We start from the raw sequence: 72,089 nt of genomic DNA on the forward strand, positions 1-72,089 counted from the left end.
ATTTTGTGCAATGCATCTTATTGTCAGTATCAAAGAAAGATTAAAACATGTTAAAATATACTAACCAACCGTATTTGGAAGTCTCAAAGAAGATATACTGCAGAAAATCTAAATGGAAGAGAGATTCAGCAAAGAGAGTGATGCCTTTGTAGCTGATATCATGCTCTTCACATAAATTCACAAAATAATCCAAATCCTCCTGGATAAAATTGCCAGCCATTCAAAAAATAAATCAACTAACAACCTTCACTGAAGGATTAAAACAAACTAATTATATGGATAATGACAATTGGATGGGATATAATATGTATTGATTTGGTTGCCCACTCAGATTTGTCTACCAGTATGTAGATCTTAAACATTTATTACAGATAGACAATAATGTTGGCAAAGATTTTTTTTTATCTTAACATTTTATTGATGCGTATTGTTATTATACACAAATACTTTCCATGGACTGTCTCTTCCCTGCACTGAAATCGCAACTTGCTCAATTTGTTAAACTACTTTATATCAAACAAAAACATTTAAATGAACACAATACATAATATATCTCAAAGAATATACCATATTCCACACCAATAGTCCTCCATACGTCTGCTGATAGGAGCAAAGTGTGTTTCATTGCAAGCTCTCCAGGACCAAGTTTGGTCATTAAAATTAACCAAAGTTCACTTTGAGCTCAGAATTGAATTGAGGATCCTGAATCACATTTGGAAAATTTCACTGGACTTTACCAGTCTCAAACAACTTTCTGATCCCAAACAAACCAACAAGCAAAAACCCAAGCAACTGTTACATCAATAATGCTCCCAATGAGGTACAGCTATGAATTGTGGAACACTGAAATTTCTGAAGTTTCAAAATGGGGATGACCCAAATGTCATACTCCTATTTGATATGTGTACGACAACAAATGGATTGGTAATAGAGATAACAGTTGTATAGCTTAAATGCTGAACTGCTATCTACACAAGACTAAAAAGCTTAAAGAAAGGCCTCTGTGTTTACCATGAATATACTCTATTGTGGAATTATAGGCAGGCATAAACAAGAGTGACATAGGAAAGAAACTTTAATTATGAAGACAGTAGTCATATCAGTGAGATCCTTGATCCTCTCAAGTAGTAAACTACTTATTTTCATGTAGTGCAGCTACAACAATTTCAGGTGATCTGTAGGAAGTGAAGTTGAAAAATAAAAACAAGACTCCTTCAAGTGTTTGGAAAACACTCTCAACACCTTCAATTGCTTTAAAGATCAGAACTATGCCTTGTGATGATTACAACTAGCAATTGGGTCCAGATATGCAGCTTTCACTAAGTGTGTAGATTTTAGGTGTGATGTAAACATCTTAATGGATACCTCTTACTCTATTCAAGATTGCATGCCCTATGCTAACAGCACTTTAATCATTTATTTCAATTTTTACAGTAATATAAATTGATTTGTGCCTTTAAATAATTATACCCTAAGGATTTGGAGTTTTACCTAATTTCTAAAGATAGAGCTTACAATGACAATGTGTAGTGATAGAACTTAAAAAAAACAAACTTCAAATTTCTTTCAGATTCAGACTTACAGATTGACTGTGTGAAGTTCATGTTTTGTCCTCTCTAAAAATGACAAGTTAGGATATATGTACATATGATTTGTATATGTGTAGGCATATAGATGCATACATCACAGACACGTGTATATATATATATACACATATACATATACATATATATATGTACATACACACATCTATATACATTAACATTAAATATGGCTCATATATATGCTTTATATGTGCATATATATGAATACATGCACATAAGAGTCATGGTTAATTCATGTTATGTAGGGTGACATCATGTCTAAGACTAACACAAAGTAGTAAACTGAAATATTACTAAGTCTTTGATTTGGACCTTCAGGCAAAAAACACATGAAAAATTCTTGGACTTGAACATAAAAGTATAATTTGTTTAAGAGCAATTTTTTTTGCCATAAACCATTAAGTTTAGTTACTAATTGCTACAAGTGATATAAACATTCTCTTGGACCATACTGAATCTACAATCGCAACTTGAATACCTTGAAAAAGAAAGGAAAGATGAAATGGAAACTGTTCAAAAGAAAAACAGAAAGAAAACTCAAAAAATATCAAATTATAGAGGGGTTCTTTCAAGAATGTTAATAACTTTTTCAGGGAACTAGCAAGTAAGTGATAAGTGATCTCAAAATGAAATTAATCTGTGGAGCACTGTCATTGTTTTCGAATATACTATAAAGTGAACAATGAATTCATACATCCTTGTCTACATCTGACATGACACAGTCATATTCTCCCTTATTTACTTTGGACTTGGAAGATATGACACTAAATTACAGTGAATTTCAAGTCTGGTGATACCATCCTGAAGTCTGCAATAGATTCTGAAAATCATGAATAAAAGTATAAAGAGGCCTAATAGGGAATACATACAATGAAACCTTAGCCACAGTAGGGTCCAACTAAACTACTTCTACAACCTTCCCATAAGGGAAATTACCTGATCACTTTAAGGTCCACTGTATTAGGATGATAACTTGTCTGGGAAATTTAGGTACCTATTTGACAAGATGGCTTCTGGGATTGCTTCCAACTCCAAGATTTTGTGATTCTGTAATTGAGAGAATGTTCTTTCTTTTCCTAAGTCAGAATCTTTCCTGCTTGTAACTTCCCTCTATTAGTCCATATTTTGCCCTCCAGGAAAATGAAGTACAAGATTATTTTTTCTACACAAAAGCTCTTCAAATATTTGATGACCACATTTGCCTTTATCCTTACCTTTCTTTTCTACAAGCTAAATATTACCAGTTCTTTCATTCATCCCTTATACAAAATGGTTTCCAGAACATTCACTATTCTGGACATCTACTTCTGGATGTGTTCCAATTTATCAATATACTTCTCGAAATGTGTTTTCAAGAATTTAAATATTATATTCTAGAAATGGTTTGACCAATGCAATCATAATGAACAGCTTCCTCCCATGATCTCGCCACTTGAACATTATACTTATTTTAATGAAGTCTAAGGTTATGTTAGCTTTGTTACTATCATTAAACTATTAGCTCAGAGACTGGTCAACTATACCCACTACTTCTTTTCCACCATTATCACTGGCAAATCAGAGGTCCCTCACACTTTAAATATGTGTGAAACAGGTAGGTGGCCTAGTGACTAGGACTGCTTCAGGAAGACCTGACTTCAAATCTAGCTGCAAATATTCACTAGCTGTTTGACCCTGGGCAAGTCATTTAACCTTTTTTTTGCCTTGGTTTCCTCAACTGTAAAAGGGGGATAATAATTGCACCCACCCCCAATGTTATTATGAGGATCAAAGATATAGTATTTGTAAAGCACATGACACACAGTAGGTGTTATACAAATGTTAGCTATTATTAACATACATATCTACATATATATCTAAATATGACTTTGTATGAATGTCTTCTTGGTTTTCGATCAACATTTCAACCAATTGTGATAATTTTGAATTTTGACTTTTCCATGTACTAAGAGTCATCATTCCAAACCATTTGTCATCTATAAATCTAGTAAGCATACCTTTCTTGTCTTCTTTCAAATCAGTGTTGCAAACGATTAAAGAATCAGTCAAATGCCAAAAATATTTAATGCAGCCAAATAGGAAATGTCATCTAGATAGGTGTTAGTATATTTTGGACATGCTTTATCTGTATTCTTGGCCTGGCAAGCTACTTCTACTAAAGTGGGACACATGATCTCATCTAAGATTGTCAAGGGACAGTGGGAAACCCATTTTATATACCTCATGACCCTGGGATGAAACTCCACAAGCATTCAGAAAAAATACCACACCCATGCCTGTCTAGATTACAGAAATGTACAGTTTTTATAACTATTATTAAAAAAAAAGTTAACACCACACAACTTTTCTCTCCATTTCCTAACAATAACACCAGTTTTGTGCTTCTTTGGAACCCTCCATCATGCTTTTCTTTCCCAGGAAACTCATTATTGGGAAATCCTAATATCCTGAAAAATTGAATCACCCTGCTTTTGGACTTCTTTGGAACATTTTATTGTGTCCTAGAACCTAACTCCTTCCCCTCCCCTTACCCTACCTTTTGCTTTTTATCTTTCTTTTGAGCATTGTCTTCCCTTACTGGATTGTAAGCTCCTGGAAGGCAGGGGCTTTATATTATTTGTTTTTTGTTTGTATTTGTATTTGTTTGTTATTTGTATTCCCAGTGCTTAAAATAGTTCCTGGCACATAGTAGCCACTTAATAAATGTTTATTGATTTATTGGTTGATTACTAGTTCACTTAGGTCCTTTCCATTCTCTGAATTCTTAAGGGAAAACATGATATAATATTATACAACTTTTATCTCTAAAGTTGCCACATTGACAGATCATAGAGCATAATTTTCTACTAGATACAATCACCAAAAATGGATGGCTTCAAGAACCTCTTTGCAAGTAGAGAAGCAGACAAATATTCACTTTTCCTGTTGAAGTGTGCTTTTTTTTTTTGTTCTACCTGAAGGAATTTACATGCCCCAAAGTTCAAGAGCGTGTAAGTTTTCCAACGTAGTGCTTACAATTCTATGTTATGAGGCAATAAATTTCAGAGAAAGAAAAGAATGTCTCCATGACCATTGATATAGCAATTCTGTTGGTCAGCAAAAAAGTGTGCTATGACTGGGGATGACTCAGGAAAAAAAATGCACTATCACAGTTTTTATCAATTATCTTCATGTAGGATTATATGAGATACTCCCCTTTGGCAAAACAAATAAATAAATGAAACAAAGCCAGTAGTTTTACTTTTACTCTAAATTGGTTCCAATCTAAGCACTCTAACTAGTAAGGAGGGAATTGCGTTAGAAGTCATCAAGCCTTGGAGTTTGCCATGGTCTTTCTTTCTTATTAGCTACTGGACATTAATTTTTGGCACTGGTCTATTTTTGGTGTGATACTCTCCAAGAATTCAGTTTTCTCTATTTGATTTTTTATGACAAGATCATTGTACATTTCCTTAGACTACCTTATGCAAAGTAAACATTTTAATTTATATGATATTTTCAATATTTAATTCTACAAAGATATATAAATATATGGTATCTAATATAATTTTCAATAAGTATGCAATGAAAATGCATTAATAAATCAGCAAGCCTTTATTAAGTGAATAAGATGAACCAAGCACATTGCTAGGCAATGTAGATATAAAGACATAAATGAAACAATCTTTGCATTCAAGAAGCTTACTTTCTGTAGGGGACAAAATATGCTCTCATATAGGGAGAGGAGATCAAGATCTGATGTGTCATTTCACTTGTGGGAAGAACTTGAGAGTGAAGACATTCTTTCTACTGATAACGCTTAGTAATTTGTCTAGACCACTGAGAATAAAAGCTCTTGCCCATCATCTTAATACCAGTAAAAGTCAGAGGCTGGGGTTACACTCAATTTTTCCTGACTTTGGGACCAGGTCTCTAATCCCTATGCAACATTTCTTTTCATGTACGCATGTAAGATTACCTAAAATAAATCTCTGTAAAACAGACACAAATTAATTGGGCACAAGACATTAGCAATTGGGGGCAAAAGAAAAGATTTTATGTAGGAGGTGGTATTTGAACTGTGTTTTGATAAATGCATGGAATTCTAAGAGGCAAAAGTGAAGAGAGAGGCCCTTTCAGGCATGGGGTCAGCTTTTGGAAAGGCACAGAATTGAGAAATGGAATGTAGCATGAGAAGAACAGAAAAAGAGGTTAAGTCTGGTTAGATCTTAGAGCACATAAAAGGAATAAAATATAACTCTGCAAGTTAGGCTTGTGTTAGTTTGTGGAGGCCAAATGCCAAAAAAGCCACTTCTTTTTGATCCTATAGGAAATACGTAGACTCTGAAATGGATTGAATAGAGGAATGATATGGTCAGATAGGATTTTTGTCTTGCTTTGTTTTTGTTTTATTTAGGAATGTACTCTGACAGAAGTATGGAAGGTGGACAAGAGAGGGGAGATAAAATAATGAGACCAATCAGGAATTTATTTATTGAACTTCAATCGATGAACACTTCCAATAGTCACATGTCAAATACATGTATTTGCTAATCTCAGAATATAATGTCATATCATTTTGCTAATGAATCTTCAGGGTATAGTTATTAAGCCTGTGTTTGTTTATGAATCAAGTAAAGTTGACAATGTGCTCCTGTTTTCATGATTTCATCTTTGTTTTTGATGAGCCTTACTCTGAAATATGCCATATTCTCAACTGCATGTGGACAGCGTCTGTTGAACATATTGTACAGATTGTATCACATTTGCTGAAAGAAATATCTTAGACTTTTCCATCGACATCAGAGGGTCCCCCGCCTTCCTCTCTGAACTTTTAGCCTTCCTCTATGATATTTACATTTGTTTAACCTAACGATAATATTTCTTTCATGTTATTTTTCATATACTGTATCTGTGTTAAAGTTGCTTGCTGTTAATTTTGAGTGGGTAACTTATGGCTTTTCATTCCTATTCTGGCAAATAAATACCTTGCTTTAATATTTTTCTCATGTGTTAATACTTAACACATTGTAAATACAATCTATATCAATGCAATTTTTCAACTTGTAAATGCGAGTGTATCTTTTTTGCCTGTCCTTTGTAGCATTCTTTCAAATCCATTTCCAGAGGGTCAGGAAGGAATTTAGGGACATTTTTCATTTATAATCATGAAGGATATTTCAATTGCTTAGCTCCACATTCCTTCAAGTTCTTGCCAATAAATATGACATGTATAATTTGGTACTAATGTAGCAATAATTTTCATAGCAAGTCTCGGTCTTTGCTTAAGCTATCATTTCTACACTGAATCATATGCAGGAGATATTATTTTTCAACTTAAACATGCCATTCTAATTGCCCAGCTTAGGGCAGTAAAGTGCACGTACTTTAATTCACTATTGCACGTGACCTTTGATAAGCTGTAAGCTGATATGTATCCACGATTCAATAACTTAAAATTTAATAAAAAGTAAGGGAAATGAATATTATTTTTTCTTTGAAGATGTCAACAGGGTATATACTTCATGGTGTTTTAAGAATTAGTCAATATTTTGATAGAAATGCTTAATTTATCTGACACAGGTATCATTTTCATCACTTCAACCTTGTAATATATTCAAAATTCTCAAACAATGTGGACTTTGAAAGCACTAAATCAGCTTCTTTAAAAGCTGGTTCCTTGAACCAAAATTTAAAAGAAAACTTGGTCTGCACTTTCTGTCTGTCCTTGAGTCTGAAACCACTAAGCATTAATTAGTTTTATTTTGCATGGACATGAACTTGCATCTAGCCATGATGTTTCTGTCATTAAGCCATATCTCTTCTTGAGCATGTAGAGCTCCTAAGGCAATGAAAAAAATGAACATCCAATAGATATTCCCCATACAATTGTGAGGTCAGTTCCCCAAGTTCCCAGAGAAAAACAGAATCTTAATTTCATCATACTTGCCCTCCTTTGACCCAAATAGGGGCATCATATTCAGACTTCATATAGCTGTGGGACATGTCGAGGATTACCTACTACCATCCCCCCCCCCCATTTTACAAATGAGGAAAATGAATCTTAGAGAGTCATACAGCCAGATAATGTCAGAGCCAGAAATAGAAACAAGTACTTCTGATCCTTACTCTAGAATTTTCAACCTCTAGGTAGCACTGCCAGGTATCAGTTATCATATTGTTAGAGTGTTCGGCATTGCATGCTCTCTCATAGTTTCACTCACACAAGTGAGTTGAGATTCCACGAGTATCCATTGAGATAACTTTGAAGGGATCGGTCCAAATTTTGGAATCTCATTTGGCCAATTCTAGTTTGGCAGTTTCCTTCATGAATATTTATATATCACAAACATGAGGGGCAGCTTTACAACTTCTTTACCACTGACAAATTCAGGGTTATGTCTAGTTCACTACTTGTTTTCCTAGCCTTTTAAAAGGACATTTACTTGAAGAGAACTTATTTTATAATACCTACCATAACTGGATAATTTTTCCCTAATAATTGGGTCTATTAGTTTTGCTCAGTGACAGCCCCCTTAAGAATACATACATCTCATGTTTTGCACTGATCTGTAATGGCAGTTTCTATGATTCAAACAACACAGAAATGGAGAGTCCATAATAAATGCAAGCATATTAGGGAGACTCCATTGCAGTAAGAATAATAGAGACATAGATTCAGTCTGGCCAACAAATTACTAAGTGACTGAGCAATGCATATAATTTTTCTGAATGTCAATGTCCTCATCAACGTCCTTATAAGTTTCCACTTTACCTATCCAGGATTCTTTTGAGAATAAATATAATTGTAACTTATAAAGCTCTGCAAGTATATTTATCAGTATTTTAAAAAGAATCAATTTAAGATTATTCAGTCATCTAAATAATCCAATACCCCAGCCCTTTCTCTATGTACTTTCATCCAAAGATGAATTAATGTCATCAGTCACTTACCCTATTAGAGAAGAGCCATGTGTATGGAAAACCTAAAATGCTACTATTTAGTATTAGGTTTTCCTAGCTGTTAGTGGTATATCCACAACTATTCTTAAGTGTGCGGTGGTGAATGATGGTAGGGCTCCCTTAAGTAAATGGAGCTGGCAAAAAAATGCCAGAAGCACAAAGGTAAAAGCTAATAAGGAAGTTTCATAGGATTTAGAAGTAGAAGGAGACTTAGAATCCCCAATAACATCCCAGGCAGGTAGTATGGTATAATAGAAAGAATACTGGCTAAGGGGTTAGAATATCTGGTTTCAGATCTTGTCTCTGATGCTAACTACCTGAGTGACCTAGGGTAAGTCATTTCACCTCTGATTTCTTTAGCTGCAAAGAGGTTGAATTTGATTGTTGCCAAGTTTCCTGCTAGACCGATGACCCATTATTTTATAGATGAGGACTGTGAAATTCAGGAAGTTTATGTTCTTTGTGCAAGGGCACACAAATATTACATAGTAGAGCTTTGGACTCTACTCCACCTGTTCTGACCTTAAATCTTTTAAAGTATAACAAAGAGGTTCTCAAAGTAAGTGCCGCGAAAAAAGGCTTGAGACCTGCCTGTGTGAAGTCTTGCATTAATAAGACTAAGACCAAATAGTTAAACAATCAGGAATTTGAGGAAGAGAGTGAGAGAAAAAGCATTCATCTGTTATGATGAAGTCAATTATTCATTACTTAAACACACTCAAAGAAAATATGCCAATATACAGTAGCCAAGCAAGCAAGATGGAAGATATAAACTGGAGATTTCAAAACATTCAAGATTCTGCAGTTTACCCTTACTGCAACTCTACCATATGATGGTTTTACTCCAACCCAGACAGAATCACCTAATAAAAAAAGAGAATATAGAAGGAGCAATCATTTCAAATTGGATCACTGTTACAGTATATTTTACTCCTAGAAGAGAAATAGAGATAGACATATCTATGTTTATCTCTACCTATCTATCTATCCATATAAAGATAGATATAAATATGGAGAGAGAAAGAGAGAGACACACAGAGACAGAGAGAGGGAGAGAGAGAGACAGAGAAACACGGAGAGACAGACACAAGACCCCTCGTTTCTGCTTTCTACAACCTCCAATCTCTTGTACCCTCAGACTCTCCCATCCCTGATATTTCTATCTAAGATTCTTCTGCCTGGAAAACATAGGATAATGTTCATTCCAAGTAGGGTGTAGATGGAGTATTGAGAAAGAGAGGGTGTAAAGTATGTTTTAAATGTATAATCAGCAAGCTTTGGCAACTGATCAGATGTAGAAGAGGCTGGAAAATGGAAAAAGTTAATGATGACCCTAAATCTGTGGACCTGATTGATTGTGTGAAGGGTATTTGACAGTGTTCTCAATTAAAATAAGGAAGTTAGGAGGACACTCAAATAGTCACTGACCTATAGCTAGGGTACATGAGCTCTGGAAGTATAGACCAAAATGTGACTAAAGTAGCCATTGATAAGACAAGTAATTGAGTGTATCCCTTTAGTCAGCCAAATTTGCAATCATAGTGTTTTCCTTGAATCCTATCCCTCCCCACCAGCACACACACATATTCAATCAGTGAGCAAATTTTACTGTATGGACCCCCACAATATGTCTCTCATATATCTATCTTTTCTTATATGGACACTAACCTATTTTTAATCTCTTAATTAGCCTTCCTGCCTGAAGACTCTAATCCCCACTCAAATTTATCTTATATGCAACAACCAAAATAATTTCCCTAAAGTGTAGATCTGACCATTTTATTCCTCTACTCACTAAGTTCCCAAGTCTCCTTATTGCTTCTAGGATCAAATGCAAGTTCCTCTGTTTAGCTTTTAAAGCCTTTCACAACCTGGCCCTAGACTGTCCTTACATCTAATTACACATGACACTTTCCCACACACTCTGGTTTAGTAAAACTAGCCTTCTTGCTGTTTTCCATAAATATCTATCAATTCCTCCTGTGCCATACCTTCACAGCTCATTGTCTGTCTCCCATACCTGTTTTTTTTTGGAATCCCTCATTTTATCAACTCAAAGACCTCCTTCCACATAAAACTTTTCAAGATCTCTTCACAAGTTACTAGAGACCTCTACACAATGGGAAAAAATATCTTGTGTTTATTTTGTATTTTGTTATTTCTAAATAGAGTACAAACTCCTTCAGGAGAGGCAATTTTTCATTACTGTCTTTGATTTCCTAAAACTTAGCATAGTTCCTGAGATGTAGCAGACACTTAATAAATGTATATTGATTGATACTTTAATATCAACTGGATTAATGAAACACTTTTCTCACTGATCTCTCTACCTTCCATCTTTGCCTCCTCAAGCTTTTTATTTCATCTTGCCTCCAAAGTAGTCATCTTCTTTCATAGGTCTGTGAAGTTTCCTTTTTTCTACTGGACAAATTCAAACTCCTTGAGCTAATATAATTCTAGTCTTTCAATAATCTGGTACCACTTCTATAAATATTCTGTACTTTAGCTAGAGTTATAATGCTAGCCACCTCTAATCCCATTCCTACATTTCTTATGCCACCATACCTTTGCTCACAACATTCTTTTTACCTTTTGACATCCTTTGAGTACCAGTAAAATTGGAAATTATTTTCATGTCCTCATAGGTTGCACATCATTTGGTTTTGAGAGAGAGAGAGAGAATTAGTAATTAGAACAGTGATGGATGGATGTTACATCCCCTATTAGACTACATTTTCTGTCCTTTATTCTATTGAGTAGAATGAAGAGCACAGTTAAAAAACGTTGAATTTAATTGAATTAAGGCTCCTCTGAGGGAAAACCCCAAATTCCATAATACTAAGCATTAAGAAATATATGCTGGTTTATTATCTATTTCCCCCCATTTTTAATGTTGAAAATTCTGTTTAATTGGTTTATATAAATCATTGGTAGCATACATTTTCTGGAAGGGCTTCAATGTAGTCCTGCTTGAAGACGAGATTAGATAATTTCCCTATGTCCCTTCCAAGTCTAAAATCCCATAATAATTTGTTTTAATCTAGCAAAAACAGAAGTCTAGATATTCCTATCCTCCTTTATGATATAGGTATTTTTAAGACTTCATCATCTTTCATTTCAGAGCCATCAACAGAACAAGTAAAACAAAACAAAACTAATATTGGTCTTTTTCAAGACTCTTGCTTATTTATTCCAAATTAGTATAGCCATAGGGGTTTAACTGTTTTCATTTGCTGACAGTTGGCTACTGATATTACCTCTGGGATATGTTGTGTGCTCTCGCTCTCTCTCTCTCTCTCTCTCTCTCTCTCTCTCTCTCTCTCTCTCTCTCTGTCTCTCTCTCTCATTCTCTCTCTCCTGTTGGTTTTCTTATCATTGACAGGAGAGAATGACTGATTGGTCTTGGCCCCCACTTGAAACCCCTCATTGGGGCCTTTCCTTGGTGCATATGCTGCAGTGAAGAGATATTGTTAGCATGCTCTGCCATCTTCATTTAGAGGCCAGGAAAGGTGCTGACAGATTCAGGAGCTGACAGGCTGCCCTACTGTTGAAACTAGGAGATTCACTTACATGTGCATTTCCTTTTACTGTGGAATCATTACAATTGTATGGAAGGGTCACCTCTGGGCTCAATTATCACTGTGCAAAAGAAAAATACCCTCATTTTCTGTTAATTCAAACAATGAGGGGGTTGTTAATTTTGAGGCAGTGGGGGGGGGAGGTTAGCAAAACGATGCTCTAGAAATTTAGGAAAAGTCAAGCTGGTGTTCTCGAATTGGCAAAAATAATTGAAATAGAAGATAACAACAGCATTTTGGGGATAGCATCCAGAAGGTCAAACTAGGAATACTTCCATAAATCTAATCTAAAATCTGTTTCCTTTTTATCTCACAAACTCTAAATCTAAATAGTAAAATCCATTGGCAGTTGCTCTATTCATACATCCTTACTAGTCAGGAAGGACACTAGCATCATGAATATAAATGGACTGCACATATCCTCCTTGCTCATAGCTTAAATGCACTTCCGCTTTAGGGCTATTTACTAGATTTTTGAGGCCATTAGTGCTACAGCCAAATATCTGAACAATGAGCCTAGACTTTTGCTGTTTAAGGTTCCTTTTTCCACAAAACTCATATTAGTTTCTTTTAGTGTCAAAAAAGCTTTGGCAAAGATGTCGTGTGCACAAATCAGATGATAAAAAGATGAATGATATCACCGGTCTGATTTTTCTTTACTATCAGGAACTCAGGCCACTAAAATGAGTTGTTCAAATTTCCTAACTGCCTTTCAAGGCATGCTAAGTTTCTGTTTCTGGTTCTGATTTACTGAAAAGACTATTTTACAATTGCATTTAATGTATTATAGCAATCCAATCCAACAAGCCTTTACCAAATACCTAATATTGGCAAAAAGCTAGAGAAACACAGACAAAACAAAGAAGAAATGTCTCTATCCTTAAAGAAGTTTTCATTTTTGGGGGGTGGTGGTGTTAGGTAAATTGTGACTAATTAGAAGGGACAGTGAAAAGAATTTAACATAAAATTAGGTTAGTATATAAAGGATAATATGAAAAGAAGAAAAAGTTGCAAATCTAGAAAGTGGTCCCATAGAAGGTGAAATATAGGCTGATCCTTGAATGAATCTAGGGTGTCCATGTGGAGTTGAGTGGGGAGGGCACTCCAGTCATGGTGGTAATATATACAAAGGCAAGAAGGTCAGAGCTGGAGTACCAAATGTGAAGATACTAAACAGGCCAATTTGCTAGAGTGTTGAATGTGTGAAGGTAAATGTAAACTAATTCTGGAAAGGCGGGATGGTTCTACGTTGTAAATGCCTTAAAAAGCCAAACTGAAGAATTTGTATTTTACCTTTTAGGCAACAGCAAATCATTGAAGTGGGGTGGGGGGGAGATGAAGGGACATATTCTTGATAACCTCTGTGTTTTAGGAATAGCACTTTCTCAGGATAGATCACAGAAGGAAGAAGTGGAAGGAAATAATTCCAGTTAGGAAGGTATTACATTTGACCAGACAAGAGTTGTTTCGGGCTTAAAATGATATTGGGGTACAATGAATGGAAACAATAACACAGATACAATTTACATTAAATGCCAGTGTCTTCTCTCTTTAATTATCTTTAATTTATATAGTTTACATTCATTTGTTTTATTCTCTTTATATTTATTGTTTATGTTCTTAGCCAGGGCATGGGTGATGATACAGTAAAGAAGATTCAAATAGGTAGTAGAAGGAAAACCAAGAAAGTTATGGCATGAAAACTAATAGCAAGTACTCAAGAGGAAAAGGTAATCATAGTACAGAAAATTCCAGGAAGAAGAGATACTTGATAGTGCCAGGTATAGACTGATCATGGGATCATGAAGGGTAAAAACAGAAAAAAGGTAATCAAATTTTAAATTTATACATATGTACCACATGTAAAAATGTATGTATGTATATACACATACATATGTATGCATGTATGTGTATGTGTATATACATGTATGTTCAACTAATACTACAAAACCAAACACATAATATACATGTGTGTTTGTAATTGTAATAGCAATAGGAGGTAGTAGTAATTGTAGTCGTAATAGAAATAGGAGGAGGAGGAGTTAATAGTGAGTTTATATATACTCTGACTCCATTTCTTGACCTTGTATGTTATGCATAAACACACACACACACACACACACATACACTCACACATACACACAGGGCTTTTTATAAAAGTTCAGCTGAAATGGATAAGGAATATAGAATGATAATTTGGGAGACCAATTTCCTTAGTCAACAAACAATAAATGAAATCCCAAATAAAGATTTTGTTTGTTTCTCTATTTTAATTTGAATGGTGGGATTGAACTGGATATGTTAGTAGAAAGCAAAGAAGGAAACAGCTATAGGGAAAGAGTGAAGATTAGAAAGGGAGGAAATAATTGAAAAGGCAAGTTTTCATAGTTCAAAATGGGAGACAGTATCAAGAGCAAAAATAAAGAGGTTTGCATTGGCAAGTAAAAAGATCACCTTTTGGTCAAACTGGAAGAAAAGAAAAGAGAATGACAGATGGCAACAACTGAAATATTCTGAATGAGATTTCCTAGAGAAGGAACTGATACCTAGCAGTATATCATAATTATAATTCATTATATATGATGCTATTACAGAATAGAGGCTGATATCTGTAAGAATATTATGTTATAATTAAGTATATACAATGCTATTATAGGAGTAGCTAGGTGGCACAGAGGATAGAGTCCTAGGCTTCGTATTAAAATGATGCATCTTTGTGAGTTCAGATCCAGCCTTAGCCACTTACTGTGTGACCCTGGGGAAGTCAGTTAACCCTATTTGCCTCAATACTCCATCTGTAAAATGAGTTGAGGAAGGAAATGGAAAATCATCCCAATATCTTTGCCACAAAATGCCAAAGGAAGTCATGAAGAGTAGAATATGACTGAAATGACAGAACTACATTAACAAATGTTATATGTAATTATAGTAATAACTAATATCACACACAATTTATTATATAAAATGTTATTAATCACATATGATTAAAGTATAATTTATACCATTCTCAGTAACATATTAGGTACTCATTGAAATGAATATCACAAAGGTTTTTTTTTTTTCTAGAACCTAAGTACTATTTAAGAAAGATATCTAAAATATTGACTCCTAAGACCTTAGGTTAAACAATGTCTATGAAGGTTTGCTAGTTCAACCTTCCACCCATGCATACACGTTTGTTCTAATATTCCTGATAGGTGGCCATTTAAATATGCTCCAACATTTCTAGTGATTGAGATCTTACTGTCTCACAGGGCAACTTGTTAGCCTTTTTAGACAGTTCCAATTGTTAGAAAGATTTTTATTTACATTGAATTGAAATCTTCTTCCTTTGAAAAGCAAAATAATAGAAAACCAAACCAACAACAGTGAATGGTAGTGAAATTTCTTGTCAGTTTTCTCATTGCTATTCCTAGGTATCTGAAGTTAACTCTAGTGCCATACCACAAGGTTTCAGGGGTTCCAGACTCTCTATGTCTGCCTGACATTTCTATTGCATCCCAAGACTATTTTGGAATCCCTTGAGGCCCCTAAAGTTGTTGCTTATGAACATAGGATGGACTTAATCTTTCTACTCTGGACCAAAACTGCCCAGGGGAAAATAAATGGTCAGTGTTGAGTCCTTAGCCTACAGAAACCCTATGTCTCCAGTTTTTCTCCAGGACCTATGAAGGACTGAGTTTTTTCTAAAGGTCTATGTAAGGGATGGGGGTTGGAAGCTAGATTACATTCAGTTCAAAGTCAGCTAGGTTTCAGATCCCAATGTGGCACCAATATAAAGTGGATAACCTAGGCCCTCCAATATCTAGACACATACCATTCTTGATATGCCTTGAATTTGGGGATGATAAAACCTGGATGCACCCAACAGCACAGCAGTGCTTGTCAGAATTCATTGTAAAACCATGGGATAGACTTAGAACATAGATATTTTATTGCTTTGTCTGAAGAAGTCCAATGGGTAATGTCTAGATATGACCTGCTGAAAGAAGTAACTGTCTAGATCATTGGATAAATAATAGCACTTTTATAGGAATCCTTCTATTTTTTTCCATGCCAAGACCTGTGATTCCACAGTGTGAGAAACTCCCAGGGAGGACAGACTATCTATGCGGAGCAACAACTATCTGTAACATATTTTTAGAGTGTGATTTTTTTAAAGAGGCACATAGAAGTTCAAAATCATGCCCAAGGTCATGCGGCTAGTGTAATCTGAGGTCAGACTTTAAACCAAATCTTCCTGATGCCAGTCTTGGCCTCCAATGCATTATGGCGTTATGCCTGAAATTTTAAAATTTTACTAATGAAAACGCAGATACTAGACAACACTTAATGTTCATTGTATTTTGTTGTGTTGTTTTGGCAACAGAAATTGTAATATATATAAAATATAACTCTTGTAAAGTGCTTTAGGCTCCCCTCCTCAATTTAATCATCTTTTGTAAAGTAACAGACTGACATTTGATTATTTCTACATCAGTCTACTTTGTTTTTATCTCTTTTCTAAAGAAAAATTTATCATTTTTAATATAGTGATAAAATGTTTGAGAACAAAAGAAAAAATTCAAACATAGTTTCTACTTCATCCAATGATTAATATTAAAAAAATAGAATGGGGAGGAAAATGTTCTCGGGAACCATATATCATATTGAATATTGGATTCCAGTTATAATAGTGTCATATTGGAATTGTATAGTCATATCAGAAAAAAAATCAAAGTTAATGGTGAAAAAAATCTTGAATTAAAAGCTGTTACCCAATGTCTTCTCCCACTTTGGCCCAATTTTTGCCCACAACATATTTTCTCTTTCATTTCACATGTATAATATATGGAATCAAAAACTGGAAGCATTCTAGAATTTGATTATAATCAACTTGATAGTACATATTCTGGAATTCACCTCACCAATAGTGTCTGCTGAGTGGTTGTACAAAATTTAAGATCATGTAAAAATGATCAGAATTGCCATATTTCTTTTTTCATTTTAAATTTATTTATTTTTAGTTTACAACATTCAGTTCCACAAGTTTTTGAGTTCCAAATTTTCTCCCTCTCCTTCGCCTTTCCCCTCCCCAAGATGGTATGCAATCTGACAGGCTCTATATATACATTCACATTAAACATATTTTCACATTAGTCATGTTGCAAAGAAGCATTGTAAACAATGGAATGAACCACAAGAAAGAAGAAACAAAAGAAAACAAAAAAGAGAGAGCAAATAGTATGCTTCAATCCACTTTCAGACTCTCTAATTCTTTCTCTGGATGCAGATAACATTTTCTATCATGAGCCTTTTGGAGTTGTCTTAGAACCTCGCATTGCTGAGAAGTGCCAAGTCTATCAAAGTTAGTAATTGCACAATGTGGCTGTAATTGTGTACAATGCTCTCTTGGTTCTGCTCCTTTCATTCAGCATCAATTCATATAAGTCTTTCCAGGTTTCTCTGAAAACTGCTTGCTCATCATTTCTTGTAGCACAATAGTATTTCATTACATTCATATACCACAACTTGTTCAGCCATTCCCTAATTGATGGGTATCCCCTCAGTTTCCAGTTCTTAGCTACCACAAAAAGAGCTGCTATAAACATTTTTGTAGATATGGGCCCTTTTCCCATTTGTATGATCTCTTCGGGATACAGCCCTAGAAGTGGTATTTGCAGGGTCAAAGGGTATGCACATTTTCATAGCATAATTCCAAATTTCTCTCCAAAGAATTGCCGTATGTCCTATCTGAAGTAGCTGCTATGAGTTAAAAAAATGAAATAACTGGTCACATTTATGAGAGGATATATGGAAGATGGAATAGTGGGAAGGTGTCAGAGTCAGAAAGAACTGGGTTTGAGTTTTGCTGCTTGTAAATGCTGGATGTTTGAGAGTAGGCAGGTCATTTAACCTCTCAAGAACCCCAAGCAAATCTTAGTATTGTAAATCGTAGAGAATGGGCTGATCTTCATTAGTTGAGGAAGTTTCTCACCTCAGGCTCTTATAGCCATGCAATCACAGATGTAGTTTAAGAAAATATTTTTTATTATGAAATGTCAATATTCCCTTTTAATAGGCAAGAGTCCTAAACTTCTTACTAATTTAAGAATTCTCCAGTAAGAATTAGTCACTCTCTCCATGTCTCTTTCTGTCTCTGTCTCTCTGTTTTCTGTCTCTCTGTCTGTCTCTCTGTCTCTCTCCTCTTTTCTGTCTGTGTCTCTGTCATCTATTTTTACTGTCTTTGTCTCCTTCTCTGTGTCTTTCACTCTTTTGTCTATCTCTGATATCTCTTTCTGTCAGTCTGTCTCTCTCTGTATTTTTCCAAACCCATTGTGTTTTAAGCATAACTCTAGTTTAGAATTTATCTTTGGTAAATATCTATTAGAAGGGAATATTAAAGGTTGTCAGTGACAACCAGAAGTAGGAAACACTTAATTGCAATATTTTAAAATGTTTCCATCAAGTTAACATTCACATTTTAAGGGGCAGATATTGCATTTTCATTTCTCTTGAAGAACCTTAAATTCTTATTTTAGATATGAGTTCCAACCTGGCTGCATAACTTGGCCTATAGTAGGTGACATGAGGCCAGACTACCAAGGCCAACTACATGATACCAGCCATCTGGAAGAAAATTGGTGGTGGGAGCCAGGGATCAGCCAATCAGATGGATGTCTGGCATTGTACAGATAAAACATTTCATAAAACTGATGATTTTTCCATTTTCCTGTGTATGTTCTGGCATTGTATAGACACAGCTTAAATTTGTTGTACTTCCAGAAAATGTTAGGGTTGCAGAAAAAAAAAAACAAAAGCCCTTTATAAATCAATCTTCCTTCTTTTATTCCTTTGTACCCTCACCTTTATAATCACGTTGGTATACTTGAAATAGCATATTGTTGACATGAACTTTGTCTTTCATGATGTTGTTAACATCTGTATGAATGTTCTGGCATGAAAAGCTTACCATAAGGGAAGTCTTTACCATGATAAACAATCTGTTTTTGTGCTTTTGATTAAAATTTAATAAAAAAAGTTTCAGTGAGGCAAAGACTTGTTAAAAGCAGGTGAGGAAAGATCAACATTTACTCAGTCCAAATCTACTCCATCCATTTCTCCCCCTTCTCATATTCCCTATTTCCTATTCATCAAGATGAACTAAGGTGTCCTAGGAAACATAACTTGGTTTCTTATAGACTTATGATTTTTTTTTCCTATGAGCAGACCCTAAAGAAATCTAAACCTTGAAATCTCTACTCCTACCTTCCATAGCTCACCTATGGAAACCAGGGTCTTTTCCAGTAACTGTGAAGATACAAAATTCCAATTGGGGTCACAGTGACTCTTATGCAGAAACTCACTGCTAGTAAAATGTAAGAAAACAGAATTCAAACATGATCAAGTCCAAGCCAAAATAAACTGACAAGACTAACCCAGCCAAATCCCAGTGTGAGTATGCAGTTCAGGGTAAGCAAACTGTTTAGGACAGAAACTCTGCAGTTGTGTCTCTGGGTACTCTTGAGTGATTAAAACTCGAGCTGCCGAAATGATCACATTAAGATTTTATAAGGATATTAAAGGCAGAGTGGAAAAAAGATCACAAATGTGTTATGCCTAACTACTGCAAATGATTCAGGCTTTATCCAGAGGCAGAGGTCTTTAAATCTTTGTGATATGGATGATAATTGGCAATTACTCAGAGCAGGACTACTAAAAAGTACCATTCTACTAAAAGAATGATCTTCAGTGCAGGTAAGCAGTTTTACTTCAGATTTAACTAATAAATAATATTTACTATAAATGAACTAAGGGGAAAGAAGGTTTATATTGTATACTATAAGTGTAAATATTTAAAATTTGAAAATTTGAAATCTTAAAATGTGTTTGGAATCTAATTTTTACCTAGGAATCACTGATCCAAAAGGGAGAAACAAATCAAGCTAGGACCATATTAAAATCAAAACAAAAATAATTCAGTTTTATTTTTCCCTTTAGAGCAACAGACACAAAATGATCAATTTACCTACTTTTTAAAAAATTTCAAATGAGAAATAAAAAACCATTCAATGAATACAACAAATAATAAATAATATACTTCCATTTTCTATTATGGAAGCTTAAATGGTAGAGTATGAAGAGAAGAAAAGGAGAGTGGAAGAGAAGAGTGTGTGAAAAATAAAAGCTGGGGAATAAGAGAAATAAAAAGGAGAAAGAGACAGAAAAAGACAGAAAAAAAGACAGAATAGGAAAATAATAGAAGTGAGGAGGTCCCAGAACAGAAACTTAGGGAACCCCAATAGTTAGGTGTCATATGTGTGGAAAGGTTCATTATTCTTGGAAAGAGTCTTCAAGTTCACACATTTTTGTTCTCTAAGGTTTGGCTTTGTAGCTTTTGCCTGTTACTTAATATCCTTTGAAGTTTTGAGTACAAGATTGGCTTTTTCTACTTTAAAAAAATGTTCCAAAATAATGCAGAAGTTACATTCTAACCAAGTTTATCATAGTAGTCCTAGACTATGTAAGTTATATTCTGGGCTTCAGCATTAATGACCAGAGCAATGTATATATGTATGTGTGTATATGTATATGTATATGTATATGTATATGTATATACATATACATATACATATACATATACATATACATATATATATACACATATATATATTCATTAATACATCAAATATTTAATTGTACTCTATTTACAAAGGAAACTAGTGGATGGAGGGATGATTGAGAGTCAGGAAACCCTGGGTTACATTCCTCCCCTTGACAAAGTCTAGCTATGTGACCATGAGCAATCAATTTTACCCCTCTTGTTTTTATAAGCAATTCCTTAAAACTATGTTACAGTGGAATTGCAAATCTACATTGAGGCAACATTTTTCCTTTCTGTGAGTTCCCACACCTTTGGCATTATTGGTCCAGACTTCTCATTTAAAAGGTAAACAAAAACCAAAAAACAAACAAACAATAAAAAGAAAACTATGAGCAAGGCCCTGAACTAGGAGCTATGAACAGATGAATGAGACCCAACACCTGTGTTTAAATAGTTCGTAGTTTAGTAAGAGTTTAGAAAAAAACCCAAATTTAGTAGAAGAACAAACTAATTACACTAGAGTCTGGAAAGGAAGATATCAGTCTGGTGACCATAAGAGTCTTTGTAGGAGGAGGTGCTAACATATGAATTATTGTTTTAATGATGAGAAGAAATAGGAAAGAAAGAATTACTGAATCTCAAGGTGGAAGGTACCTCCTCATATAAGATATTTAAGCAGAGGCTGCATGACCGCTTACCAGGTATATTTTAGTAGTGATTCCATTTTAGTCTAAGTTGGACTACATGGCCAGTGATTTCCCTTCTAATTCCTGTGACTCAGAATGGCCATCATGTCCACCCATACCTGAAAAATAGTTATCCAACCTGTGCTTAAAAGTTTACAGTATGAGAAAAAACATTATTTCACTTGACTATCTATTTCATTGCCTTTATACTGCCAGTAGCTAATGGTATTTTCTTCTAAATATACACTGTTCCTACTTTCAATGATCTTAATTTACAAAGATTATGGCAAAGATGGACTTTAAGGAATAGGCAATAAGAAGGCTTTGTGAACATACACTCTTAAACTTTAATTTTAATTTATTTATTTAACATATTTGGTTTTCAGCATTGATTTTCACAACAGTTTGAATTACAAATTTTCTCCCCATTTCTACCCTTCCCCCCACTCCAAGATGGCATATATTCTGGTTGCCCTGTTCCCCAGTCAGCCCTCCCCTCTATCACCCCCCTCCCCTCTCATCCCCTTTTCCCTTCCTTCCTTGTAGGGCAAGATAAATTTCTATGCCCCATTGCCTGTGTATCTTATTTTTTAGTTGCATGCAAAAACTTTTTTTTTTGAACATCTGATTTTAAAACTTTGAGTTCCAAATGCTCTCCCCTCTTCCCTTCCTACCCGCCCTCCCTAAGAAGTCAAGCAATTCAACCTAGGCCACACATGTATCATTATGTATAACCCTTCCACAATGCTCATGTTGTGAAAGGCTAACTACATTTTGCTCCTTCCCAACCCATCCTGCTTTATTGAATTTTCTCCCTTGACCGTGTCCCCTTTCCAAAGTGTTTGTTTTGATTACCTCCGCCCCCATCTGCCCTCCCCTGCCTCATCCCCCCGCCTTTTATTTGTTTTTATCTTCCTCCCTCTTCTTTCCTGTGGGGTAAGATACCCAACTGAGTATGTATGGTATTCCCCCTCAGGCCAAATCTGATGAGAGCAAGGTTCACTCATTCCCCCCTCACCTGCCCTCTCCCCTCCTCCCACAGAACTGCTTCCTCTTGCCACCTTTACGTGAGATAATCCACCCCATTCTATCTCTCCCTATGTCCCTCTCTCAGTATGTTGCTCTCTCATCCCTTAATTTCATCCTATCCCCTTTAGATATCCTCCCCCCATCCCCAACCCACCCCGTGTCCGCTCTCTCTCTTTTACATATATATACATATACACATACATATACAGACATATATATATATATACACATACATACACATACATACATATACACATAGATATATACATACATACACATTCTCCTATACATATACACAAACATATACATATATATGCATATTCCCTTCAAGTACCCCAACACTGAGGTCCCATGAATCACACACATAATCTTTCCATGTAGGAATGCAAACAAAACAGTTCAACCTCAGCAAGTCCCTTGCAATTTCCGCCTCTTGATCACCCCTTCATGCTTCTCTCTATTCCCGTGTCCGAAAGTCAAATTTTCTATTCAGTTCTGGTCCCTTCACTGAGAAAGCCCGAAAGTCCTCCATTTCACTGAAAATCCACATTTTGCCCTGGAACATGACACTCAGTTTTGCTGGGTAGGCAATTCCAGGCTTCAATCCTAGCTCCATTGACCTTCGGAATATTGCATTCCAAGCCCTTCGATCTCTTAATGCAGAAGCTGCCAGGTCCTGGGTTATTCTGATTGGGTCTCCACAGTACTTAAATTGCCTCCTTCTGGCAGCATTTTCTCCTTGATCCGGGAGCTCCGGAATCCGGCAACAACATTCCCAGGAGATTTCTTTCCGGGATCCACTTGAGGAGGCGATTGATGGATTCCTTCAATTTCTATTTTGCCCTGTGGCTCTAGAATATCAAGGCAGTTCTCCTTGATAATTTCTTGAAAGATGGTATCTAGGCTCTTTTTTTGATCATGGCTTTCAGGCAGTCCAATAATTTTTAAATTATCTCTCCTGGATCTATTTTCCAGGTCAGTGGTTTTTCCAAGGAGATATTTCACATTGTCTTCCATTTTTTCATTCCTTTGGTTCTGATTTATAATATCCTGATTCCTCATAAAGTCACTAGCTTCCACTTGCTCCAATCTAATTTTTAAAGTAGTATTTTCTTCAGTGGTCTTTTGGACCTCCTTTTCCATTTGGCTAATTCTGCCTTTCAAGGCATTCTTCTCCTCATTGGCTTTTTGGAGCTCTTTTGCCATTTGAGTTAGTCTGTTTTCTTCAGTGTATTTTTCGGTATTTTTTTGGGTCTCCTTTAGCAAGTCATTGACTTGTTTTTCATGGTTTTCTCGCATCCTTCTCATTTCTCTTCCCAATTTTTCCTCTACTTCTCTAACTTGCTTTACCAAATTCTTTTTGAGTTCTTCTATGGCCTGGGGCCAGTTCATGTTTTTCTTGGAGGCTTTTGTTGTAGGCTCTATGACTTTGTTGTCTTCTTTAGGCTGTATGTTTTGGTCTTCTTTGTCACCAAAGAAAGAATCCAAAGTCTGAGACTAATCTGGGCGCGTTTTCGCTGCCTGGCCGTATTCCCAACCAACTAACTTGACCCTTGAGTTTTTCATTGGGGTATGACTGCTTGTAGATTAACGAGTTCTATGTTCCACGTTTGCGGGGGAGGTGCCAGCTCTGTCAGACCCGCACTGCTCCTTCCCCAAGAACCCCCAACCCGAACTGGGCTTAGATCTTCGGCAGGCTGTGCACCCCTGCTAATCCGCCACTTAATTCCTCCCACCAGGTGGGCCTGGAGCGGGAAGTAACAACAGCTGTAGCTGCCCCACCTCCGCTTCCCCAGGGGCTGGAAGCCGAACCGTGAACTCCTTCCACTCCTGCAGCTTTTCCCACTAACCTTCTCCACAGTCTTCGGTGTTTGTGGGTCGAGGGGTCTGGTAACTGCCGCAGCTCACTGATCCAGGGCGCTAGGGCCCCCTCCGCCCGGCTTCTGGTCTGGATGGTCCACGCCTCTCAGGCTGGGCTCTGCTCCACTCCGTTCCCAGCTCCCAGCTCCCAGCTCCGTGTGGAATAGACCTCACCCAGAGACCATCCAGGCTGTCCTGGGCTGGAGCCCTGCTTCCCTCTGCTGTTCTGTGGGTTCTGCCGTTCTAGAATTGGTTCAGAGCCATTTTTTATAGGTTTTTGGAGGGACTCGGTAACGGAGCTCACTCTAGTCCATGCTTACCAGCCACCATCTTTGGCTCTGCCCATCCATACACTCTTAAACAATATCCAAATCCAAGCCCTGGTTTACAAACCTAATGCAGAAATTTGAAGGATAGGTTGGAGGATGGATGAAAGTCACTACCTCAAATTTATAGTCTTAGAGATTTGCATGAGAACTTAAGTGACTTTCCTTTGAAGGCTTTAAAATATCTGAAGATCCTTATTTCCACTTTCCCACCAACCAGAAAAGTCAGGCCTCTGAGCAAGGCAAAATCTCTCCAGGATTCATGGAGTACATCTGTGGGTTTGAGACTGACATTTCTAATGTTCTTGGCTGGAACCCCATTCTGTTGTGCTGTCCTTAAATATCAATTTCAAGTAACCTATTAATGTTTTACTATTAACCAATTTACATTGATTAGTTTCTCAGAGACAATTAGGTAGGTATTTTTTACAAAAGAATATTTATAGTATGAGGCAGGTATGTAGTGCAGTGCATAGAGCACTGGGGCCGAAGTCAGGAAGACCTGAGTTCAAATCCAACCTCAGATCATTACTACCTGTCTGATCCCGGGCAAATCACTTCACCTCTTTTTACCTCCATTTCTTCAACTCTGTAATAGGGATAATAAAAGCACAATAACCCTCCTGAGGTGGTTGTGAAGATCAAATTAAATAATATTTATAAAGTGCTTAGCACAATATCTGCCAAATAGTAGGTGTTATGCAAATGCTGTCATCATCATCATCATAGAATATACAGAAAGAAAAAAAGACATTTCTCCCCAAAACATAGTTGGTAGGCTCTACTATACCACCTTGGAATCTAGGGAGTTTGGGCTCAAATTTAAAGCACTGCCTAAAAAGCATTTGCCTAGACAAGTTCACTCCCAAATTCAGCATCAAAATAGGCTTAATTTGTATTTCCATAACTGCTACACTTGGTTCTTATTCCTTGTGGCTGGGCTGCCACCTTGCCTGGTAGGTTACTCTGGCCTGGACTCTGAGCATTTGGACTTGCTTTATTCTCTGGATACTATGAAGCTCACATGTTGGTAGCTGTCACCGATACTCCACCTAAATGTAGGAAGAAAAAAATGCAACAATAGGGTAAAAATAGAGCCCCACATTAAGGGTGAGTGTGTCTAGCTGGGGTGTTTAAGGTCTGAAGACTCTCTCCACCCAGAGGCTTATAATAGCATGTCTTCCCTTATTCACAAGAGGAAGGAAGGAGAAAACACACTGCCTTATTAAAGACTGTTAAATGAATTCTCAGTTCTGATTATAATGATATTATATGAAATAATATATGACACAGTATGATATAATGTGATACAATATGATATAATTAATATAGGTATATTATATTGAGTTGTGTTATGTATGTATTATGAATATGAGGGGACTGTCCAAACTCCACCATTATAAGCATATTCAGAGCATTCAGCTAATACAATCCCATATAGAGAAGACTAGGGAGCCTCCTTCCAGAAAGTAGAAGTTACTGCTCTTCATGCATTGATATAGTTCCCACTTTTCTTACCATGTGAACAAGTATCTTTTGATTATTCGGTTAAAGAACCAAAAATTCATTCAACTAATGCATTCAGCATTAGCCAGCTACTCTTTCCTTTTCTGCTTTCCATCAATGGAAGACATGCTACTGTGAGGCTTTGCGTGGAAAGTGAGAGGTCTCAGGCCTTAACCTTCACACTTGAGATCACATGTTTCCATGAATATGGGCTCCATTTTTTATCTTTTTTTTGACTTTTTCTTTCTTCCTTTTAGGTGGAGGAATATTAACTTAATCTAACACACACATCACACATATGGATATTTAGATAGATGGGTAGATGATATGTATATGCATATATATGTGCATGTACACAGGCATATGTGTATGTATATATGTATATGTATACATATATATGAGAGGGGGAAAGGGGGTGAGGGGACAGAGAGAGAGAGAGAGAGAGAGAGAGAGAGAGAGAGAGAGAGAGAGAGAGAGAAGACAACCAGGAAAAGAAAAATGAATCCAGGATCAGAGATCAATAGAGATTATGAGACAAGAGAGACAGAGCTAGAAAGGATACATTTAAGAATTCAAACATCAGGCTTTCACTTCTGAGAAGGAAGTACTGGGCAGTACCTACCCTCTAAGACTGGATGAAAATCTGGACTTTGTTTTAGACAGAACTTATTTTCTGAAGACCTTGAAGAAAGTAGATTCTACAACTTCCTTTGGTAAACTATTCCAGCACCAAGAAGTTCTTCCTTATATCTCAAATTATTCCCTTATGATTCAGTTTAAGTCTATTTCCTCTTTTTCCTCATTTTTCCCCCCACAAAAAGATAAAGAACAGATGGTCACCATGCTCTAAATAATATTCCTTCATCTTTTTGAAAATCACTATTAGCTTGGCTATCTACCTATTTATCATTGTACTGAATAAATATGGTTCTTTAAATGTGATTTTTCACCCTAACCTGTTAAGAACTGCTCACATTACTGAAAATGCTGAATACATGACTCACAAAAGGGTTTGAATAATGAACATAAATCAAGAACCAGTTCAGAATCCCTGTGAAAGAATATATCTATTTATATAATATACCCTTTCTTAACTTTATACTTGGGGCATATTATGACTAATTCTTTGTTGATTATAATTTGATTATTTGATTAATTATAATTTTTAGATTCCCTAGAATTGACATTACACTTCTGTGTATTTTTTAATATATCATGTTTATAGCCCCTATTGGTCATGGCTTGAAGGGGAAAAAGCAAGGAGTTTGATTCAGAAATCACTTATCAGCAAGTCATTTTCTGAGGGAGCTCAGTCACAGAATCATTAAAGACCAACTCCCCAGTGTTAGTGAGTCCATGTCTCCAGATCAACTTAACAACATGACCATAAACACATCATATACATACACATCCAAGCATGTGCATGTACACACATACAATATTCTTATGTGTATGTGTGCATGTGTATATACATATTCATATATGCATACATATACATAGCCATATATGCATACACTCATATATATGCACTTAGACACTGATGTTACATAGATATGGATTTGGGTGTGGATATGGATATAGATATCTATATCTGTATGTATGTGTGTGTATATATATATATATATATGTGTGTGTGTGTGTATGTGTATATGTGTGTATACCTTTAGATCTATATCTATGTATAGTATGGAGAGAGAGAGAGAAAGAGAGAGAGAGAGAGAGAGAGAGAGAGAGAGAGAGAGAGAGAGAGAGAGAGAGAGGGACTTATGTAGACTTTGTTCATGCCCTTCTAGATGTGTCTCCAAAGCAGGCTAGACCGCAGGAACACATAGAGACAGGGAAAAGGAAAAAACACCCAAGTTTCTCAAACTAGCACATCTATGTTATTTTATTGAAATGTGCCCTACCTATCTTATTCCATCTCTTTGTTCACAGTAGTTGCCCTGTGAGTGTATGTATGTGTTTATTCACATACTCATATACATATATATGTATGTACATATATGCAAATGAATGGTGAGTGGTCAGTCCCAAATAAATTAGTAATGCTTGGGTCACTCCACTGTTTAAATGGGTTGTCTTAATATGCTGACTCAAGTAACCCCAACATCGAAGAGAAAACCATACCAAATGGGTACAACAGCTTCCTGGTCACCCCCAAAATTCAGAGGCTTTTTCTGACTTAATATTGTTAAGGGATTACTACAATTTAGCTTGGGCAGTATGGGGTGTTCAGGAAGGACCAGCATCTCTGGTGTGAGACCTTGCCAAGCCCTTTTCAGGGACGCTCATCCATTTTGGGTATCCACCTGTCACCCAGCTCTCACTTGTGGCTCCAAAAAGCTATAACATGCTCAGTGGTCATACCCAACTAAAACTATCTCCTCAGATGGTCTAAACCAGGTTGAAGGTAACCAACAGGCCTAAATTCCATTGATGGCTTAGAAGGATTTCTGCTTCCAGCATGAAAAGACTTCCTCTAGCAACATAGATGGATGAGAATAATTTGTTCCAACAGCTATAAAGGTGGATGAAGCAGGAGCTTTGGAGCTTAGAGCTTGGTCAGATAGTACAGACATGAAGGTCAACCACTGCATCCTGAGTCATCACCAATCATCTTGATTCTTGTCCTGCTACTGGACTTTGTTTACTCTGGAAGAGTGAAGCTGATGACTTTGTACAACTCTGTCTCACTTAAACCCAATTCACACTCAAGTCAAGACATAATGGATCATTCACTATTTTACCTCAACATCATAACATCATTGGTCCTCTTCAAAAATGAAACATGAATAACAACAACAGTTTAGCTGCAGTGGTAGACATATACATGGGTATGCCCTTGAAAGGTGAGTGGAAGTCAGATTATGGAGTACATAGACTATCAGTCTAAGTTTGGATAAATAGAAGGAGAGAATTTGGGGACAAAAAAACATCAATTCTCTCCCCTCCCATCTCTTCCCCTTCCCTCCTCTCCCTTCCCCTTCCCCTCCCCTCTCTTCCCCTGCTCTCCTCTCCCTTCCCCTTCCCCTCCTCTCCCTTCTCCTCCCCTCCTCCCTTTCCTTCCCCTTCCCTCCCCTTCCCTCCCCTTCCATCCCCTTCTCTTCCCTTCTCTTCCCTTCCTTTTCCTTTTTTCTTTCTTCCTCTTAACTTCCCAGTGGAATAAAAATTAGGATTCAATAAGAAGATGCCAAGACAAAAAAGGAGAAACTAGACTGGAAAGATTTTTAAATATATTTCTATTTATTGCATTAAATATTTTCCAATTATATATACTGTATGTATGTACGTATATGTATATATATATGTAAAATTAACATTAAAAAATTTGAGTTCCAAATTCTTTCCCTCCCTCCTGTTCCTCTCCCATCTCTTGAGAGGGCAAGCAATATAATATCAATTATATATGTGAAGTCATGCGAAACATTTCCATATTAGCCATGTTGCAAGAACAAACAAATAAACAAGAAAAGTGAACAAATATGCTTTAATCTGTACTTAGAGCTCATCAGGTCTCTCTCTGCAGATGGATAGCATTTTTCTTCATAGGTCTATTGGAATTTTCCTCTATCATTGCCTTGATCAGAGTATCTAAGTCTCTCACAGATAAAATCATTACAGTATTGCTGTTACTGTGTACAATGTTCTTCTGATTCTGCTCATATCACTTTTTGTTTATTCACGCGAGACTTCCCAGGTTTTTCTAAAAGCATTCTGCTCATCATTTCTTTTAGCACAGTGATATTCCATCACAATCATTTACCACAACTTGTTCAGCCATTTTCCAACTGATAGGCATTCCCTCAAATTCAAATTCTTTGCCAGCACAAAAAGAACTGTTGTAAAGATTTTTGTATAGATAATTTCTTTTCTCTTTTCTTTGATCTCTTGCTGAATTAGAGCACAATTTGATTTATAACCTTTTAAAACAAGGCAATATGTTTTGATATTTCAATTGTTTTTTCTGTTACATCAGTATTTTCTATGGTACAGTAATTATCATCAAAGATTGAGGCAAAACTACGAACTAGGTAAAGTTTATCTTTTTCCTCCACTTCTCACCTTTTGAATCTGTTATTTCTTATAGACTCTCAAAACATAGTCAATCTTCAGGTGATGGGTCAGAACCTTTCAGAAATGTAGCTGAAGCTACCTCTGAAAGATTTTATAATTACAGATTCAGCTCTTACTCGACCATTGACCCCCTTGGACAAGAGCCAAGAACTATCACAGCACACTAGATCCAAGACAGAGAGGGATACACACACACACACACACACACACACACACACACACACACACATACACACACACACATGTTCCTAGGGCTATTTCTCTGATGCTTATTGGCAAACTAATGGAAGAAAAAAGGGACATATCCGTGTCAAGGCTATTTCTCCTTGGGAAACCCAGTCAATGAACCAACATGCATTTATTCAGGTCACACTATGTTCAAGTCACTACGCTAGCGCATACACTACACTGGACACATACATTCAGAGCATGAAGAAATGCATCAGCTGCCTTCCTACATGCTATGGATTCTGTTCACTTCAGACATCTACAGTACTCAAAAGTAGAGGTTTTTGTCAGGTTCCTTCAATCTACTTATACCAGAACAACCTGTCCTACTCACACCTACCACCATACCTTGTCACTAGATTTGTTTTCCTTATTTATTCAGGCAACTGGACTAAGAGCAAAGGCTTGTACAATAGCTCTGGTCTAAGGCAGAGACATGTTTGTAAATGTTTAACAACCATGTCTGGGGTGATGAGGAAAGCATTTATATACAGTTTTAAGTTTAATCTGCATTCTTAACATTTTCTGAAATCTATCCAACAAAATAATAAATCAAGCCCTTACTCTTGATTATTGGGGACTTCCTGATGTGGAAATGTTCATGCCTAAAATTCAGTAATCAGCTCTCTCAAGCAGGCTAGAGTTGAGTCCAGCACACCTCTGGGATAAGGGTTCTTCTGTTTTCCTCCTGACATATGCCAATAGCAAGCCTTGCTATCTCTGTCAGTGATGGATAATGATTTCAATTTAAAAAAAGAGAACTATATTGCAGACATCACCCACCCTGCTTGCTCTTTTCTAAGACTTTCCTTTCCTCTCCCTAGGGAGAGTCAGGATCCATGGTAGATTTAATCACACTAGCAAAAGTGTGGACGTTTTCCTCCTGTATTCTTTATTGTGCCTTCTGGTTGCTAATGTCTTCCATAACCACCTATCAACTGTTCAACCAAAAACCTTCAGGAAAAATCTTAGTGTTTCTGTATGCAACACAGTTTTTCTCATAGCTTTTACTTCATCTTTCTATTGAAAAGATCATTTGTGCTAATGGCCATGTCATGCACACCCTTTGCTCTGTACTCTTAATCTTCCGTGAGCATGACTGATCCCTGAATTCTTCCTTACTTTGCTGAGGCTTTTGTGCTGAGTGAGGATAAAGGCTTAAAAAACTCCTATTCATTAGGGCTTCTATTCACCCATGAAAACACAGTACCTGGAGTGGTCTTTCTTGTGGTGCAGAGTATAACAGTTGGCCTCTCTCTCCAAGGCTTTATATTAGAGAGTAGAGTCTTATAAGGACTGAAGCTTCATTTCTTTGCTCCAGATTGGGGAAAGACTTAGTCCCCTAAATTCCAATTGAAGTAGGGCAGAGAGTTCCTAAGTCCTTGAAGACCTAACACCAGATCTGTGGAGAGAGGCCCTACTGATCACTCTAAAACTACCCAACATAAGTGATATCTTGCCTGATATGTCACTGCAATTGTTTCCTGACACATAACCCCCTTCACAGAGATTTCTCTTCTGTTAGGAACAGTCTTCCTCCAGATTAACACTCATAAAGCAACTCTGTAGGTGATATAATTCCTACAATGAAAATCAGTTAGAGTTTGGGCTAGTCTAATAAATCTTAGGTAGCACAGTCAATAGAGCACCAGCCCGGGAGTCTGGAAAACCTAAGTTCAAATCCAGTCTCAGATACTTACAAGCTATGTGATCCTGGGCAAGTCACTTAACCCTGTTTGCCTCATTTCCTCACCTGCCTTTTTTGTTTCAGTTGAAGACTTCTGGATCACATTCTGATCTAGCCCTTTATTTAACTCTTTGTGTCTTTCTATTTAAAGTGTGTCTCTTGTAAACAACATAATGTTGGATCCTTGTTTCTAATCCATTTTGCCATCTGCTTCCATTTTATGGGTGAGTTCATCCCCTTCACATTATGACTTATGATTTCTAACTGTACATTTCCCAGCATCCTATTTCTTCTTTTTATCTTGCACTCCCTCTTTATTATGTAGTCTTTCCATGAAAGTATGTTTTGCTTCTAACCACTACCTCCCTTAATCTGTCCTCCCTTACATAATCTCTCCACCCCCCAATATCTAACCCCTCCCCCTCTTATTTCCTTATTGGCAAAGAGAGATTTCTATACCCATGTGTACATATATTTTTTTTCCTTCTTTGAACTGATTCTAACAAGAGTGAGCACAAAAATTCACTGAAGAAAAATATTTTTGAAATGGAAAAAGATGTACAAAAGCTCACTAAAAAAGCAATTCCTTAAAAGTTAAAAGTGTACAAGTTGAAGCTAATAACTCCATGAAACTTTGAAAAACAATAAAACTAAATCAAAAGAATGAAAAAATATAATAAAATGCAAAGCATTTCATTGGAAAAAAACAATTGACCCAGAAAATAGATTACACTACCTGAAAGAGACAATAAAAAAATGATCCTGGACCTTATATTTCAAGAAATCATCAAGGGAAATGGCACAGATATCTTAGATTCGAAGGTTAAAATAGTAACTGAAAGAATCCACCAATCAGTATCTGAAGACCTCAAAATGAACACTCCCAGGAATTCTATAGCCACGTTCCCAAGCTCCCAGTTCAAGGAGAAAATATCATAAACAACTAAAAAAAATTTCAAATATCATGGAGCCACAGTCAGGATCACACAAAATTTAGCAGTTTTTCAGAAGAAACAAAAGTTATCTATAGTTATTTTTAAAATGCTTTGAATCACTATTGATTAAAAAAATGCAAATGGAAAGACTCTGAGATACTACCTCATACTTCAGATTGGCTAAAATAACCGAAGAAGAAAATGACAACTGCTGGAGGGGATGTGTGAAATCTGAAGCACTAATGCACTGCTGGTGGAGTCGTGAACTAGTTCAAACATTCTGGGAAATAATTTGCAACTATTCCCAAAGGGCTACAAAACCATGCATACCCTTTGAGCCAGCAATACTACTACTAGGTCTATTTCCCAAAGTGATGAAATGGGGTGGGGTGGGAAAAGAGCATATTTGTACAAAAAATATTTATAGCAGATCTTTTCCTGGTAGTAAAAAAATTGAAAATTGAGCTAAAGCCCATCAATGAGGTAATGACAAAAACAATTGTTATATGTTTGTAATAGAATACTACTCTGCTATAGGAAATGTCAAGCAGGATGGTATCAAATAAACCTGGGAAATCTTGTATGAGTTCACACAAAGTGAAGTGAACAGGAGAACCCTGTACACAGGAACAGCAATTCTGTGACAATGATCAACTTAGACCTAGCTACTCTGATCAAGAGAATGATCCAAGACAATTCCAAAGGACCCATGATGAAAAATTCTATCCACCTCTAGAGAGAAAATGGATGAACTCTGAGTGTAAATTGAAGCATACATTTTTCATTTTCTTGATTTTTCTAATTTTTTTGTATATATATTTTCTTTGGCAACATGGCTAATATGTAAATATATTTTACATGATGTCACGTGTGTAATCAATATATTGTTTGCCTTCTCAAGGGGTAGAGGATTGGCAGGAGGGTAGGTGTGATATGTGAGACATTGGCACAGGGCCACCCAGCATGGCGTGACCACATCAGAGAAGGTGCTGTGCTCTGTGAGAAGATATGCAGGATGCACAAGTTTGGAGTATCCATCCCAGATGCTCATTATTTGTGCCCAACTTGTGGTAGAGCATTCCGAGGTCATATTGCCCTGATCAGCTGCAGTCGGACACTTTGAATCTTGACTCAAGCATAGTGATGTTAATTTGGTCCTATTCAAGAACAAAAGACAACAACCAACCAACCAACCAAGTGGAGAATTTGGAATTCAAAAGTTTTCAAATGAATATTAAATTTTTAATTTATAATAGGCAAATAATTAAATGAAAAAAATACATGAAAAATAAAAATAAAAATAAAGTAACACACTTTCATTGCTTGCTGTCCATTCATGACCATTGCTTATTCTCTATTCACTTGGTTACAATCTTAGTTAAGGTTCTAATCATCTCTCACTTGGATTCCGTAATAGATATCTAATTGATGTCTCTACCTAAAATCCTCCCTATAGCTGCCAAAATAATCTTTCTGTACCATAATGATAGTATAACAAAATGGGAAGGAAACTGAATTTGAAGGTAAGGAGACCTGGATGCAAATCCTGGCTCAATACTTATAATAGTCATTTGAACCTGGCCAAGTCAAGTGATCTCTGGGTCACAGTTTCCTCAAATATAAAATGAAAGGCTTGGACTATTTCCTGTCTAGCTCTAAATTGAGAAATCTATGATATGTGTCACTGATCTGCTCAGAATCCATCAGTGGCTGCCTTTCAGCAAGAGGGTATAACACAAACTCTGTAAATTGCATTTAAGTTATTCTACAATTTGACGCCATTTCTACCCTGGCTTTCCAGCCTTATTTCATTTATTAGAACCCTTTACACTGTTGATTTCTCCAGCTTGCTATTTCACTAACCTAGTATGCAATATTCTGACTAAAAAGTTTTGAACATTCAATGTCTGAAATTCTCTAGCTCTTTATTATTGTCATGCAGCATTGCTCTCCTCTTTCAAGGGTCATCTCAGGTGCAAAATTCCTTTCAAAAGTTGTCCCTATCGCACCAGTTAAAAGTGGCTTCTTCTTCCTAAAATTATCCTAGGTCAATTAGTTTGGCTCTTCCCTATGCCCCCATAGCCAAATTTATATTATATTTACCTTTGTGCATGCCAATTCCTCTAGTAGTTTCAAATCTTCAACTCCAAGGAGAAACCCTTTATTATTATTTCTGTTTGTCATTTCCTTCCATGGCCTAGCTTAATACTTGCATGTAAAAGGCATATAACCAATATAAATTGAAGCAACAATTGAACTGAAATAAATAGATCCATCAGGTAAAATCATATGTATTACTCTCATTTGGTGATTTAAGGGGTAAAATGAAGAGATCAGAGAAGGAATACTGCTATTAATTCTAATGTTGATAGCATGATTTTTTTTTAAATAGAGGAACAAGCTAGATGATTTCTTATAGTCTTTTTACAAAAATTCTAGTATTCGGTGATTTATTTAAAAATGTTGTTTCCCTTCCATATAAATGATATGGTATTAAAAGGCAAAATACCTTTAAATGTTTTTAAATCAAGCATGAAATGTATAAGCCTCCCAGGGTTGTTACCTAGCCACAATGATACAATTCTTTTCTCTGAATGTTATAAAAATTCACATAGTTAATTTTAAGTGTCTTTCTCCATCACTTACCAAGCAGAGATTAAATGTCTGATAATTCCCTGAATAATGTATTAAATTAATTCAAACAGAATTCCCTTTATTAGTCTTGTTAGCATGCTATCAAATTTAAAATCCATTGATATCAATTTAACAGTCAGTCTAAGATGGCTAGAATGCCTAACACATTCATTGGAAAGCATGCCAATAATTAACAAAGGTATTTGGAGTGCAGGTAGTTCAGGAATAAAAGGTACACACTTCCATTCCATTCTATTACTATAATATTAGAAAATCTCTTGATTTTATCCTTTCAAATTATCTTTTCTCCTTAAACTTGGGTATCATTAGTTCTTTTAATGTCTAGTTCCCTTACAGTTTTTTGGGCAGTGACAATGACTAAAAAGAGACTAATTACAATAATGAGCTGATTAGGGAGCAAAATTGGGAGGAAGAATGTAAATAGAAATAAACACTGGCCTATCAATACACTTAGTATCTGTGAACGAGGGTATGTATGTACTTACAAGCAACTATCAGGAAAGCACATGCAGGAACAAAACTTCCATGACTCATTAATCTGGATCAGAGGCTTTGGTATCACTGGTTAATTCAGAAACACTTGCCCTGCACAAACTTTGTTTCCTATCTGCTTGTCTCCTTAATCTAACCTTTCTACTTGAGGTAAAATCTTTTCTGTTTTCAGACTGATGGATCATTTACAAGTTTTTTTCACCTTAAATTTACATTAAAAGAGTGTTGGAAAGTGCTACCACTTAATTTGGATAGCAGTTCCCTTTAACCTGGAGAATTGGAAAACTCAGCAGGCTAGCTATTTCTGGGCCCAATAGAAAACAGTTCTTCATTCTCCAAGACACAAACTTAATAGAGCCCTTAACAAGCAATTCAGGTTGACTCTCTCTGCAAAGTGAACCAGTCTAGGCAGCTCTCCTTGCACAGCAAAGGAGCGACAATAATTCTTTTCCTCTTCTTTCACCTTTTCCCTCCCACCCCAAACCAAAGCAGGCAGCAAAGAGTAACCTGTACTTCTGAAAGTCTTCACCTCCCTTAAACTTTAGGGAGTGTTAAAAAACCAAGAATGAAGAACTAATATATTGAACTAAGCTCTTGTCCAATGAGGCTGAGAAACACACACACACACACACCAACAACTAATCAGTCATCTGATACCTTCTATCTGTTGACTGTTCCTGCTGTTGAACTTTCTAAACACAGAGTTTGGCAGAGTTGCTTTTCCCATCCCTCTCCCCTTGATGCCTCCCCCCACTCTTCTCTGGGGTTCTTTATTTGCCCCAGTAGCCTCAATCTCTTTTTCTTATGCCTTATACTTCCTAATGGCTTAAATCTAAGGCTCCTGATTTCAGTGACTCAAAATTCAACTGAAATGGTAACAACTTACCACATTTCCCTTGTGAAATTGAAAGTTCTTTTAAAATTATACCCTATTCTTGAAGTATTTATATTGCCTCTCTCATTTTTTTAGTTTTATCATTTAAAATCTTGAGACAACTATATTCAAATGTACATAATGTCCTGAGGCACTTGTTTTCAATATGCTTCTCTATCTCATTTACCTGGAAATTTCTTCTTCTTTCTCAATTTTTCCAGTTTTTTAAATAAATAAAATCTCTTTTTCTTTCCTTTCATGCAACCCAACTATTGATATACAGATAAGGCATTATCATACATCTTTCAAAAACTGGTTTAAGCCATCATATTTTGTCACCATTTATTTTCTGTCCCAAATTGTTCAAATCCCATCTGAAATTGTTTCTCTAGCCAACTATTTTAGAAGCTTTTATTAAACCAAAATTCTTTTCCCATTCCTTTCAGGTATTACAATGTTCATCTATTATAGGGGAAATATTTTACTTTTTTTTTTACCAAAAGTACTTTATACCCCTTTTGGTATTTAACTGTTAGACATAAAAATGATAGCCAATTACACTGGCAAAGGAGATATCTAAATATTTTTCTTCCAGAAATGCTCCATATTTGAGGAAGATTTTTCAACTAATTGGATCACATGAGGTTTTCTTAAGGAAGTCATTCCTGAAATGGATCTTGAAGAAGTAATGAGATTTCAATAAGTAGAGATGATGAAGGGGTTCATACCAGATATAGGGACTGGCCTGCCAAAATTCATAGAGGCAGAAGAGTACATGCGGAAGTTAGAAGAAAATTAATAATTAAGTTGGGCTGGAATGTAAAGGCTTTCATTATTGAAAGTATACGAATTAGTGAAACTAGTGCAAAAATAGTGAATATTTGACTTCAATAAAAACAAAAAATAATAACAATAATAATCATTTTATATAGCCATTTAAGGAAGTGCTTCATACATTTTAAATCAGTCGAAACTAACAATAATGCGGTAACCCTATGAGACAGGTATTTTTATTACCCACATTTCACAATTGAGGAAACTGAGGCAGACAGAAGTTAAGCACCTTTTGCAAAGTAACAATACTAGTAAGAGTGTGAGGTGAATTTTGAACTCAGATCTTCCTGACTCCAAGTCTAAAGTTCTACTCGCTATGCTGATTCATCATGTTGATTAAACACCCCTCAGCTCAGGTTGTATGGGGTGTCAATTTGAACTAATCTTTGTCCTTTACCTGTCCTGTCAATTTGTCCAGGAATAAGATTTGAGAAAATTCTTACTTCTTAGTAGGGAAGTAGCTTTATAGGTCTTATATTAATTGGCTTATCACCCTTTCTTTGGTTTCCCAAGGAAAGTTGGTAATTACAGTTACATTACCTTTGGCTCTACTGTAAAGTTTCTCTAAAATTCTAGTGTAGGGAGAGGGTAAAAAAAGGTGCTTACTATGCAAATTTGAATCAAATACAGAACATGTTTATTCCTGTTTGAAAAAGAAACATATAACATAATTTTAAAAATCCAGCATATATTAAAGGTTTATTAGAATAGAATCCAGCAGTAACATCATTACTATTCCAATCAGTTGAGAGGTTAATAGTTAAGCTTTGCTAGAACATACACAGTTTTTGCAATGCTAGTAAAATTAGGTTTTTTGCCTCCACTGAGAATAGTCTGATCAAATGCCGAGCTTGATCTTCTTTCCAGTGACCATTCTTTCTTTGATGATAACTCTTCCCAGTTCATTTTTGCTCCTTCTGTTCCTGGAAAATAATCACAATCACTCCAGGGTACACTGATGATTCTCACCATCACTCACAGAACTTTTAAGATTTTGATTTATTATGTCAATGTTAGATGAAGGAACTGTATAGTGAGTCAAATGACAGGGGGCCCTGGTAGAACCCCAAGTAATTGAATTCACTCTTTATTTGGGGATCCCAAATAATTCTATGTCAGGTTAAGGAAGGGCTATACTTCTGCGCTCTGCTGAAATAATACTTTGTCTATTGGAAATCTGCAGACAAAGAAGACTACAAGCCAGAGGCCACTTTGTTTATCAAATGTCTCAGCTTGCCTCCTTTCTACTGTGATAGCAGAAGGGAATGACCAAGGAACCACTCAGAGTTTATCACATCATTCTAAAGAGCCCGAAAAGTCCTTTCAGTGATGGTCCGCCAAAGGGCTAGGAACAATCAGGAAATTTACCATCCTTGAAAGTCCAAACAATATGTCACCTTGAACTTAAGAGTCCCCAGAATTTCCAGGGGAACTCTGGGCTTTTGCTCTATGGGATAGCTATTGTAGTAGGAGAGCTTAAGCTTGTTTGTATCATCTACAAATTTGAAAGTGTGGAGAAGTTTATGGATCCCTTCCCAGAATAATTCGATTGCATGTAATGCTAAATTTCAATTACAGGTTAGCAAAAATAAATGATACTTCTTCCCCACTCTTCCCTCCCCCTGAAAACTATCCAAGGACCAAAACCTCTGTTCTAAGGACTCACCATTTTTTGCTGCAAATCATAGCTGAACTTTCTCTCCAAAGGTAGATATATTTAAGAAACAAACAAATGAAGTACCCTTTGGATCACACATAGTACCTAGCACAGTACATTGCATATAGATTCAAAGGTTTTAAAGATAAAGGATCCTAAAAGTTTGACTTGTCCAATAAAAGCTACTTAAAGTTTCTGGGCCTCCGTTTCCTCATCTGTAAAATAAAGCACTGAAGTAGAAAAGTCTTAAGGGCTTCTCTAGAACTAAGTCTATTATCCTGTGATACTAAGAATTTCCTCCTTTCCTAAGAATAAAATCGAAACCCAGAAAGAGACAGAGTTAGTTATTTAAACTTAAGTTAAATTTAAATATGTATGAAAGGAATAAAACATAACTGAAAAGAAACATAAACACTAACAACACACCCTGAGCATACACATACATGCACAGCCATATTTTACATATTTTTTCTTATTTTACATATTCTTCTCATGTACATATATAGTTTTTTAAATATCATGAAGTTAAGTAATTACCATATTTGTAAACAAGAAAGATAAAAGCTTATCTAGATTATCTAGAACAAATACAATATGCAAAAACTGACATTATAAAATCTTTTAAAACAAATTGCTCCTCCTAATAATAAAAGTCTCAGTTACATTCTTAGATTTAATCTTTAAGGTGTCAAATTCTTAGGTGATAGTGATTTTTTAAATATTAATCTAAATCTGGATAAGCTTGTGTAAACTCAGCCATCATACAAACCTACGCAAGTGACTTAATAATCCTGGTACATTTTTGAAAGTAATTCAACCAAAGGGTAGCATTGTCTCATAAGCATACTAGGTAGAGTAATTACTTATTCAAACACCCTGACTTATTTAAGTAGGTGTTAATTTGTTTCTCATATAGAAATATTCTGTTTTTCTACAGTTCTGTATGATACAACATACTTTGATGAGAGAAGAGATAGAAGCCAGCACATTCCCACCACTGGCCATAAAGCAACTAGAAAGCTGTGCTTCATAAAGATTTTGATTATTGAAGGTGATGGCTATTAAAGATTGAGTTAAAATGCTCTATCCTTATATTTTCATTGTGTTTACACAGATGTGAAGTCTGCAAAGGTTCAGTCCTCCTTGGGATGGCTATCAAAATTACTGATCAACAACCTGATTTACAACTGTGCCTTGTGTGTCAGGTTGCTGACTATATTTTAAAATAATGACACATGCAGATCAAGAGCAAAAGGGGGAAAAGCCCACCAGCCAGCTGGGGGAAGGTCAGGGACATAACATCATAACTTTATTCACACCCTTGGCAACTTGCTAGCTAATCAACTCTATGTTACTGAGATAAATTTTGCCAGAAGACCTTTATGTCACTTGTAGCTCTGCCACACAAAATGACAAATGACAATCTCAGGTTGCATTTTTTTGTGAGGGATTAAGGTATAACTTGAGCTGTTTCATGAAAAATCCATGCTGAGCCTATCACAGAGGTTAATTTCTCTGTGTGAATTCAGCATGTATGTAACCCCCACATCATATTGATTGCTGAGAAAGTGCCTGAATTTTGACCTTGATTTACCAACCACCTTTGTACTGAGCAAACTGAAAGAAAACTGATCTAGCAATGTATACTGGGTCTAATGTAAACTTGATCTCTCTCTCCCTCAGGGAAAAAAAAATTCACTTGCAAAACCACATTAGAAAAGATTTGCTATTCTGAAAAAAAAATCCAACAACCCGTGAATTATCAATATCCTAACTTTCTAAAATAGATTCATTTTTTGTTTTGAGCTATTTCTAGAATTTTATTTCAAATCAAACTTTAAAATGATGAAACATTGAAGAGATACTTAATATTTATCTTTTGGCTTAAATGAAAATAGCAAAGCAAGTCATCTCAGAGGATCATATATTCTTAAATTCCCCACTACCATTTTATAGAGATTGAAAACATATGTATAAGCTTTATGTTGCTCTATGAACTTTATGTGGAAACATTCAAATAAACATTTCAAAATTCATGAAACTCCCCCCTTCTAACACATTCAAATACATACTCACCACGCACATACACACACATACATACACACAATCACCACAAGCTCAGGAAAATCTCAGAATAAAGCAATTGCTTCACCCTCACCTTAACTGTGTTCTTAATTCAAAGCCTCCATCTACGGTTATAATTTCAGAATATTTTCCTAGTTTATTATAAAAGGACTTCTTTTTGATATCTCAAATTGCTGGTCAAATACAATGATTTCAGAAGGTTAAATTTAATGTGGGGGAAAAAACTTTAGATACTAAAGCTATAGGGATAAGTTTTAGAGGTTTACCTTTAATTTACCTTTCTAGGCCTTGAGGTGCCTTATCTATAAAATGAGATGATTGGAAGAGATGAGATATAAAGTCCCTTATGTACCAAAATAGTATTTTATAGTGTGTTACCATGGAAAATCACTTTGAATCCATTATCCCATTTAAGTATCGCAAAACACTATCAGATAGAATATAATAATAGTAATTATTTAATTTATTTTTTAATTAGCAATAATTAATTTGTAATAACCTAACATTTACGTAGCATTTACTACATGCCAGGTATTATGCTAAGCACTTTATAATTTTTATCTTATTTGACCCTGCTTTGTTGTATTATTATCCACATTTAACAGATGAGGCAACAGAGGCAAACAGAGTTCAAGTGAATTGCCCAAGGTCACACAGTTAGTAACTATCTGAGTCTGAATTTGAACTCAGATCTTCTAGAATCCAGGTCTGGTGCTCTGTCTCCTTCATCACCTAACTTCAATCACTGTTTCTCCTCTTTCCACTTGGCTACCAAATGAATATTCCTAAAATAAACATCTGACTTCATCCCTGATTAGTGAAAAATATTCAGTGGCTCTCTATCATCTCAGATATAAAATACAAAAGCCTTAGGCCCATCAGTTTCATGCCTTCTATACTGTACCTCCCACATGGTTCTAAAGACTCATTTAAATACTCATCTCCTGAAAGCAACAGAATTAAGTCAGATTAATCTACAAACTCCTTCCCAAACTTGACATGTTCTATTCCATATCCATTTCTCTCCACAGGGATCTTCTTGTTTGAAATGCATTTCATCCTTACCTTTTACTCTAAGAATTCTTAGCTTCCTTCAAGGTCCAGCTTTTGGCCAGCTTTTTAATAGGAAGACTTCCCAAATTTTCCATATTTTTAGTACCCTCACTATTTTGAAATTACTTTGTGTTTACTTATCTGTGTGATGTTTTATTCCACACTCATGTCAATGAAAAAAAGTATTAATGCCACAATTTGAATTTTAGGCACCAGTGTCCAGAAACAATTTTAACTACTTTAGCATTATTCAAAACAATCAATCAATCAGTAAAGAAACATTTATTAGGGTTGAGGCATTGGCCTAATTTATCATATACCAGGCACTGGGCTAATTGCTGGAAATACAAAAATGGGACAAAAGACAATACCTGCATTTAAGGAGCTTATGTTTGAATGAGGTGGACAACATGCGAATGCATACAAAGCAAGGTCTGTACAGAATGAATACGAAATATTTAACTGAGGGGTTGCGTAAGGCTTCCAGTCAATGATGGGTTTTAGTTGGTATTTAAAGGAAGCCAGAGAAGTCAACAGAGATGAGGAGGTGGAGCAATCAAGTCATGGCATACAGCCAGAGAAAAGACCAGTAGCCACAAGATGGAGAATCCGGCTTGTGGAAGAAAAAGGAGGCTAGTGTAACTGGATTAAAAATTACATGTCTGGGAGTAAGTTGGAAGGAGAATGGAAAGGTAGGAGGGGCTAGGTTATGAAAGGCTTTGAATGCCAGATAGAAGAATTTGCATTTCACCCAAAATGAAATGGGGTGATAGGGAGGTACTCTAGTTTATTGAGCAGAAGAATGACATGATCAGACCTATATTATAGGAAAATTCATTTGGTGATTGAATGGTGGATGGATTGGAGTGGAGAGAGACTTGAGACTGATACACTTACTAGCTGGCTACTGTAATTGTCTGGGTGTGAGGTGACAAGGGCCTGAATTACAGTGGTGCCACTATCAAAGGAAAGAAGGGGAAACACACCAGAGATATTATAAAATGAAAACTGTCATTTGTAGCTTACAGAGAGACAAGTCTAGTTGGACATAGTCCTTCCTTCCTGCCCCTATGACCTATCTACCAGAAGAAAATTAACAGTCACATTTATAGGAATCTTGAGCAAAGAAAATGCCAAATATACTTTAATAAACTACAGTTTGGGGTTAACAAATCTTTGTGTAGATGAGAAAACTGAGTCAAAGAGAGTTAAGTGGTTTGCCCAGGGTCACATAGCTAGTAAGTGTTTGTGTCCAGATTTGAACTCAGGTCTTCTTGATTCCAAGCCTGGTGCTCTATCTACTGAGACAACTGGATACTCATTAGGGTTAGGCTAAAGCTACTTTTTTTTCGTGGAAGTATTGCACAGACAGTTCCGGTAGGGATCTTGGGCCTTCATTCTCAAAATGCAGATTCTGGTCCCAACTGTGATGTCAGCTGATCACGTGAACCTGGATAATTCTGAACCTTTTTGAGCCTCTATTCTATCATCTCTAAAATGGGAATAATAAAGTCATTTTATTTTAAGGGGAACTCTGTATGTTGGAGACACATTGAAAAGTAAAAAAAAAAAAAAGATTTTGCTGGGGTGAGGGATGTTTTAATGTTCTCAGTATTCCTGCTTGAGAGTCCTCCAATATTTCATTAGAGCATAAAGGGAGCCTTGGGTCCTCAAAGACAATCCCAATGGGAAATTAGCTCTGACTGATCATTGGTGAAGGTCTCTTCAGTTATCATGCAAGAAGAAGCCCATGACACATTTTTAAGTTAAACTGCTTTAATAACATTCTCCCCATCATTTTTTTTTATGTCTAGACGATCATCATGACAATAAATCAAGTTCTGATATGTTCAGTCATTTGTCAGTCTTTTCTTGACTCTCCATAACCCCATTTGGGGTTTCTTGGCAAAGATGCTGGAGTGGTTTGCCATTTCCTTCTCCAGCTGATTTTATAGATGAAGAAACTGAGGCAAACAGGGTTAAGTGAATTTTCCAGGATCACACAGCTAGTAAAAGTGTCTGACGTCACATTTGAACTCATAAAGATGAGCCTTCCTGACTGCAAGTGTAGCATTCTCTCTATCGCCCCACCTCACAGCCCTTCCTGATAACATAGTGTTTGCTAGTTTCCAAGGTGTACCTGCTCCCACTGAAAATTTAATAAGCAGTTCTCAAGAATGGATACCAGCTGATTTGAGTATGTCCCTGATTATACCTCACATGGTGGGGGGGGGAACTGTAGATATTTTAAGTATTATTATTAACACTTATTGTTATCAAGGAGATGTGGTATACTTGAAGAAACTGAGTGAAGAGAAAATTAAAAGACCACTTGTTTTTATGTGAAAGGAGTTAGTTTGAATCACAAATTTGGGGCCCTAAAGGGCAATTGTTGAGGGTATTACAGTATCGGTGATAGGATCATAGATTTAGAGCTAATAGAGACCTTAGATATTGTCTACTCCAACTCTTCATTTTTCAGATAGGAAAGCTGAGGTAAACCCATTAGAAAATAAACTAACTGCAAGTTGGGATTGTTTCATTCTTTGTACTTGTATCTTCATTTCCAAGTAGAGTGCCTGGTACATAGCAGTCACCTAATAAATGCTTGCTGGGTAGTTGGTTGAATTACAAGACTTAGCCAAAGTTGCCTAGAAAGTATGTAGCAGAGATAGGGTTCAAATTGTTCCTTTGCCTCCCAATCTTTCAAAAAAATTCTTCACAAAGGACCTGAAATATAGACTTGTTGTTTATTTCTGTTTCTCTTCTTCAAAACATTTCATAAGGAAATCAACCCAAACGCTTTGGGAAATGAGATGCCAGTAAAAATAGGTAGGTGAGGCAGGTTATTTCCATTAAAAAAGAAATACAGAGGAGTACCTATGTGGCACAGTGGATAGAGCAGCAGTCTTGGAGTCAAAAAGATCTGAGTTCAAACCTGCTGCCAGATGTAATAAAAGAAAGAAGAAATTTAATAATTCAAATGTATTATATGTTTCGTCTTTGAAAGCCTATCTTTGCATAGGTAGATACTACCAAATACTGAAATTGATCATCAGATCTATGATTTTAGTGGTACATATTCCCTATTTGGAAAGCATTTATAGAATTATTTTAGAGTTTTCTCTTGGTATTTGCCTTTCAGCATGGTATTTTATTTCATATATGCCACTTCTAATTTAAAGTTAGATGTAAACTCTTTAATTATACAGTTTAATAGATTTTAAAATAGGAAAAAATACTTTGCATTTGTATGGAGGCCTGGAAAACACTGTTGGAATTGTAGCTCAGAAAAAAAATGTATCTGCTACAAATTCATGTGGGAAAGAAGATCTTGCTTATTTTTTTTAACTTTAACATCATGGAAAGCTTACATTACGTGTTATTAAAATAGCATTATTTGCTGTGTTGTTGACTTTACTGCAGTATAACTTTTGCGTATAAGTACTACTATACTTTGCCTTGTAACTTAAGGTTGGAATCATTAAGAAATATTTTCAAATCTCCAGCAAAACTAAATTTCTAAAACCATTCATTATTTGTTAATAGTGGTTTAATAGTGGTTGAATGTGGTTCTTCTCATTCAGAAAAAAATTGTAGTCACAATTCTGAGCCCAAAAAATCACAATAAAATTTTTTCCTCTTTTATTTTTCCTGATTTGGCAACAGTAGGTATGGCCTGGTTATGAAAAATAAATAAAATTTTAAAAATGTAAAAAGCATTAAATATCATAATTCAGTGATACAAAAGGCAGTGGAAATGCTTTTGAGTTATAACTATCACTGCATTTTTAGCAGTACCAAAATATGGGAGTATCCCATATTGAATCAACTAGTCAACTCAGCAATTATAGCAGGAAAGTAGCCATAGATGATATGTAAATGAATGAGCATGGTGAGCTCAAATAATATTTTATTTAAAAATATAAAAAAAGAATCAAAGGCAGGTGATGGGTTGGATTTGGCTGCAGTTTGCTGACTTTTTGCTAAAGAGGAATGCAAAATAGCTCCTTTTCATATTGAAAAAGGAATGAAAAATGAAGAAATATATAGAGGAATGAAAATACTCCCTTTTCATATTGGAGAGCCCAACATTATATGAAGCATTCTCTTAAAGCACATTTTCAATACTCATTTAACTTTTCAGTCATGATCAATTTCATAATTAGTAAAGAATAGGGGACTACCTATAATGGATAATCAGGGATTCTGGGAGACCTCACTAATTCTCCAAAATAACTTTCCCTCAAATTAGATGGGGCTTGAAGTCCTAAAATTGTAGTTGCATAACTTTAGAAAAGTTCTTTTTTTTTGGCCTGTTATGATGACAATACTCCCAAGCATGATGGGAAATACCTGTAAATACTACTTGTCATTTAACATTTAGAGTGACTTTATTTTGATCCTTTTGGGGAAGCAGCTTTTTATATGATGTAGGAAAGCAAATCAGGTCAATCCTCAGTACTTGAGGAATGGGAGAAAGGAAACCTATCTCCTGATGTACATCCTGGGGTTGTTGTCTTCTGAAGATCAAAAAACTCCTGTATTATTCATAGAGTAACTTTCTTCAGAAGCTACTTGGTTGTTCATTGCTTAAGACAATTATTGCCTAAGACAATTAATTTCTAAAGACAATAAAGGCCTTTGGATCGAGAAAACAAAACAAAACAAAAACCCAAATGGCAATGCCAGAGGTTCATTTGTTAACACTACTGACTGATATGTCAGCAAGACCTGTTCATAGGTCATCCTCTAGTCAAATCCTTTTTTTTTTAACAAATGAGATAATCAAGGTCCAGAGAGGTGAATTTTCTTGCCTAATAACAAACGAGTAGTATGGCGAAGAGCAAGGATTCAAACCAACATCTTCTTACCCTGAATCTACTGCTCTTTTCATGACTCTATGCTCCTGGACTTTCCTAATGAATACAAATCTCATTTAGTAAGAAATTCTAGGTTAAAAAGAGAAAGAACTGTTGGCTGAGTTAGACTCCTATAGCTAATAAGCCTTACTTTATTTTGTATAAGGTCCTACTTTTGTGCATATTGAAAGCCCAGGGGAAATTAGTCATTTTAAATAATAACAGCAATATATTCCAGCACCTCTCAAACCAGTTAGCTTGTCCTCTCTCTATGAATGGCAGCCTCCTATACCAAGAAGTTACAGTGGTCCAAAATCCATGAAACATTATAATCTTAAAATAGCTTTAAAAAAGAAATCCTAAGCAGCAGTTGCAATACACTATGGGAAGGAAAACTTCAAAGACAAACCATGATTATTACAATGAAAAGGCCAAAGGAAATTTGAGAGAAAGCATGAAATTTGTCAAATTAGCCATTCCAGATGTTTTCCCTCTTTACAAATATCCAGAGTAGTAGGGGAACCTTTTACTCTGACAATTGTGCTTTCTAAAATTCTATTAACTTACAAAGATTAGATATAAATTATTAGATTTCCTTCATTGCTATGTATGACTGTAATCTACAACTTTTCATTTTAAAAAAAAATAAGAAATTTATTTGGGTACTCTTTTCTTGCACTTACCCAAATAATTTTGTCAAAATTGATTTAAATTAACAATGTTCTAACAATTTGTTTAAAGTCCAAATTGCTAGTAGCAAGGCAAGCTGACATTTGGGTCTAAATCATTGATACTCTCAAACCAAAGTCATTGGTAAAAGAGAAGGGGGAAAAAGAGAGTATGGAAGTTAAAAACAGGAAACAAGTAGGTTCAAAAATGAGGCAGAATTTATGAGAAAAGAAAAAATAGAAAAGGAATAGGTTGGCACTGTGGGAAGTATAGAACATACTTGCCTAAGGGCCTCTCACTGGCACCCATGCTATAGGCTGACAACTTCTATCCTTGTCAATGATTTCTACCATGGATCATGCTTAAATAAGAATTTGAAATATAACCACTTAAATGCTTAAATCAACCACTGGAACAGAGGTTGAATTTCAAACCATTGATATGTGTGTACTCTCAGTTTTAAACAAATATATAAACATGCACATTATTACACTTTTGAACTGCATAAATATCCATCACTGAACTAGAACCAGCATCCATAACTGAAGAGCTAGGGTGTTTTATACTTAACTTAGGTATGTGATGGAGAAATGGTGTGAGTCATAATTTAGATCCCATTCACAAGGATGACACTTGGCTTTGCCATAATCTTTTATTTTTTAATGAGCAAATTCTTTGCATTTAATAAATTATATGCATACACACACACACACACACACACACACACACACATATATCTTTCTTAATAGGTGAGGCTAAATTGTCACTTAGCTTTGTGAAAATGAACTGTTTTCCCACTGGTAGAATGTAAACTTTGCTGGGTCTAGAACATTTTCATTCTTGTCTTTCAATCCCCACGGTCTTGTATGGTGTCTTTCCTTTAGTAAGCATTTTTAAAATGTTTAATGAATTGAATTTTGCATATAATAAGAAAGAAATCTTAAAATTTACATTGCATTCACTAAGGGAAATAAATGGATGGAGGAGTATGAGTTTTCCTTAAATGGAAAATTAGCCCAAGTAGAATTTGGGTCCTAAAGTTTTAGATAGATTGTGACATAGTCTGAATTTTAAATAACATTTCTGATACCTTGGTTCAAAAAACAAATTATGGAAGTATAAGATGAACATGGGTAATAATTCATGTGACATTGACCAAAAAGTTAAAAAAATAACCATCATGTGTAAGGTAAAAATCTTAGGGTATAATAAAATCACTATACTGTTGAAAATAAAGGCAGTGCTATTCTCACTGAAATCTAAGTGCCACATGTCATATGGGAACACTGAACTTTCAGTTCTGCATGTTCCATTTACTAAAGAATCTTATAATTTAGAGTATTCCTGAGAAGGGCAACCAAAATGGTAAAGGGATACAAATTCATCATAAAAGGATCACTTAAAGGAAATATATATATTAACTACCCTGCTGCCACTGAAACTTCCTGAAAGGATATGTTAACAGAACACATCCTGAAGGAAGCAAGGTTCTAAGAATTTGACCATCCATTCTGGAGCCATGCTGTCTTGATAGGTGAGACTCAGTTATTTCTCTTCTGCCCAGGCACAACAATACTTCACCATTTCTTGTTTTTATCTGATTAACCACTGCTATGTCTGCATCTTGATCCTCCCCCATTTCTGCCCTTGCTATTAAAGTAACCAAATCAATATTAAAATTGCATTTTTGGGGGAGGAAGTGAGTCCATTAACTACCATAGCACTTTACTTGCTTTTCTTGTAACTTCTCAGATGAAAACATTTTTCCTTACACATCTCTCCCTAGTATGTGTTGCATCCTATTATTAGAATGTAAGCTGACTTGGCCAGAGGCTGTCTTGATTTGGTAGCTATATCCCCAGCATTGAGTGCTTAAAATGCTTTTATATTCATTCAATCATTGATTCATAATCAGATTGAAGAAAGAAGAATTAAGGAAGATATGTTGTCTTCAAATATTTACAAAGTTCCCATGTGGAAGGCAGTTTAAACATATTTCAATTAAGTTAGAAGGGATGATCTAGCACTTAAAGAATGTAATTTTCAACAATGTTTATTTAGGCTTCATTTAAAGAAACATTTCCTTACAACTAGAGCTGTCCAGAAGTAGAATGGCATGATTTGAGACTACTATATGGTGGGATATTTAGGCATGGGAATTGACATAGATGGTGGATAATGCTTTGCATACAGATGAAACTAAATTACTTCTAAGGTATCTTCCAAATGATATTCTATGATCCTGTGTTTTTATTTTTCCCTTTTTAAATTCTCTCACAGTTGAGAAGCCAACCTGTTTGGGATGCAAAAAAAAAAGACACTAACATTTATTCTGTTAGACAGCTAAGTAATAGAAATCAGAAGCAGTTACAAAAAGGGGGAAATTATTGGAGTAAATTACTATACAAAATATATTGTACATATACCTTAAAAATACACTCTCCATTAAATTGACTGGAATGTTTTGCTTGTAATTTGAGAAATAAAAAAATACCAATCTTGAAAGGCAAAAATAAAATGAAACATATTTTGATCTACTTTACCATGGCATCAGGGTGTACTGAAATTGCAAATTCTTGGTGCCATTAAAATGATTTTTTTTGGATAAACAGCTCAGAAATCCCAGAACAAATCCTAGAACTTCACAGACCTACTCAAGACAGCTTTCCATGTACACATGCATTCCATCATAAAAGAAAAATAACCAACAAACTACTTCACCATTATTACTGCATTGATAACATAAACTCTACAAATAAGTCCTGTATTAGACTTTTAGCTAAATTTTTTAGGGAATCCCAGAATTTCATTTCATTCCATTATCTTGATATTTGGCTTATGATTACTTTCCTCCTGCCATGCCATTGCAGACTTTTGTAGGATTCTGAGCAAGCACAGTGCCATAAAATTCCATAAATGTTAATACTTAATTTTTAGAGAAGTCCAAGATGTATTTCTATTGTGGAACATAGATGCTCTTTAAATATCCTAAATCCTTTTAATCTGACTTCTTTCTATCTGGAAGCATCAATGAGTTCATGGTGTTGACCAAAAGTAGTTCTTTATAAGGAAATGATAAAATTCTATCAGCTCAAACTCTATGAAGTGTTCCACTTCTTGATTTTAAAAAGCTCAACAATCTAAGTAAAGATAGCCTTTTAAATGTTGAATTGTATCTGTGATAAAATGTAGAGAAGTCTGTCTATCTGAAGTTATCTGGCTTCTGTGCGTGAAACACATACCAGGGACGTAAGGAGAGCAAGGTGTCCCACATTGGTTTTAATGACCTTGACTACCAGCTTTCATTAGTGAAAACCATGTGTTTTGTAAAAATTAGAAATCCAAATGTGAACTGCCCATTGTAATATAGGATAATACTTGCAGGCATTTTCATCTTCCCTTAAGGAATTGTTACTTGGAAAAGTCATTTCTTTAGTTAGTATGTTCTGATAATCAGCACTAATGTGCAAAATTGATGGCAAATCAATATATTGGGCTTCATAAGTTGGGAAGAAATCAACTGTAAGGTGACCTTTGGATAAAATTCCACATAAATTTGCATCTCACACAATTTTGAATTAGATTTTCTTTTTTTAAAAATCATTATTTATTTAGTATTTTTAGTTTTCAGCATTAATTTTCACAAGACTTTGAATTATAAATTACCTCCCCATTTCTACCCCCCCACTCTCAGATGACATATATTCTGAGTGCCCTGTTCCCTAGTCAACCCTCCCTTCTGTCACCCCACTCCCCCCCCCCCATACTCTTTCTCTTACTTTCTTGTAGGGCAAGAAAGATTTTTATGCCCCATTGCCTGTATATCTTATTTCCTAGTTGCATGCAAAAACTTTTTTTTGAACATTTGCTTTTAAAACTTTGAGTTCCAAATTCTCTCCCCTATTCCCTCCACACCAACACTCCCTAAGAAGGCAAGCAATTCAACATAGGCCACAGGTATTATTATGCAAACCTCTTCCACAATACTCATGTGGTGAAAGACTAACTATATTTTGCTCCATCCTATCCTATCCCCATTTATCCAATTTTCTCCCTTGACCCTGTCCCTTTTCAAAAGCATTTGCTTCTGATTACCTCCTCCCCCTGTCTGCCCTCCCTTCTATTGTCCCCCCCTTTTTTATCTCCTTCCTCCTGCTTTCCTTTGGGGTAAGATACCCAATTGAGTGTGTATGTTATTCCCTCCTCAGGTCAAATCTGATGAGAGCAAGATTCACTCATTCCCCCTCACCTGCCCTCCCTTCCCTTCCAATGAAATGCTTTTTCTTGCCACTATTATGTGAGATAATTTACCCTATTCTATCTCTCCCTTTCTCCTTCTCTCAATATATCCCTCTCTCATCCCTTAATTTGATTTTACTTTTTTTGGATGTCATCCCTTCATATTCAACTTACCCTGTGCCCTCTGTCTATAGATAGACAGATAGATGGATAGATTGATAGAGAAATAGATGGATAGATATGCTATATATGTATATGTATATTCCCTTCAGCTACCCTAATGCTGAGGTCTCATGAATTATACACATCTTTCCATGTAGGAATGTAAACAAAACTTTAGTTCAACTTTAGTAAGTCCCTTATGATTCCTCTTTATTGATTACCTTTTCATGCTTCTCTTGAATCTTGTGTTTGAAAGTCAAATTTTCTATTCAGCTCTGGTCTTTTCACTGAGAAAGCTTGAAAGTCCTCTATTTTATTGAAAATCCATATTTTGCCTTATAGCATGATACTCAGTTTTGCTGGGTAGGTGATTCTTGGTTTTAATCATAGCTCCATTGCTGCCAGAATATCATATTACAAGCCCTTCGATCCCTTAATGTAGAAGCTGCTAGATGTTGTCTTATTCTTATTGTGTTTCCACAATATTCAAATTGTTTCTTTCTGGCTGCTTGCAGTATTTTCTCCTTGATCTGGGAGCTCTGGAATTTGGTGACAATATTCTTAGGAGTTTTCTTTTTGGGATCTTTGTCAGGAGGTGATCAGTGGATTCTTTCAATTTCTATCTTACCCTCTGCCTCTATAATATCAGGGCAGTTCTCCTTTATAATTTCTTGAAAGATGATATCTAGGCTCTTTTTTTGATCATAGCTTTCAGGTAGTCCAATCATTTTTAAATTATCTCTTCTGAATCTATTTTCCAGGTCAGTGGTTTTTCTAATGAGGTATTTCACATTGTCTTCCATTTTTTCATTCCTTTGGTTCTGGTTTATAATATCTTGATTTCTCATAATGTCACTAGCTTCCACTTAGTCCAATCTAATTATAAGCTAGTATTTTCTTCAGTGGTCTTTTGAACCTCCTTTTCCATTTGGCTAATTCTGCCTTTCAAGGCATTCTTCTCCTCATTGGCTTTCTGGAGCTCTTTTGCCATTTGAGTTAGTCTATTTTTAAAGTGTTATTTTCTTCAGTATTTTTGGGGTCTCCTTTAGCAAGCTATTGCCTTGTTTTTCATGGTTTTCTTGCATCACTCTCATTTCTCTCATTTTTCCTCTACTTCTCTTACTTGCTTTTCCAAATCCTTTTTGAGCTCTTCCATGGCCTGAGCCCAGTTCATTTTTTTTTCTGGGAGGCTTTTGATGTAGGCTCTTTGACTTTGTTGACTTCTTCTGGCTCTATGTTTTGGTCTTCTTTGTCACCAAAGAAAGATTCCAAAGTCTGAGTCTGAATCTGAGTCCTTTTTCACTGCCTGGCCACATTCTCATCTAACTACTTAACCCTTGAGTTCTTCGTGGGCTATGACTGCTTGTACAGTAAAGAGTAATTTGTCCCAAGCTTGAGGGGTTACACTGTTGTTTTCAGAGCTATTTCTACACAGCAATCTCTGCCACAGCAGCATTCCTCCTCCCCCAAGAACCGCCAACCTGGACTGTGATTCAGATCTTACACAGGCTCTGCACTCCTGTTCTGATCAGCCACTTATTTCCTCCCACCAGGTGGACCTGGGGCCAGAAGCAACTGCAGCTGTAGTTCTGTCCTCAGAGCTGCACCACCTCAGCTGCCCCTGGTGCAGTGGCCAAATGAGAATGCCTTTCACTCTGTCCCTGCAGCTTTTCCCACTAACCTTCTCTGTTGTCTTTGGTGTTTGTGGGTTGAGAAGTATGGTAACTGCCACAGCTCACTGATTCAGGGTGCTAGGGCCTCTTCCTCCCGGCTACCAGTCTGGTTGGTCCGGGTGCAGCCCATGCTGGGCTCTGCTCCACTCTGCTCCCAACTCTGTGTGATAGACCTTACCCAGCAACCATCCAGACTGTCCTGGGATGGGGCCCTGCTTCCCTCTTCTATTCTGTGGGCTCTGCCACTCTAGAATTTGTTCAGAGCCATTTCTTATAGGTTTTTGGAGGGACCTGGGGGGAAGCTCAGGCAAGTCCCTGATTTCTATCTGCCATATTGGCTCCACCCCCAGAATTAGATTTTCAAAACCAACTACAGGTATAGAGTCATGTTTGGTTCATTTTTGCATTTCATTGTAGCTTTATGGCATATTAAAAAAAGACTTTTTCCCCCAAAATACAGTACATAAAATGTTAGATATCTGATCATTAAACTACTTTAAAGAAGAGAAGTGAAAAAAAAATCTACGGGAGAGGGTTGGAATTATTCAGGGGGATATACAAAAAATGGACCATATCTACACAAGTTATAGTGAAGGAATTGATTGAGAAATACACAAGTAACTTATGTAAATATTTGTTAGTCGTTTTTTTTTTCGTTTCATTTTTGTATCAATGACTCACATAGACATAGACTTTCAAGGATGCAACATACATTATTCTCTCCTGAATTAAATAGATGTTAATTGTTTCATTGTTAATGACATTGCTTGCCAAATTATGACTCTCAAGACATACCCAACATTAGGCAGAAAGTTGGAGAGATAGAGGGAGGGAAGGGCAAGGAGAGACAAATCCAGTTTCCTGAAGAATATTACTTTCTACCCTCTCCCTGTTTTACACTTAGGTCTGAAAAAGGCAAAAAGATAAAGTTAGACCAAAAGATTCATATCATTCCTTCAATGCTCTCAAATAAATGCTAGTGCATTATTACTCAATAAACTGAAGGAAGTAAGATACACTGAAGGAGAAAAGCACAAAGAATGATAATCTGTGATCCAGGCAACCATCCTCAAACATAACTCATGTGAAACATACATTATTAAAAGGTCAAGTATGTTCTATTTTGTAGTCTTTTACACCCCATAATAAAAATTTATGATGAGAACGGTATACTGTTTCCTATGTCAATTTCTGCCTCTGGTTTTTGTTATAAGGACAGATGCTACAACTTTGAAGTGAACCAAAATGATCATTTCAATCAACAAGTGTTATATTAAATGACTTGAATTAATGTATAGCTCATTTGTCTACTTTCAATTTCCACACACAAAATGTATCTTATGCAACTCAACTTTTCACTCTTATCTTGATTTCTGCCCAATTCACTAAATTCTGTTCTAAAAATTTCAGCAGTATACTCATTCAGTGCCCTTTCATTTGCCTGCCTTTCTCTTCTTATTTTTTTCTGTTTGTATTGTAGACTATTAATTACTCAAATGATATCAACAGATGTGTGCTATGTTACTGCTGCAAATAATCAATGATATAACAAAGATATAAAAAATTAAAAAAGAAATATAATACTTCTTTAAATTAAGATGATATTCTACTATACAGTGAAAGGTAGTATCTGTAAATAACGTCTGGGTGGTAATTGATTAGATTAGGCATGAGCTATTTCTAATACAAATGTTTATCCAGGTCATAAATATTCTAGAGTAAGTGGGTTGTTTTAACCTGCTAACAAGCAAACCCTAACACATTATACTGAAAGGCCCATGAGCAACTGAGTTAAGTAAAGAAAGTCAATTGAAATGCTTTAATAACTTCCTTGCAAATTAACTTTTCATTTTTAAGCACTATTTTTAGAAATAGTTGCAAAAAAGCTTTCTATGACTTTTGCCCTTGTACTTTGCTTACTTTCCCATCCTGTACTAAAGTATATGGCACATAAATTCCATTCCATTCCATTCCATTCCACATGCTTTTATGAAGTGCTTCCTATATATCAGTCACTGTACTTAGTAAAAAAAATACAAGGACAAAAATAAAAATGGTCCCTACATGCAAGGAGCTACCTGCTACTACTATGTCTATAGTATTTGGCTATATATGGTATATGTTCCACTCTTTGTAACATCTTACCATGGGTACATATTTAGCTTAAAATAAATTATCAGTAAATAGAGTGGAAATTAATTTAAAAGAATAGTTATTTCATTTGAAATAGGTAAAGAGAGCTTACATAAGGATAAATGAATTGAACAATTTTTCAGTTGAATCTTTTATTGATCAATGATTTCTGCACAATTAGATTGACTCTAAAGTTAATCCATTTGGACTGTCAAGATGACTCAAATAATAGGATTAGTGATTTTCAGTCTTGTGTCTTTGTGTAAAACTAGCCAAATTGATCCTACCACTTAATATCCTCTAATCTTTGGGCACTAAGTAACTAAAATAATTGTGTAGACATCCAGGACGTAGATGAAAAGTAGCATAACTAGAAGGAAGAATAATCCATCTCTTTAAAGCAAGAGTTCTTAACCTTTTTGTTTGTTTTGAAATGACATCTATGAATTCCTTCTCAGAATAATGTTTTGTTTTCTTTTATTTTGTTTTGCCTGCATTCATAATTGGAGGAAATGTGAAATTTCAGTCAGAGGTTAGGGAACATGATCATGGAAACGTTTTTTTTTCCCATTCAAGTTCCGGGACCCAATCAAATCTATCAATAGGTCTCTTAGGTATCTGTGGAGTCTAGGTTAAAAATCTATTCTCTTAAGGCTTCTTAGTGGCATATGACTAAAATCATCACCACAATTGATGTATGCGTACTTGACATTTTATAAAACAGGCCTCCAAACATGAAAAGGCCTGTTGTTTTTTTTTTAAAGAAAAGGAGAGTTGGAATAAGATATATTTGACTCTATTTTAAATTTTGCCATTACATCTTTTCCCCTTGTGCTTCTGATGAGTTCCAATTTTATTCAATATTTACTGATTGTAATCAACATCAGTAAGCATCTTTTAAGTACTTTGTGGGCAGCTAGGTGATGCAGTGAGTAGAGCACCAGCCCCGGAGTCAGGTGGACTTGAGTTCAAATCTGAGCTCAGACACTTGACATGTGTACTAGCCATGTGACCTTGGGCAAGTTACTTAATCCCAATTGCCCTGCCAGAAGCAAAAAAAAAAAGTACTTTGTGTGTGGAACGCTGTGCTAGAGGATAAGTATTCTTTTGCCTAGAGATCACTTGAGAGTTTTGTTAGATTACTAAACTGAGTTTCTATTTCTTCTCAGTTTTCTGGACAAACTGGATTGCCAGTCATTCGTTAAACAAATCTTGCTTAATTTTAATAATGTCGACCAACATTAAGTAGAGCTCTACTATCTCAGTCTGCCATGATAACGTGACTTAGAATTGGAAGGACAAGTGTACAGAAAATCCTTAACATGTCCAAAAAATTCAGGATTATAGATTTCTACTTGCCCCCACCACAGTAAAATGATTCTTTCATCAAGTCTGAAAAATGATTGTCTTTTTTTTTGCTTTGCAAATGAATGTAAACAGTCAAATATATGTAGTATAATAAGAAAAATAATAAAATTAAAACTATCCAAAAGTCAAATAGGCTACCTTGAGATGTGGTGGCTTGTCCCTCACTGGGAGTCATTGAGGAAATGATTGCATAATTCTTTTCATGCATGGATTGGAAAAAACAAAAACCATTGGTTAGTGGGACTAGACTCATTCATAACTTTAATAACAAGCATTTATACAGCACTTTAAGATTTGCAGAGCATTTCATAAGTATTTTCTCCTTTTATCTTCACAAGAACCCTGGAGGTAGGCATTATTATTAACCCCATTTTATAGATGAGGAAAGGGAGAGTAGAGAGGTGAAATGACTTGTCCAGGGTCATATAGTAACTGTCTGAAGCTGGATTCAAACTTAGGATTTAAACTGACCATTCAGTGCTCTACACACTGCATCATGTATCTTCCTAAGTCTTCTGTATATTTTGAATGCTATGAGTGCTAGAACAATGGTGGCTATTTCTCTGCCAAATGATGCAATTTGTTTTCCAAAGTTTGTATGTTAATTTTTTTGCAGTAGTAATTGTTTTTTTTTTCCAACAGTATTCCTAAAATTTTTTAGTACTACAGAAATTGTGGATGCCATCAATGTGAATAGTTTGTCTACCACTACCTTCCTCTTATTTCTTTCCCTCCATGGTATCATAGGAGGCAATTTCGTGAGTAGAGTAATTGGAAACTTCATCATCTACTGACTCATGATTGCAATGGCAAGCAAGGTAGGACTTTTTGCGGTCTTTTGTTTTGGAGTTCTTCTCACCACTAAAGTAATCAAGGGCTTTTGAGTCTTGCCTTTGTTTCAGTCAAGAGTCTTTGATTGAATCAGGAGTCTTTGATGCCTTGCTTAAGTCAGGGGAAGGTCTAGGCCACAAGAGTTTGAGTCAAGTGGTTGTGATGCCCTCTGATCCTGAAGAAATGTATATATACTCTGAGGTTAGCATTTTGCTTGGCGCTCACTCTTTGGAAGAGTACTGTTGTAGAAACTCTGGGTAGTTGTTAAGGATCCCCCTGACTTTGAAAATTCAAATGTTGGTGCTTCTCTCTCTGGTAACTATGTATGTACAGCTTTGGTCAGACAGCTAGAAGCCTGTCTGTTGATTTGTGTTATTTATTCTTTTTATATTTTCTCTGTTTGCAATTTCTTTTTGTATTTGCTCTAAAGTTCAGGGTGCTGACTTTTTCCCCTGAACTAAGTGAATGATATATGTATGTCTAATTAAAGTGAGATTGTAAACCCCTTAAAGTTGCTTTCCTTAGAAAAGAAGATCAAAGAACCTGTGCTAGCAGCCCTCTTGTGTGCTGGTGTTATTGCCCTTGCACAGCCATAGTAGCTGCAAGTAATGTTGTTTTAACAATGATATGGCTCTCCAAACAAAAGCAGGATGGTCCACATAATTATCATTGAGCCCATGCCTAATGTATTTTCAGTTTGTTACGAACAGCTCTAGTATGCTTTCTATTGAAATACACTTTGAAAACCCTAAGTTATATTCATGTCACAATAAGGCATCAAAGTAGGCTTTTTGTGAAGGATTCCTAAAATTATCAGTTAAAATAACTTAGTACTTTTGAGAACACATAAATCTGGTGTCATTGTAGGTGGAGCACTGGACAAAATGCTAGACTTGGAAATGAATAATACATCAGACACTTATTAACTATGTAACTGATGATATAACTATCATTTCTTTTTTATATTTCTTTTTTTTAAATTTATTTTTAGTTTTCAACATTAATTTCCACAAGATGTTGAGTTACAGAGTTTCTCCCCATCTCTACCCTCCCCCCCACCCCAAGATGGCATGTATTCTAATTGCCCCTTTCCCCCATCTGCCCTCCCTTCTATCACCCAGAGCTACTTTTATTCTGAGGTGGCAAGATACTCCTCTCTGGTATGGGAGTACAAGTACTCCTTTGTGTTGTATATCTACCAGGAGAACTCCCTCTACACAGCCACCACAACTTTGCCACACCAGCATTCCTCCTCCCCAAAAGACTGCCAACCAGGACTGTGGCCTAGATCCAAGCAGGGCAAAGCAAGAGTACCCTGTCTCAGCACCAGGCAAGAGATCCCTGCACTCCCACTCTGATCAGATGCTTGATTCCCCCCACTCTCTGTGGGCCTGCAGCTCTGGAAATAGCCACCATTGCAGCCACCTCCTCTGCCCCAGGGCTGGGACCAGACTGTGCCCTTGTCTCACCCAGGTCCAACAGTTTTCCCACTGACCTGTTAAGTTGTCTTTAGCATTTATGGGTTGAGAAGTCCGGAAACCACCGCAGCAGCCAGTGATTCAATGCCCTGAGGCCTGCTCTGCCTGGTCTGCTGTGGCCTGGTCTGTTCTGCAGTGGCCCATGCTGGGCTGTACTCTGCTCCCAGTACAGTGCAATAGACCCTTCCCAGAGACCATCCAGGTCCTCTTAGGCTGGAGACTTGTTTCACTATTTCATTTCGTGGGTTCTGCAGCTCTAGAATTCATTTAGAGTCATTTTTACATTTTTGGAGAGATTTGGGGGAGAGCTCAAGGGAGTCCCTGTTTTCATGATGCCATCTTGGCCTAACAATCATTTTTAGCATCAGTTTCTTCACCTGTAAAATGGGGATAATAATAGCACCTACCTCACAGGGTGTTGTGAGGTTCAAAGGAGATAATGTACTATGTTTCACAAACTTTAAAGTGCTATTGTTAATTAATTAATTAGTTAATTAAAACATGCTAAAAGTTAATTCTCTTCATCTTCATCTTCTTTCTCTTCCTCACCTCCTCCTCCTCCTCCTTCTTTTTCTTCTTGTTCTTGTTCTTGTTCTTCTTCTTCTTCTTCTTCTTCTTCATAAAACTATCCCTAGCCATCAGCCTTTTTTTTAATCAATGGTCACCCAATTAGAAAGTAACTTCTTTAAGGTCACACTGTCTTTGCTTTTGTGTTTATGTCATCATTTAGTACATTACATAGTTAGGTGCTTAATCTTTTTTTTTCATTCATTCAGTAATAGCAGAAATTATTATGCCATTGGAATAAAATTATTTTGGATTAGATTAAGTACTTCAGTTAAAATTAAACCTCATCTCTGCACTATGAACTTAAAAATGTAAAAAAAAGTTGCCTACATAATTTTAAAATGTTTAATAAATATATATTCTTATATACCTAATTCCCAGCTTATTAGAATGAGTTTATTTGGCTTGTAAAATGGCTAAGTGAATGAAATTATGCTAACCTGCCTTCTGCTAGCAGCATTTGGAAGACACGCTTTCAAGTACACTGCTTTTATCAGTGATTTAAAAATTGAAAATGAGTGTCAGGGACCGAATTGAGAACAATGCTACCATCACATCAGGGGAGGGAAAGATAGAAAAAATATGTAAAGTGCCATCAACACAGGGACAAGTAAAAGAGGAAAAAATTTAAGAGAAAGACAACACTCCAGAGAAAATAGATTAAGGTATTTGATTGGCTTGATGTGGATAGCCATGAAGCAAACTACTTTTAATTGACACACAAGGCAATGTACCTGTATATGTGTGTGTGCATACATGTTACCTTAATAGTAGAGCAAACCACGTGGATTTTCAACACAATAAAAAGCTTTCTTATTTTCTTTAGAACAAAGAGAAAATCTAAGCTAATATACAACAATAAAAGAAACTAGTCATGAATCCAGAAGGTGTATAGAGAATGAGCTGTGCTATCATAATAACTCCACAGTGATAGGGCAGGATTGTTATTGGAAAATAAAAATTAATTTCATAGAGTACACAAACATTGAAAGATAAGGTACAAATATTAATTCATTTAATAAGACTTAAAGTGCTCTACCTTGGGACAATGCCAACAGTATTTAAATACCCAAAAAGAATCCTTAAATGGTTTAATAGTCATTGCAAAAAGTGTTTCATTGTCATTTGGCCACATAACTTCAGAAGCTTCACATTAAGCTTCAGGGACCTGAAAGAGAAATTCAGAAATGTTGAGAGTCCAAAAATAATGACAATGTGTCAATGAATCTGTTTCCTGTGTCTGTGTCATGCTTCTGGTTCAAAAAGATCAACAGAAAAAAAAAAAAAAAACAATTGGCCTTGTCTATAGATGTGAAGCCACTAAAGTGAAAAAGAAATAAACAAGCAAACATTGGCATTATATTTTTCCACAAGGTGACTGTGCTTCCATGAAATAATAGAGAAGATGGCAAACATGTGACACTTCAAATTCATAATTGGTTTTTTGGACCTCGGACTGCTCTGACTGGCAGGAAGTACAAAATCACACAGTCAGACTAATACTGCTCTCTCTGAAATCTGCAGTGGAGTGTGAGTCAAGTCAAAACGTATGAGGTAGGGAGATTACTGTGATGATGATAATGATGCTTGCAAGACAGCCATAATGTTTTCTGGCAGGTACCAGGAATCAGAAGCTAAAATGGAACCACTGAAATAAAATAATCACACAGAATTAGACAAGTAGAATCTTGTACCCCAGAGTAATCATAACTTAGCATTTAAAGGTGATGTCTTTTCTCTGTGCAAAGTATTCTAAAGGTGAAGGGAAAAAAATTGTAAATGTTGTCCACAAGATTGGGGTCACCTTTCTAAATAAAGCAGTAATTTTCCTCCATCCTTAATTTCTGATTATCATGTCTTTATGCCTGAATTCATTTTGTTTAATGTCATTTAACACATTCAGCTGTGACCCTTGTTAGAGAATAACAGACCCAGGTTATAGAAATTTCTGTGTCGCAATTTGATCACACCAATCTGTTCACGTAGAGCTGGCAAGAATTATTTGAAAATAATATAGGATAAGAAACAGGCAAGGCTTGGACCCTAGATCAGAGAAGGGGCAGTACCTGTGGATTGAAAATATTGCATAAGAACAACACTAATAGAAAAGAAAAACTAGATATACTCATAATTATTGTTCAGATAATGATGATGTGCTTTGTGAATTGGTTACTTTTGTAAACTTTGAAAAGAAGTAAATAGTTCAAAGCAGTGTTGTGTATCGTCTGGTGATATAGCCAAAGTATCAAAATCTATCACAACTAGAAGGCAAAATCTTTCTGAGACAGTGTAAGAAAATAAAGAGTTGCTGTCTTTGATGTTAGGCACTATAACAGGATAATTCACTTAAAATAAATGAAGGTCAGCAAATAGCATTTTGTAGGTGGAGGTTACTCTGGAAAACTTTTAAAAAATTCTACTACAAGTAAATAATTATTTAAGATTTGGGGAAAAATACCTGTTTCTTGACTATGACATTTTAAAGTGCTTATCAATATAATTACTCATTTTTCTATATAAATTTAATTGAATTTTGGTATATTTTTGGAGGCTTTCTAGTTATGACATTTTAAATTCTGCCTCATTTCTATTAATTTTTTAAATAGATCATTTAAATTATTATAATGGCATAAAATATGTTCACAAAGCTATATTTTAAGTAAAAAAAATGAATTAATATATCTGAGAGAAGAATCTCTACTGTATTGTGGTGTTTGTCCTTCATTTTCGAAGATGACCATGACATCAGGGAAATGATGACATGACTTGCAGCTGACTTGGATTTGAGTGAGGGAAGGCTGTGCAAGGTCACCAGCCTCACTTTCTCCTCCAGAGCCATCTGGGTCCAGGGACATGATATTCATCAAGATGACTAGAAATGACCCCGGATGCAATGGAAGACCCTGGCCCTTTTAGGCTCAGGCCTTTTCATGTACTCAATTAGAGTGAGGGAATGCCCATTCAGTGAATAGGCCTCTTTAAAAAGTGAGTCAAGGGATGGCCCCCTTAATTAGAAAAAAGAAAAAAAATCAAGCTGGGAGGGGAATACCCTCAGGGTTGCTGTTCCAAAGAGAAACAGTTACCATTGACATTCACTCTAGCTTGGAGGGCCCAAAACACAACCATTAAGTGGAGCTTGGGCAGAGACCTACTGCTCCAATCTAGGAGCTTCAGAGTGAATTGTGATAAAGGAGGGAAGGAAGGAAGGAAGAAAGGAAGGGAGGAAGGGAAGAAGGAAGGAAGCAAGGAAGGAAGAAAGGAAGGAAGGAAGGAAGGAAGGAAAGAATCTAGTCAGTAAACCCTAAGTTAAGAGGGCAGCTTCTGGCCATCAAAATGTACCTTCCTTTGGAGAGGAGAAGGAGAGGAAGAGGGAGAGGGAGAGGGAGAGGGAGAAGACCAGCAGAGTTACCCAACTAGCTGGGTCCCCTTTCAGGCAGCTTGGTCTACCAAACTGGGAATGACTGAGTTTTGAAACATTCAGTTACCAAGGTTGACAAAAGTAAATTAGTGCTATAGGGAAAAGAGTTGTTTTTTTTTCTGGCATTTGTCTGAAGAATCAATTGAAAAGTGGAAGAGGCCAGAGGTAAAGAGAAAATTAGCAAGTAAATTATAATAATCCAGTGTAGTTGTGATGAGGGCTCTGATCATCTCACATTTCTGCTCAAAGACTTACTGTTGTTGTTCAATCATTTTTTTTCCATCTTGTCTGACTCTCTGTGACCCCATTTGGAGTTTTGTTGACAAAGATGCTAGAGTGATTTGCCATCTCCTTCTCCAGCTCATTTTGTAGATGAAGAAATTGAGGCAAACGGGGTTAAGTGACTTGCCCAGGGTCACACATCTAGTAAGTATCTGAGTCTAGATTTGAACTTAGGAAGATAGGTCATGTTTACTCCAGGCCCAGTATTGTATCCAATGTTCCACCTAGATGCCCTTCAAGACTTACTATTTATTGAATAAAATGCTAACTCGTCAGTCTGGTATTCATAAATTTCCAAAATCTGATGGTTAGCCTACTCCTACCCCTCTGACTTTATCTATACTCTTAATTAATGTCCAGTCCCTGATCAAGACAGGCAAGTCCCCCACACACAACACACAAACCTGCCTCCATATGCCTTTCTCATGTTGTTTTCTCCATCTAAATTTTCCAATCTCCTGTTCTTTGCCTATCCAATTTCTACCCAATATTCAAACATCAGATCAAACCCTGCCTTCTTCATAATGTCTTTTGTAACTGTCTTTCTTCCTAGATGGTCTTTCCCTTCTTTCACCACGTATGCACAGTCTCACATTTAATGATACTGCATACAATGCTGCTTTTGATGTGTGAGCCCTATCACCCTCACTGGAGTGTGTATTCTCCAGTGAAAATGGCTATTACTTTCCCAAAGTGCCTACATAATAATGAGTTAGTGGATATGGAAAAAGGCTTTGTTAAATTTTAGGCATATTGACTTTGAAATGTTGGTAGAGCATCCAGGTAGAGCTGTCCAACAAGAAGTTGGAGACGCAGGGCTAAACAAAAATTTAGGCATGAAAGCTGTAGTTAATCTCCTGTGAGAAAATTTAATCACAAAAGGGGAGAGAGACTAAAGAATAGCAGTTGGAGGAGCTGACAGAATAAAAAAAAAGTTTTATCTTATTTTATTTTATTTTTAGAATAAGTGATATCTAAACATCTTTTTATGAAATCATGAAGCAAACATATCAAAATGGAGAGAAAAAAGAAGGGGTCTAGGGGTAATCAACTGGGCAAGCTTATCTAGAAGACAGGAAATATAGGGATGAGGATAGATGTGGAGAGAAAAACCTTGGGGAAAAAAATGAAAGAGGCCTCTTCAACTCTGGGACTTGGATTTGTAGCCCAACCCCAGATCTATTGCTTGCTGTATGTGTGACCTCAGACAAACTACTCCCAATTCCAAATTCTATAATCCTATGATATTATAACTGGAGCAGAGGAAAGGAGAATATGTGGTGATCTATTGGAATTGAGGTGTGAACTAGAGAAGATAAGGGAGCTCAGGATGGATTATCTCAATTTTCTCATAAAAGTAGGAGGTAAAGTATTCAGAGAGGAAATAACCGAAGGATAGCATTGGAGGCTTGAGCAGAGAGGAAACAGTCTGGCAAAGCTCCTGTGGAGAATGTGATAGAGTCAATCAGAAATGAATAAAAGAATTGCTAAGAAGGAAATGAGAATATTATTGAAATTAGATCACATGAATTTTTGGTAGATTAGTGTATACTTTTGTGTAATTTCATCTAGCAACATAAGCAACTCAGTAATTTGAGTGGGAAAAATGGTGGAGATCAATTAATTATCAAGCAGACAAAAGAGAAGTTCAATCATCAAAATTTCCAGGAATTTTTTCTCTTAATTCTTCCTAGATAATGGATTCTCTCCCACAAACACTCTGTGTTTATTCACATATTTCATATATAGTTATTAATTTACATGGCATCCATCCCTTATAAACTCCCTGAAGCAGACTCTATTTCACTTTATCTTTTGTGTAATCAGTGCTTAGCAGAGCACCTAATAGTCTATTAACATTTAATAAATACTTGTTGGTTGATTGATTCTGAATAACTCCCAGAGAATTATGATGGAGAGATGGAAAGAGAGAAGATTCAGATGAGATAGGGTGATTTGAGACCAAAGACATCATGGTGAAAAAATTTAGTTGATAAAGAAATCTAAGATGTAACTGACTCCTACTGAATTGCTACAGTGGTCATTTTTCTTTTTTCTTTTTTTTTTTTTTTTTGCTGTGGGAATAGAGAGACAAGATTGAAGAGGTATCAGAGAGATCAAATACTTAATGTAATTCATTTACTATGAATTTCGATATTAGAAAAATGTCAAGCATCTTGAGTGAATGGAAAAAATAGATGGAGTGGAGCTCTTTCTCCCTGCTTCTTTGTTCTTTGTGTACTATTCTTTAATCCAATAAGAATATAAATTCCTTACAATGAAAGAATGAATTGTGTAAGATCTCTTTGTGCCTCTGTAATCCAAGATGTACTTTGAACATAATGGACACTTAATAAATACGTGTTGTATTCCTGTGGTAGAACCAGGAAAGCTATGAATCCTTATCCATGAGACCTAAGATATATATCCATATATGCATGCATACATGCATATATGCATATACATTCATAGATCCATAAGAGTTGATTGATCATTTAGCAAGTCATATCTATTCATATAAATAACATGTATTACAGATGTTCTATATATTTTAGATACACATAGATGCATAAATTTAAATGCTACAAAAGCTATAACAATTGTTAGATAAGCACAATAGTGTTCAGTCTCTGGTAAAACTAAGTAGTTTTGAACAGTGAGCAGTTGTTAATTTGTTAGAATCATTCAACAGGGAAACAGCAAAGTAGAATAAACAATTTTTTTACCCATTTTCAGAAAAATCCAGGAAATTTGAGTGTTTTCTATTAAGATCTATACTCAGTTTAGAATCTGGATAACACTTTTACTAACTTATTATATCTTGCTTTAAATAGTAAATACATGCCTGAAAATTTGAAGTGATTTTTTTTATCCATCACAATATATTTATTCCACATATTTACTTTATATTTTGGGTTTATCCTTTATTGTCAATAGTCAGTGGCTACTAACATTTTACTCTTTGATTCTATCTATTCATCTACCCCATGAATAGTATTAATCTATGAAAAAATGTAGAAATATTTTAAGCTCCTTGAGGAGAAGGACTGTTATAATTCTTTTATTATTCTCACAGCACCTAATATAATACTGGACTCATGGTTGTGATTTAATCAACAGTTGTTAATTAATTGTTTGAAGTCTTGAATTTAAGGTTCCTTGGTTGAAACCACTGGTATAGAATCCTTAAATTGACTCAGCCTTTCATTTATTTTTTGGTTTTGTAAATTTGATTTTTTTTGCATAATGGAATTTCTTGGAGGGTGAAGTAACAGTTAATTGCTACTATTGAAAGTAAATTTCAACTTTATTTTCCAATGTTAAATGGCCATTTCTAAAACTTAGCACTAAAGAAGGAAGTAAAGTGGACATTTTTGATTGCATTAAATTAAAAAGGTTTTGCACAAAGAAAACCAATGCAGCCAAGTTTAGAAAGTAAGCAGAAAACTGGGAAAATACTTCATAGTAAGTCTCTCTCATTTCTAAAATATATTAAGAAATAAATTAAATTTTTATAAGAATACAAGTCATTTCCAAATTGATAAATTATCAAAAGACATGAACAGGCAGTTGTCAGACAATGAAATGAAAGCTATCTATAGTTACATAAAAATGCTTTAAATCAATATTGATTAGAAAAATGCATGTTAAAAGAACTCAGAAATACCATTTCATACCTATCAAATTGGCTAATATGACAGAAAAGGAAAATGCAAAATGTTGGAGAAGTGGAAAAATTGGTGCATTAATGCATTGTTGGAAGAGTTGTGAATTGAAATAACCATTCTGGGAAGCAATTTGGAATTATGACCAAAGGGCTAGAAAACTGAATATATCCTTAGGTTTCTATCCCAAAGAGATTTTGAAAAGGGAAAACAACCTATATGTACAAAATATTTAGAGCAGATCTTTTTTGTGGTGGCGAAGAATTGGCATTTGAGAGGATGCCTATAAATTGGAGAATGACAAGAAGTTATGTTGCATGATTGTGATAGAATATTATTGTGCTATAAGAAATTATGAGCAAGATGTTTTCAGAAATACCTGGAAAGCCTTACATGAACTGATTCAAAGTGAAGTGAGCAGGTACATAATAACAGAAATATTATGTGATGATTAACTGTGAATCAGTTAGCTATTCTCAGCAATACTATGATCCCAGATAATTCCAAAGGACTCATGATGAAACATGCTATCCACCTCCAGAGAAAGGACTGATGGATTGATAGATTCTGAGTGCAGATCAAAGCATACTGCTTTTCATTTTATTTTTTGGTCATTGTTTTCTTTCACAACATGACTAATATGAAAATATTTTTTGCATGACTGTACATATATAGCATATCAATTTGCTTGCCTTCTCATTGAGGGGGTAAAGCAGGGAGGGAGAGAAATAATTTGGATCTCAATGAAAAAAATGAATGCTAAAATTGTTTATACATGTAATTGGAAAAAAAGAGAATTTTTTTTAAAGAAAATACAGGAGTGATCAGAAGGAGCCCAATAAGATGGAAATGGTAGTTATATTTGTTAAAGGAGTGAAGTGCTGCCTGCCATCTATTTCATCATATATTATACATTACATCAAAGACCTTTTATTTCTACACAATGAAAAATCTTTAAAAAATTATTTGACAATTATATGAATGTTACAAGAAATATAAACAACTTTTCAATAACAGAAAATAAGGAATAAATATATAGAGGAGAGAAGCTGTTGTTGTGATTCTCTAGCAGTTATCCAATTACTAGGATTTTCCTTTCTGGCAGTCTTCAATGAAACTCCCTCCTACCTTCATCCATAAATCTTGAACTTTTATGTTTAGAATCTCCCCCACTCCAAAATATAGAAAAGACATTCTATTTTCTCATGGAAAAGAAAAAGCTAAGCAATAAATATTACAGTATAATTGGAAGAGAACCCAGTGACTTTTTGCTACAATCAATTGGGAAGATAATACTTCAAGTTCATTGGAACAGTGGAAAGCTGCAAATTAGCCATTTTAGTTAATCCTTTGCACTGGTATTGCCCAGTCAAACAGCCAAGTGATTTCTCTAGGAGATTTCACGGTCCTCTGGATTGAGGACCCCAGATGATTAGATGTAGGAACCCAGATGATTCAGATGCACTATTATCCAAAAATTCTATGGAAACTATTAGGGACCATGAGTGTACAAGTAATCATCCCAGAGGGTCTGATTCTTTAATATTGGGTACTTAATTCCAAGGCATGTTCGGAGAAATTGTACGTTGATTTGGATGATCCTTGGAGATCTGCTTCATTGTGAATTCCCTTTGATGTTAGGAAAACCTTTTCTCACAAGGAAAACAATGATTTCCTATCAAGATCTTTATCAATCCTGATTCTGTTCTTTCATTCTGTTAGCTGTCTCTCCAAAGTGCGTTTCATTTAAAATGATCAATATGCCATCTATGCCTTTCTACGAGTCATTGATAAAATTGTTAGACAATCCAAGACTGAGTATTGGATCATTACTTTGAAAAACTTCCTTCCAAGTTGACACATAATTTGTTAATACCATGGAATTTCTTGTATATGCTTTTATATGTAAAGAAAACTTAGTTTTAAGCATCTCACATGTGTATGTTATTCAGCATAATTATCTCTTTTATTGTTGTTGAAATCTGTCATAAAGTTCTCACTAAATTCAATCTTACCTAAATAGTCTTATGTTAAATAAATCAGAAATGTTACATGTTTTTATTTGATCATGGGGAGACTGAAGTGAAATTAATAAGAATATAGATTTTCAGGCAATTTAGTAAGAAAACATTGAGTGAGTTTATCCTCTATATATCAAGAGGGTAAGAAATTAGAACATTCTTCTGGATTCATTCTGGAGCATGGATTGTGATGTAAAAGTTTTGCACCTTTTTTTTTTAAGACTTGAAATGTGCTGAATGAAAACAAAACAAAACAAAACATTCCTTTCCTCCTGCTCAGAGGCAAGAAATGCAGAAGCCTACTTAGAAAAATAGGATTTTTCTTAATTGAATGAACTAAAATAGTTTCATAACTATGTGGCTGTTGTAGAAGTCAATCAGAAGTTTGTGCTCCTATAAATTGACAAGTTCATGGGACATCCTGGGGATACTACTAAAGGCTATGTTTGGTGGAAATATGATAACGTAACTATTGAGAAAAACTGCCTTCCCCCCTCTTTATTCTTTCACTTGCTGTTGATATAAATTACAATCTAATTCAAAGTTCCAGCCATAGAGGCACATGGTCTACAGGCTACATGTACCTGAGTGTACCTTGAGATATATACACAGAGAAAGGCATACATATACAGAGGTGTACACATAGACATAAACCCTGAAAAGAAGAGTAAATAGTAATTCCAAGGGGGCGGAGCCAAGATGGCGGCTGGTAAGCAGGTACTACTGTGAGCTCCATACCGAGTCCCTCCAAAAACCTATAAAAAATGGCTCTGAACCAATTCTAGAATGGCAGAACCCACAGAACAGCAGAGGGAAGCAAGGCTCCAGCCCAGGACAGCCTGGATGGTCTCTTGAGGTCTATCCCACACAGAACTGGGAGCTGGGAACGGAGTGGAGCAGAGCCCAGCCTCTGCAGCGAGGAACAACCAAACTTGGCGTTGGGCGGATGGGGCCCCTAGCACCCTGAATATGTGAGCTGCGGCAGTTACCAGACCCCTCAACCCACAAACACCAAAGCCTGCGGAGAAGGTGAGTGGGAAAAGCTGAGGGAGTGAAAGGAGTTCACGGTTCCCCGGGGGCAGCGGAGGTGGGGCAGCTACAGTTGCTGCTGCTTCTGGCCCCAGGCCCACCTGGTGGGAGGAATTAAGTGGCAGATCAGAGCAGGAGTGCAAAAGCCTGCTGAAGATCTAAGCCCAGCCTGGGGTGGGGGTTCTTGGGGAAGGAGTAGTGCGGGTCTGACAGAGCTGGCACCTCCCCACCAAACATGGAACATAGAACTCGTTAGTCTACAAGCAGTCATACCCCACTGAAAAACTCAAGGGTCAAGTTAGTTGGTTGGGAATATGGCCAGGCAGCGAAAACACACCCAGATTCAGTCTCAGACTTTGGATTCTTTCTTTGGTGACAAAGAAGACCAAAACATACAGCCTCAAGAAGACAACAAAGTCATAGAGCTTACAACACAAGCCTTCAAGAAAAACATGAACTGTCCCCAGGCCATAGAAGAACTCAAAAAGGGTTTGGAAAAGCAAGTTAGAGAAGTAGAGGAAAAATTGGGAAGAGAAATGAGAAGGATGTGAGAAAACCATGAAAAACATGTCAATGACTTGCTAAAGGAGACCCAAAAAAATACTGAAAAATACACTGAAGAAAACAACACCTTAAGAAACAGACTAACTCAAATGGCAAAAGAGCTCCAAAAAGCCAATGAGGAGAAGAATGCCTTGAAAGGCAGAATTAGCCAAATGGAAAAGGAGGTCCAAAAGACCACTGAAGAAAATACTATTTTAAAAATTAGATTGGAGCAAGTGGAGGCTAGTGGCTTTATGAGAAATCAGGATATTATAAAACAGAACCAAAGGAATGAAAAAATGGAAGACAATGTGAAATATCTCCTTGGAAAAACCACTGACCTGGAAAATAGATCCAGGAGAGATAATTTAAAAATTATTGGACTACCTGAAAGCCATGATCAAAAAAAGAGTCTAGATATCATCTTTCAAGAAATCATCAAGGAGAACTGCCCTGATAT

This window comes from Trichosurus vulpecula, chromosome 1 (assembly GCF_011100635.1).
Source record: "Trichosurus vulpecula isolate mTriVul1 chromosome 1, mTriVul1.pri, whole genome shotgun sequence".
Classification (NCBI taxonomy): Eukaryota; Metazoa; Chordata; class Mammalia; order Diprotodontia; family Phalangeridae; genus Trichosurus; species Trichosurus vulpecula.